The sequence below is a fragment of the Protopterus annectens genome, chromosome 6.part0, assembly GCF_019279795.1.
Source record: "Protopterus annectens isolate FY-2018-M chromosome 6.part0, PAN1.0, whole genome shotgun sequence".
Classification (NCBI taxonomy): domain Eukaryota; kingdom Metazoa; phylum Chordata; order Ceratodontiformes; family Protopteridae; genus Protopterus; species Protopterus annectens.
Genome location: NC_056737.1, coordinates 1,874,021,177 through 1,874,093,265, shown reverse-complemented (window position 1 = coordinate 1,874,093,265; position 72,089 = coordinate 1,874,021,177).

The window sequence follows — 72,089 nt, the reverse complement described above, 5'->3', positions numbered from 1 at the left end:
ACACATGGGCAATAACCCTTAAAGGAAACACATATATGTTCAGCTGTACTTTTCTGTGAGTTACTGTGACCTGTCTATTATGGGTCACATGGGTGTTGAGTATGGCTGAACAGTTATCTCTATATTCCTGGATGGCACCCTGTCATGATTAGGGGTGCCAAATATGACTACCTGTCTTTTGTGGTGATGTAACTATCAGAGGGAAGTATTGTCCAGCTGCATCTCATACACAGAGTTGCCATTATGTTGACCACGGCCTAGGTGGTAGTTAATGGGTACAGGGTTTGTAACATAGGGGATGACAATGCAATACTTAGCTGTCAGAATGAGGCCATACATCACACACCACACATCTGATACACTAAGGCCCTTCTGTATGTTGAATGCAGCACACAATGAGTTGACTATTGCTCCCAGTTCATAGTCATTTGCAGACATCAATAGGCTGATGCCTTCTGTGTTAGTCTATGTGGTATAGATACCAAAGACAGGGAGTATCAGGAATGACCCCTGTATTACTGTGGCTGGCAATGGTTTGATGTGCGTGTATTTGTCGGACACCTTTTGTAGTGTGGGTTCTGCCAGCAGTCCAGTTGCCAACCACTCCTGTGATGTAGGTATATACACCTAGTTTACTGAGTGTAGCTGGAATGCAGTATGGGTGATGGTGTCCTACGACCTGGCAAGGTCATGATATGCAGTGTGAATCAACCCTACTGCCATCTACATCTGTACCGAGTACATCAATTGCATTGACCATAGTTCATGGCCGTACAGACCAGACTCAGCAGGGTAGTTGTGCACTCTGTCCCATTATCAATGATGTCTCCCCCTTTGTGGGGTGTGATAATTGTTGCTGTGCACCATTTGGTGTGTACACAGCCTGACATGGAGCTATGATTGAACATGATGAGTATATGGATAGCTGAATGTTCTTACATTTGTGTAGGATACACCCTGGGATGTTGACAGGTCCCAAGAAAGCTGTATGCATGGCATTAGTGAGTGCAGCTTGTACCTGCATAGTCATTAGTACAGGGGCCCTGTAGTGTACATGGATATATTACTAAGTGTACATGTTGGGGGTGGGGGAGGTGGGAGTGGGTTTATGTTCTCTGAGACCCTATCTGGATGAGTGGGTGCTAATTCTGTAGGTGCAATACTTCCCAAGCCATAGTGCTGTTGTCGTTGCCATTACGATTAATGACACAGCTATAGAATGCTCTGTGCTTGGCCTCATAATATGTGGCTGATTGGTTTCATGGTAGCTTTGCGTAGTTTCATATGGTGTATCTGCATCTTACTGTGGCTGACCAGGGATCACCTACACTCATGTGTGTTCACTCTTGCAACAGTTACTACCTTCTGTGGTACAGTTTAAAGCAGGGCACCACCAGTTTTCCTACTTGTTTGTGTTGAGTTGACTCCTGGTTCTATTTCAATGGCACAATCACTGCACATATGTGACTGCTTAAGGATAATTTGTGTAGTATTCAGCATTTGCACATGCATTGTCCATCTGCATGGGTGCCATGGCACTCACAACTCTGCTCTTAGGGAACATAACATTAGCATTGGAGACTAACTATGTGCAGCATACTGTTAGCCCTGTTTGTGTGACTACTGTGATCCAGTTCAGTGGGGTCGATGGAATCCAACATGCATTGAATGCAGGTGTTGGCACATGAGGAGTCTTCACAGTTCATAATGGAATAGTTGAGAGTAGCCAATAGTATGGTTCTGTCTTAGACCTAATCTTCCCCATTACAGTACATTATGACAGTTGGGAAGTCCGCAGCCTGGTGGGTGATCTGTCTCAAGGTGCATTTTGAATTCCACTGTGGCACAAAGGTAGTTGCTCAGCATAATGCATCTGACATTATGCAAGTGCAATTAGCGTGGGGGTGTACATATCCTTCAGGAATATGGACACACCTACAGCCTTTGTGTTCCAATAAAGTGTAATGGGCAAAAGGTGAGATATGTGTTATAACATGGTCATGCAGGTGTGCTATCTGGAGCTTTGAAACATGTCTCAGCCACTGCACAGATATGTTCTCCATGTTAGGGATTGGCATGTGTGTGTCCGTGTAGTGTTTCTGACATGTATCATTGTGTAGCGAGACCCACAGTGTATTGCTTGGCTGTCCCTGTAACAGCAGTGGACCCTCACCTGAACTGTGCATGATGGAGGCACTATAGGGGAAGCATGAGCCCTAGGTTGTATCCAGATTCCCAGGGGTGACAGGTGCAGGCCATGTCTTGCAAAGCATCATGGTCTGTCAACCATGTTATCCCAGGATGACTGATACTGGATACCCTGCGACATGCGCCACTACACTAGACAATTGTGGAATGCAGTCCTTTTGTCCTTGTACTGCCGTATCATTCTGGCCAATGGCAGGATGCTACCCAGGCCTTGGGACATACCTGCATGGCCTACAAGACCTGTCAGTTCCTACATGTGTTTCCATGCTGCCAGGCTACTGCATCACAGGTCCTGCACAACAACATGGAATATGCCAGAGTCATGTGTATAGATCAAAAGGTGGTCTGAGTGCATTAGTATGTGGCTAATCATATCAGACAGGCAGCTGACAGTATGTATGCCCTCATATAGGTCGGTGTGTAACATAGTACTAGAGTTTGCATTCACAAATGAGTACTGTTGGGCATGTTTCCGGTCATGTGTTCAGAGGTGTGGCACAATTATGCAAACTATGTCATACAGCATGTGTATTTTGGTGTCTGTCTCTTCCTGCTTGGGGGGGGGTCACTTGTTTGTCCAGATACTTAGACACGTCTGTGAATGTGTGTGATTTCCAGTAGTGTGTGTGTGGGTGTCCTTACTGTGTTCTAGTAATGGTATATGTTGGTTGTGTTGATGAGCTGCATGTGTTAACCTATACCTCATGACTGTCCAGTCCAGTCATGGCTGTAGACTGGGCTGCCGTCCAGTTTACCCCTGTAGCTGCATCCCAGACAATGTGTGAGGCATGGTGTTATATGGGTCTGGCAGTGTACATGGCATAGAGATTACATTCCCCCAGGATGGCCACATATACAAAGCTGACATTAGGAAACACTAGTAGCTGACTAGTGCACATGCCTGTATGAGCAGTCAGTACTACAACTACCAAGTACTGTATTTAGTTTACGTATTGCCTATGAAGATGTTTTATACAGTGATGCTCACATGTAATTATTTGTGTTATGGACGTGACAACACTGGCTATTACGGAAAAAAATGTAGCTACCCTTAGCAGCAAACCTCCTCTGAGGAGCACATCACATCCTGTTAGTTGATTACAAATGATGCATGTGTCTACAGGTCTGTTTCCTTCTTTGGATATATTCTCACATATCCACCAGGACCATGAGCTCTGTTGGGCACAGGCACCCTCTTCCCAAACAGACAGAGTCATGTATCAATAGGCTCTGATGCCACTATCAACATGATCAGGATATAATCAGATAGTCTGAGCCATCACCTATGATGCGGCTACTGCACAAGGGCAACTGTCTCCTACATCTTACACTCCTACTGCAGATGTTGCACTGGTGTTAAAGATGATGTGCAACCTGTTTCATTACCAGTGCTGTGCACTACCTTACATACAGTATGTGCAGGCAGCTGTTAGGTTGGGCTACACAAACCTGGTAGTTCAACCAGTGTGTCTGTACTCTCACTATACACTCTATGTAGGTGTGCACATAGCCATTTGGCCCAGCCCTGTAACAAGGGTCACTACACATTTGCATAGCATGTGCACATGCACAGCTGTTATTGCTTGCAAACAATAGTAGAGAGGTGGATATTGCATGTGTTATGTGCATGGATAGTTAGCTAGCTCTTCCAATTATCTTTGCTATCATGCTGCTAAACTGTCAGATGAATACTAATGCTATATATCCTGTCATTGAGTATTGTAATTGCCAATAGACATAGCTACTGTTTGCATAACATAACAGAACTGCCATGTAGAATAGAATACAGATCTGCCTAAAATACTGTACATTACACAGTAATTGGCACAATATCCCACAATGCACACCATATTTGCACGGTAAGCCCACCTTTAACATGTTCATCTTACTTACACACCCATACACATGTCGCTGTTACAATATAACAACATATACTATCCCCTGTTATAGCACATACTTGTTGGACCAATCCTGACACTGACAGTGGCTGGAAGCGAAATGGTGGGTTCCAAGCCCATAGCATCCCTTGTGGTGTATGTGGAGTGTGCCGTGTGACCTACAGCAGTACACACATAGAATACTACAAGCATTACTACTGCTCAACAATACATCACTACAAGATAGCCATTTCCACTATATGCATTGATTACACTGTAATTCTTACAGTATAGATACTACATACACAGACATACTACATGTTATACATACCGTCTTAGTAATTGGAGGTGTTATTAACTAGTGTACTACTCATTTTCGGTTCGTCTTTCCATGTTTTTTAATGTCCTACAGGTAGATACAGATGGTTTGAATGTGTGACAAGGCAACCTTTTATAGTTGCAGATCAATAACATGTGTTATCCTGATGGATAATTGGTGTTCATAAGTAGCTAAGTACATGCACATCACCTGCGCTGCTACTGCCTTGGCCAATACCATGGCTACAGTGGAGTATAACTGAGTACTCCACTTGGGTGTTGTCCCTTTGCCTTACTTGTGAGGAAGACAGTGTGGAGGTTTTGTTTGGAATCCATTGCAACAGCTGTATTGAGATGAACAGTAATATATTGTGTGTAATGCCTAGAGGAGTTGGTCTAAATGTGAGTACTGCTGTTATATTTATGAACATTGCTACTTGTGCAGGGTTGTGTGTACCTAATACTTCTACATATGTGTCAGTATGGCGGGGTTGTTTGAACAGCTCAAGGTTGCATAGCTATGCGTATAATGTTAGGGGGCTTACAGTGTGCTTACCAGACATATTTAGTTTGGTGTTACTGTGTATCATACTGTGCTAATAATCAGTACTCGGTAAAACTTCTTGGTGTACGAACCTTTCAACCCTCTGAAATGGGATTAGTTCATACAAACCTTGTTACATCAGCAGCTGCTCAATTGTATAACAGCAACTATTTCACATAGGGCCATGTTAGTGTGTCTGTATCCAGGTATGTTAAGGTTTCAGCAGATGTTGTACATCAGCTGCATAATTGATTATGGTATGACAGTATGTATTGATGTAATTATTTCGGTTGTGAGGTAGATGTTTATGGGTTTACATAGCACATGCAGGTGTGCAGGAACCCCTTTTATACAATGTCTATATGTGTGTGGGTGTTCTTTCCCTATGTGAACACCTATCCCTTAGTGGACTAATACTATGGTAAATGCAGGCTGATTCATTAAGGCACTATTAAATGCTTCCTGTATAGCATGCAGGTACTGTTAGTCCTTGAATCCTTTTGGCAATACATCGGAATGTAATAAAGATTTGCTAAATGAAAGCTGTCTGCGTAATTCTGTCATGGATATTTGCAGTCAAAGAGGTTGTGTTAGTGACTGTGTCCATAGAACATATTTGTAATAGCGTATAGGCATATGCTCTTCATATGTTATGTTCATATTGTTTGGGGGGGGTATGTAATTGCTATGGTCCAGGTTATACTCAGATATGACCACTTTGGATGCTGTCTACAGACATGTATGTATGTGTGTGTGTATATATACATATATATATATGTGTGTGTATATGTATATAGATATATATACATTATTGCATACGTTCATCTTTTCCTCCATAGATGTGTAGATGTTTCTAACCTATCTATACATCTACATATATATGTAGACCTGTATATATGGACATGTCTCTATGTATCTCTCTCTCTCTCTCTGTATATATATATATATATATATATATATATATATATATACATATATATATATATATATATATATATATATATGAGTGTACATCTTTAAATGGGTACATGGCGAGTTGTCCTATTTCAACACATTCTTCCCTTTTGTGTTTTAACCTGTCTGCATGTACAACTGGGATAGGTACATCCCAGGTAGCTTAGTGTTAGGTTAATCGGAGGATGGAGTACATGATTGCAGGTTCTACTTCTGGAAGGTGTTATTATTTTACCTCTCAGAGTAGGCACTGGTAGTGAAAGTTTGAATAACGCACATTTACGTGGTTGTAAGCAGGTTTGTCCATGGTCTGCGTGACGTTAAGCAAAGGTCAAACGTGAAGTGCTTCTCCGTTTACCATGTTGCAGCACCGCTTACCATCATGCAAACATGTGGTAACCCGCTTACAACTGCTTAAGAGTGCTTTAATCTACCTGCATCCAAAAGCCCTTATTCTGGTCCTCAAAATAACCTAACAACCCTTGCACGCAGGGCCATGAACACCACAGTCACTGACCTTACCGCTAAGGCATCTGAGATATGCACAAATGTTATGGTGTTTAGAATATACATTGTACTACAGACATTCCTCACTACTGACAACATTTGTGACAATCAGTTGGTGTACATATGTCTGATACATGTTAATGTTCATATGTTTGTGAAAGTAGATGTTGCAATGTGACATGACTGGGTGTATTATGAATGAGTATGGTTCTTGCTTTGTGTCCTTTATATATTGTCCCCATACTCCATGTATGCCCCTCCAGTTCAATTATTGGACATCCAACCCAGGCCCACCTTGATGCATGATTGCATTACCCATCATTCCTCCCCATACACAACAACCACCCATTCTATGGTGACTTAGGTTAATATTAATTGTTATGATACCAGAGCTGCATGTGTTTTGTGTACACTCCAATTCCTTTGGAGTGCTTCTGTGTCACGAAGTGTGTTCATAGATGCTTATATATATGGCTATTGCTGTAACTGTATAATATATATATATATATATATATATATATATATATATATATATATATATATATATATATATATATATATATATATATATATATGTGCAGACATCACTGATATATATATATATATATATATATATATATATATATATATATATATATCTATTTCATATTAGTTTGTAACAGTAATACAGCTGTAGATTGGAATTTGTTGGTTCACAAACTACAATACATTACAATGTACTGTACATATGTTCACAATGCCACTGTCCCATTTGTGATCATTACATTGAAATGCATATTGTATAAGGTGTAGTCTCAGGACCATGAAACATGTGTACACCTCAGATGGCTTAGTAGTACGTCCCATGACTATAGTATGCATGGTCCAGGGTTCGTCACCTGCAATGCTTTACGAATGTTTTTTACTGCAGAGTAAGGCTCAATTATGCAGTTGTAAGCATGTTTAACAGTGTTTGTGTGACATTATTTCAGCAGCTAAACACAGTTAAACAAACGTTGTAACGTATAACCTGTGCGCGCAAACATGGCCACATCCGCTAACTACTCCGGATATATACCTGTCAGTGACGTAACATTTCACTATGTGCTGGCTGTCATGACATTACATTTTCTGTTGACTGTACTCTCCTGCACACATGGGTTTATATGGGTGATTCGAATGTTTATTATACGGACGATTACTACCTATATATGCAAGCTGTGGTTAAGGTATACTTTTACATATGATAAACATCCCGGCCTTTATCGGGATTGTAACCTCGAATGCACAGGTACTATGCAGATGCTGTAACTATTACACTGTTGACATTATCATTGCTTCCACCTATTTCCTATTTAGATGATTTCTATGTGTAAGTTAGGCTAAGCAAAGGGCAAGAGCCCCAAACTCACTGTGCTTCACGTACTCTTGACATAACAACATATAACAAATGTACTGTGAGACAATACATTACATTCCTAACTACATTAGCCATAGCCTCTCACTGACACACTTCAAGGGAAACCTTGTTGTGTGAATGGGTAACAGACTATACACCCCTGGGATCATGTGTCCCAGAACCATACAGCCAGGGGGTGGGGGAGCCTGCCCAGTTTGATAGCTGCAAGACCTGTTGGGGAATTGAATGTGTTGAATTGCCAAATTAACATGCCCTCTTTAGATCACTAAGTGCCCCTATCACCCTCCACAACCCCAGTCTTCAACAGCTTCCTGCAACTCTGCCTAGAATTTTTTCATTGGCTATGCTTGACAGAGGCACAGTTACTTCAGCAATGGTGCAGGGAAGGCCAACACACTGTTGCTATGCTTCTAATTGCCCTTGGGCAGATAGATAGTAGGCTATCTGTGCACCTCTAATGTGCAGGTCATTGCATCCATAATATGCAAACAAAATGATCTTCAGATCACAATATACAGTGTGAACTCAACATGTAGTCAGGAAACAGTTGAGTACAGCAAGAACATACAGAACACTAATACTTAGTCACTCCAAAAGCCTATCTTGGAAGCTAGAAGTCTTGTATAAGGTTAAGGCTTTCTATTGCTTACCACTAGATTACCTACAGGGGAGATGAAAAACAAGCACAGATGGGGAACATGCATGCAATGATACCATAATGGCCTATGTGTCTGCCTTACACTTTGGAATATTGGCCGAGGCTATTGGTGCCCCCATGGTGCCTTATTTAGGAGAGTCCCGAAGGTGAATACCAGCTCTGTAAAGAGCACAGTAGCAGATTCAGTGTGGTTTATGCTACTCAGCACCAGGGGTTGTGATCACAACATGCATGCACTCACAGCACTCCTCAGGATGGACAACATCAACATCTGTGCATTAACTGCACTCTGTCTTAAGGCTCCTGAGAGCACACCAACACTAACAGACTACAACCCATACCACACATTTCAGCCACAGAACATGGACTGGCAGACATGGAGGGGCTGTATCCATATTCATCAGGGATACCTACACCTCCAGGTTAGTGGGGCAGCATGATACCTCTGTGATCATCCATGTGCAGCTAACATCAGCCACAACAGCAATGTGAAATGTGGCTGGCTACAGATCACCGACCATGACCCAGGACCTCCACTCCACCTACCTGGAGACAGTGGAGAGCAGGACAGTCCTAACACACACCCTAGCATTGGTAGATGTCAACTACCATGCCATTAACTGGGAAACGTATTCTGGTACTCACTTCTGGGACCAGTGCTTCCTGGAATGTATCATCTCATATGCCCTGTATCAGGTGGTAACTTCCCTAACGTGGGGTGGAAGCTACTAGAAGTGGTCATCACCAACATGGGCAACATGTGCACCACAGTGGAGGTTAACCAGTCACTGGTTAGATCTGACCATGAACTATTCACTGTTTTCACACCCTAGCATCTCCCCCACCCACAGATACCACAGTGTATACCTTTCCTACAGCTACATTTACACTACTAGTGATAGTGGTGGTGGGTTTCACAGCTCCCATGCTAATGGGAAACACTGCTCCAGATACAGATTTACAAATGCAGTCTATATGCACCTACACAGATGTATGGCTCGTGCCATCGCTGGTAAGCCAAGACTCACTCCTCCTAGACAAGGAGACTGGTCTGGTGGACCTCTGTAATAAACAGGCTGTACTACAGATGTAGGACAGTGCTCCAGACACACAGCAAATCCCACGAAGGGCAGACATCCGTGACCACTATTAGTATGATACGTAGGTCACTCTTGACATCATCCAAGGCTAACATCAGCAGGAGAATACACAAGGATTCGAAAGATAACCAGAAAGCCTTCTTTGGCTATGTCAAGGATCTAAGTGGTGACACACAGATTTGCACTGTGCCAGTGCAATATAGCGCAAAATATGCTGACCTTACTGATATCGCCAACATCCTTGCAGATACATTTGGTGCATACTTCAACCCATAAAGAGCCCACAACACTACCTGAAAGGTACAGTATCCCAACCATCAGAGACACACAGGTGGAAATGGCCCTCTCTAACAGCAGAACACAGCGTCAATGGAGGCAGATGTTGACCCAGACTGCATCTTGAAAACTGTACAAGACAACATGCCCCCCACCTAATTATGCATTCCTACCTCAGCCTCTCCACAGGCTACATGCCCATACAATGGCACGTTGCAATGGTTATTCCACTCCATCATGGGGAAATCACAACTGACCATGGTAACTACCACCCCATAAGCCTGACTACCCTGGTCTGCAATGGTATGGTTCACATTCTCATGGCACTCATTAACAATAACATTGGTAACCTTCGGATACGTGACCCAACCCAGGTCAGCTTGGTTGACTGCAGTTCATGCCTACTGAACCTGAATGACATCTTACATACAATCACCAATACGTTATATGACAAGGGAGGTGGTTCACACATTACTACCTAAACCTCACCAAGGCTTTTGACACCATGCCCCACTCAGTTATTATTGATAAATACACCAGCCTATACATTCACCCATGCATCACAGGTTGGGTTGCCAATGGGCTTACACACACAACCCACATGGTATGACTAGCGGTCTCCAGGTCCAACTCTTGAACAGTCATGACTGGTGTCCCACAGGACTCAGTCCTGGGAGCCCTACTATTTGGCATATACGTCTCAGATGTACAGGCAAACACAGGTGGACTAAGGCAGACCATGTTTGGCAATGACTGCAAACTGGGAGCCATGGCTGATAGTTCAGCTGACATGGACATCCCTCAGGGGGCCTCACAGAGAACATCACAGGGTTCCAAACACATGGCCTCCAGCCAAGTGCCACTAACTGCATGGTCATTCCATTGTGGAATTGGCACCCACATATTGACACATGAGCAGCAGCCACTTTAATACAGATGAGGTAATGGGGTATCTGGGGACTAAGGTAGATAGTGATTTCCCCTGTGACAATCATATCTCTACAGTAGTTAGGACATCCTTCTATGTAGGCCATCCGACTACTAAAGGATTCCCATCTAGACATACTGGAGTTATAGTGCCCCTTTACTCGTCACTCATCATTCCCATCATAGGGTATAATAATCCATGTGGGATGTACCGCAGAGGACACGTCCAACAGCTGGGGGGGGGTCCACAAATGTACCTCACCAAGGGGAATACTGGTCTCCAACATATGGCCTATGCAGCCGGACTGAATAAACTCCTGCTTTACTCAGTGGCATCTCGATTACCCATAGATGATCTCTGCTGACCAACACAGCCATGTTGAACTCTGGCTTGATGGATATGCTCTACCTATGGGAATCCATGTCACAGTGAGCTACACACTGTAGTGAGCTGACCTTGCCACAACAATAACTGGAAGATGCTAGAAGGACAGATTCCTGTCACAGACACTCCCCATACTTTGGAACAACATCCCTAACTACATTTTACAGAGCCCCTCACTAACACTCTGCAAGAAAAACCTTGAAGGGTGGATGGGGAACAGTAGATGCACCCCAGGGATCCTGCCATTGGCTCTGCTTTACAGAGGGACAGTTAATGACTCAATGGGGTGGCAAATCTTGACACATTTTGGCTGGCCTTATGAATGGCCTCTGGCAGTTGGCCAAGTACCTGCCTATGAATCTATACATACAGTATGTGCATATGCTGATAGCTTAGCTTACTATTTAGGTGCTGATTTACCTTGTGCCACTGGCTGTTATGTGTGCAATAGTTGAGAGCTGCCTATGTTGGATGCACACAGTAGACTGCCTATGCATGACGATTTACAGGTAGTCTTGTGTGTGCGCCATCCATTTTTACTGTGTGTGCAGGTAGAGAAAGGTGTCAGTCCTTAGGTGCTTACAATGTCAATGTATGTGCTATATGTTCCCTCTTTGCCAAGGCATGGGCATACTGGGTGCACCTCCATCTGCCTACTGGTGCTGGCTCAGGGTGTTCATGGTCTGAGTACCTCTGCACCTGTGGGGCCCTTGGCAATGGTGGTGGGCTGTGAGGGCCTTCACCATTCTGTCCCTACTGCAGCTGTTTCCGCAGAACCATATTCTGTAGCATGGCACACACTATGAAGATATGGGCATATGTGCCTGAAGAGTACTACAAGGCTCCACCAGATATGACCAAGCAATGGAACCATGATTTCAGCATCCCAAGCACATGCTCTATGATAATCTGGTTTGTGCATGTGCCTCATTATGGCATTCCTGCATGGGTGTTTGTGCATTTCTGATGGGAGTCATCATCCATGGTTCCAGTGCACAGCCAGCATCCCTAACCAGGTGGCCATTTGGGATGTCCCCTCCTGGCAAATACTATACAGCTGTGTGGCATGCCAGATGTGGGAGTCATGATAGCTTCCTGTGCTGCCAGCACACACATCCATGATAATGCCCTGGGCATTGCACATGATCTGGCAGTTGATAGAAGGGTATCCCTTGCAATTTATGTAGTGCCTTCCTTTGTCACCGGGTGGTGACTTGATGTGTATGTACATGCAGTCTATTGTACCCAGTACCTTTGTGTATTCTGCCACATGGTGGAAAAAACGCATATTGCTGGCCAACTCCTCCTGCATTCAGGGGAAGTATATGTACTCATTTGTATGTGGTAACATGGCATCCAGGAACTCGTGTAGTACCCTGGATGCTGTTGCTTGTGAGATACCCATGATATCCCCAGTTGGTCTTTGAAAGGTACCTGCAGCTAGTATTCTCAAGCTTATGCATACCTTCGTATCCACTGGGATGGGTTCTCCACTGTTTGTTCTGGCTCTGAGGCATGGCTGGCACAGCTCCACAAGTTGCTGTAGGGAGTCCCTGTCCACCCTGTAATGCTCTACTATCTCCAGATCATGTAGCCCCTGGTAGGTTAGCCTGGGTCTGAACACTCTCCTCCTCCTCTGTTGCCTGCGGTGGTCATGTGCATCATCCTCCAAACCACCTTCAGTCTCCGACACATGCTGTTGGATCAAAGCTATGGCAGCCCCTAACATGTACATAATAAAAGTTCCCCGTATGTATACACCACTGGTGCAGAGTGTATGGGAATACACAAATGTGCGTGAGGTGCTTTCACACTTTATAGTATTGTGCTATGGATGCTGTTGATGTAAGTGGGTATGTATGCACTATTCCAGCTGCTGTGTGTCTTAACTATGGGTTTTGCAATGAGTACTGGAAGTGTGGGGCCTTTACTGTGGAGATCTACTTGCCTGCCTTGATTAATCTGTTGCCCTTTAATTCACTTTTAGACCAGGATCCCCTCCCATTATCAGGCATGCATCCACCTGCCATCTTTCTTGTTTTGTACTTTTCCTACCCAGTCATGGTGAATTGTGCCTTGTAGCTGATATACTGTATATCGCCTTTGTTCTGCTTTGACACTTTGCTGTTTTCTTTGCAGTACAGCCCCTTCCCTTCTCTGTTCTGCAGGTAGCTACTTGCAGCCTTGTTAGCTGTTGTCAATGGCCCACTGTAGGCTCCTAGGTGTTAATTAGTCATTTGTACTCCAGTTTCACTGCTGCACCATTTCCTTATTTCTTTCCTATATCCTTCCTGTTTCAGCTGCGGTGCATGACACCCATACCCGTTTACCGGGTTTATGTATGTTTTCATCTCCGTTCACATGCATACTCAGTTAACTTGTGTATTCTTAGCTAAGCATAGCTATGGGCAATTCAACACACCCCAATCCTGCAGCTTTGCCTAGCTAGGGGCAGAACAGTTTAGCAATGCTCCAATGTGCTTACAGCAATGGCAACACACCCCTCTCTTGATGTCATCTTTATCTCAAGGGCTCACCTCGGTGTTATAATGCTATACTGTGTTGTGCATCCTTACACCAGCGGGAAATCTGCGATTCACTATTACTCCTTTCGTTTGCATGGCATTGCCTACTAATTCTTAGCTACTGCACATAACACTGTCACTGCCCCTTAGCAACCCTTGCGCCATGAGTATGGTGTAGCATGCCTGCCACTGACTATTATGGCGGAATCCTGTTATGTGTTTCATTGCGGTTTTAGTCTATATTTTTATATATTCTATATGATCTCCTTTGCACACCACTGCCCTGCGTTTTCACGTCGCGATAGTGCGAATATATATATTAAATGTTAATTTTATATTTTGTAGATTTTTTTATGTCAATGGCTATATATTTAGCCATTGGCATATATTAACATTATAATACAAGTGTTTGGTCGGCTGTCATGGCTCCGATTTTATGTTAGCAAAAATGTAAACCGTTTTCTACGCTTTACATTTCTGCTTGCTTACACTACGCCTGCACCACTTCCTGAATCACTACATACCTTCATTTGCATGCTACAATGCTGCACATGGGTTAATTAGCATAAAAGGCTCAGGAGTTGTCCATGTGTAGCGTATGATGGTAGTGCACGTGGAAACAGCTAATACGTGAATCACTCGGCGGCCATATTTGGTGTTAGAACGCCGACGCTACGCCTGCACCTGGCGGAAGCTTCATGAATCCCGGGGTTTCTCTTTCTCTTTTTTAGAAACTTTGCAACATTACTTTAGTTGAAATATGATATCTGATGCATAAATGTATTTGTGTAGCAACTACTGTGGCAGGAAACTCAAGAAGTACTGGTGTAACCTAATGACTTCAATATTTCAGTATTACTTTTGCATTATTCTGACAGTTGCCTAGTTGACATACTGCTAGCCTTTAAACATTTAACAGTTTAATTAATGAGCACAGTCATGAAAATGTTTCCGAATCCTTTTCTATTTTGTTTTAAAATCAAAAGTTAACATTTTGGAAAATTGCAGTTGGAAGGGGAAAGCATCATTATTGTTCTCATAACCTTCTAGCTGATTCTGTTGCTTGAAAATATTTCTCATTACATCTTCACCAACTCTAGCATTCTCCAAGGTTCGTTTCATTAAAGAGAAGAAATGTGCAGCGATTTCCACTGATATTGAAATTCCAGCCTGACCTGCTCATACCTACATTTCTTAATTAGTATAAAGTCTATTCATTTTATCTTTTTGTACAGTATAAGCTGCAAGAATGCTTCTTTGCCATGAGAAGCTTTTCAGTTGAATTACTGAGTTTTATGTCTGATTAAACAATACTTTATAGCTCAAACTGAACTCTTCTCAAAAGTGGATGGCTGAATATAACGAAAAGGAGAATCCAAACCTTTAAAAGCTGCTTGCAGTAGGAATGTTTTATCTTCATTATGTTCAGCTATGTACCATTTATGCAGAGCCTGGTTTTAACTATGAGACATTGATTAAACCACTTATAGTAGACCTCCATATAGCTTTGAGTCTATTTCTAATCTTACTGTTTATAGCTTTGAAATGGTCTGTCAGTCTTGAGTGTATAAAAGAAGTACTGAACCAAAACTTTAAGGATCATTTTATCATGGTGAGAGAACTACTATACAGTCTACAAAATGAACAGGACATTGTTATAAGGAATGCATGTATATATGGAAAGTATACTTTCTATGAATTCCTGTTTGCCCAAACCATGATGATGTTATTGGAGTACAAACCGTTTAACATCACACTACCATATAATTTTATGTATATCAATAACAATACTGCTCTAGAAGGAACTGAGGGTGATGTCACTAACACTGCAATCATCAGAAATCAAAAGACGTAGCGCATACATGATGAAGTTCACACATGTTGAGGAATGTCTCAGTGAAACAGGCTACAGTTAGTTCTATTCACCTCCCTCCTCTAGACATTGGAATTGAAAAGCTGTGTTATGGAGGAATGTTAGATAATTTGCAGCCACTGAGGATCTTCAGTGATATGATGATCGAAGCAAGCAAGAGCAGAGGTGAGAACAGAGTGTCTGTCAGGGATGGCTATAGCTATGTAGGAAATAATATTGAGGTGGGGGATGCCAGTCTTTGTAGTGGATAGCTTCTGGAATCCTAAGGAGAAGACTATGAATGAGTACTCATTCTGGGCGTGTACAGAGAAGAGACTAACCAGTTGCGGAGGAAGAGTAATCACTGTTTATACGGCAGCAGAAGAACTCACCAAATCAACTGCTTGTCACTACTAAGCATCACATCTGAGAAACTTTGCAGCATCACAGTTTGTAACATCAATAAAAGGGGAAGATTTTACATTCTAGGATGTGCCTGCCACTATCATGAAGAGATCTCTCATGAGAGCTGGGTAGAAAGATGTCCAGCTCCTTTGTATCAATTATTTTGCAAAAGGTGCTGCTCAAGCTGATAAAGAGGAGGCAACAAAGCCATTTATGCACCTGCTGCAGATTATGGACTAGGATGTGGCACTATGATCTTGAGGGCTTGTACTATGCCACACCAAGGCAGATGATAGATGAGGCCACATGTGTATACTCACTACAGATATGTGCATGTTGCCTGACAGCAAAATATAGAAGAAGCAGGGAGAAAAAAACTCCACAGTGGTACAAAAAATAATCAAAAGTATAAAAAAAAATAGCAATAAATCTAAATACAATCAGTAGAAATACAGTTGCAGAGCATTATCAATTCTGCTCTCTAATAAGATGTAAACATTATAAATATATTTTTATAATAAAGTAATTAAAAAACAAAACTTATTAACCATAAAGGCGAAATATTCACCACTTATTATCTCAAATAACTTCTTAATTTTAAAACAGCCGCTATATTGCAGTTGTCATTTAACCCCGGAGCTCTGAATGCATCTAACATAAGCTGCCATTCGAGCTCACGGGTCTCTAACAATAAGGACGAAGAACCGCCTCTAATATTAACCGGGACATGATCAATGCCCATAAAACTAAAAGAATGTCCAGGATTCTTGTCAATGTGCTTTGCCAACGCATTTTCACCCTTGTTTTTCTTTATTGCATAAAGGTGTTCATAAATGCGTTCACGGACCTTCCGGTCCGTTTAGCCTATATAAAAGGCTGGGCAGCAATCGCAGAAGGCACCATAGGCAACAGAAGAAGTTTGACAATTAAATTTATGATAAACCTGGTACTTTCTATTTCTAATATCAAATGAGTATCCAGTTTTAATGTACCTACAATAATTACAGAGGCCACACTTAAAAGTACCTTTCTGTCTATTAAAAGATTGTGTGGTCGCTTTCCTCTGTAAAAGCTCCTTTAAATTGTTACCCCTCCTAAACACTATATAAGGAAATGTGCACAATTTGTCCACAAGGGCCGGATTACTGGTAATAAACTGCCAGTTCATACGGATAATAGAACAAATGGCCTGAGAATTAGTGTTAAATGTGGTAATAAAACTCATAGTGAACCCACGGGTGTCAGTTATAGGCTCCACTTCAGCAGAAGTATTCACAATGTCATCAGAGATAACAACACTACAGGCTATGTCAGGTATCAAAGACTCATTCTGATCAAGAAGGGGTTTATAAAACCCATTCTGTCTTTTCTGATTGCCTTCCATAATCAATTCATCCAATAAGTCAATAGGGTAACCTCGGTTGCCAAACAACTGCTTCAAATATTTACATTCATTGAGAAAATCTGCCAAGGTACTGCACATTCTTCCTGCTCTAACAAGCTGGCCCTTAACAATGGACCACTTTTGTTTAAAAGGATGGCAACTAGAAAAGTGCAGGAAAGAATTACAGTATGTCGACAAAAAAACATTCTTACTGAAATCCTTGGTTAATTTTACATCCAGATAATCAATAACTGTTGAAGAAAATTTATATGTAAATTTTAAAAATGCAGTTGTTTCATTAATAACTTGTACAAATTCTTGTGCTATTTCTACACCTTCTCGGAATAAGATGAAGATGTCATCCAAGAATCTGGTATAAAAAATGACAGACTTCATCAACTTCAGATTACTGAAAAGGAAATGCCTTTCCCAGTAAGCAACAAACAGATTGGCAACACTTGCCCCACAAGGGGAGCCCATGGCTACCCCCTGTTTTTGTAGATAGTACTCCTTATCAAACAAAAAGAAATTGGATGAAAGAACTATCTCCAGTAGCTCAGAAACTAAAACAGTTTCATTTTTAGGTGCTCCCAATTCTGTCATTAACAGCCCAATCCATTCGACAGCCTCCAAATGTGGAATAGAAGTATATAGATCGACTACGTCGATCGTCAAAAAGTTGTAAGAGCTGTCGAATGGTATATTATTCATATTCCTAAGAAATGTCCAGGAATCTTTGCAAATACTTGGGATCAATTTAAGGTATTTGGACAGAATACTGTCAATGAGTCTAGAACATGGATGGGTCATAGATGAACGACCATCCACCAATGCTCTCATAGGTGGGTTAAAGGCATCTTTATGAATCTTAGGGATGCCGAACATCACCGGGATCTTTGGGGGAAATATATCTATAAAATTATAGGTATCCAAATCAATCTTCCCAGCCAAAAATAAATCCCTGTAATAACCCCTAATACGCCTATGAGAGCCATTTACCTCATTCAAAGAAACCAAATCATATGCTGGACTGTTTAGAATGAGGAACATCCTTTCATTATATTGAACCTCATCAAACAGCACCAAGCCACCTCCTTTATCAGGTTTTAAAAACCTTACAGGCAAGTCACTGAAGTGTCGAAGACCCATTAACTGCTCTTTAGTGATGTTAAACTTAGCCAGATCCATTTTCCGTTGCATAGAAGAAAACAGATGTCTAACATCAACCTCACACATGGTTTCAAATAGTTGTAAATTAACATGCAATGGAGGATTAAAAGAGCTAGGCATTTTAAGTCCTACTAGTGCATTATTGACATCATTACTAAAATACAATTTCAGATTAAGTTTACGTGAAAAAGTTTTTAAATCAATAATGACTTTAGCCAAATTGCCTGTAGAAGTTGGAACAAAAGTGTAGCCAAAGGCTAACAGTTCAACCAAGTCAGTGTCAATATCAACTGAGGAGAAATTGTATATTTTAAAATCCCCATTCTTATTAAAAATAATCCTGGGCTGTCCTTCCTTGACAGGAAGAACAGGATTAGGAACTAGTTGTACCTGTTCAATTTCCTGTTCACATAACCTTTCTTGTTGCGTGCACCTAAAAAACCACTTCCATCATTACGAGAAGAAGGCCCAGGTTTTTTATACCCGGTCTTTGTGCTGTTATTTGCCTTAATTCGGTTACTTCGTCTAACACCCTGGCTTGGATCCTCACCTAATTCCTCAGGCGAGTCCACCAAAACAATATCATCCCCGACATCCTCAGGCATGGCTGTACCATCCTGACTAGGAATTACATAAACCATGACTTTTGGTTCCAAATTAGGGTAGGCTTCATTATGGTGGTAAGCAAGCCTATCCCTTATTAGTTTCTTATTTTTATTGTTCTTGAGCTTCTCCATTAGGGCATCAATACTAACAAAGATACGGTTGTAATCGTATCTAAATTGTGTAAAGTCCAAGTCAATTTTAATAGCATTGTCCAGAGAGTTGATTTCCTCTATAAGAGAACCAATATGCATCGAGTAATGTTTCACAATAAGCTGTAACAAATGCGCTCCTTGCTCTTGGAACAAAGTTTTAAGGTCAGCATAAAAAAGGCGGTCGACTAATAAACCTGAAGGGGAAAAGCTATTCCTTAATCCCTTAGGTATTAAATTCTCAGCAAGACATTGCTGAAAATATGCCGCCTCTAATTGAAGCTTCTTTAACCTAAGCAACTTGCTGTCCAAAGATTTCAGCTTATCGTTCAAACTCTCCCCTTGAAGACTGGTTCAAAACATTAGAACCCATGTTATTTGTTTCATTATTAGGTAAAAAAGCAAAATTACCTGTATTCCCCATCCATTCGGAAAGGGAAAAATTAGAATTCTGGTTTATTAAACCATTCTCATTAACGTTAATGGTAGGAACTGGGTTGCGTGCTGGTCCGGTAGACCCATAAGCCGCGTTGGTAGAACCAGCTCTTTCCTCAAATCGTTGACGAGGTGGAAGTGCTCCATTAGCAGAGGGAAGAGCATTGTTGTCCAATGATGTACCAGCATTGCCGGTTTGAACTCCCCCACTAAAAGGAACTGAAGCCACCGGTTGTTCTGCCGGAATAACAGTGCTAGCACCAGATCGAACTCCTCCACTTAAAGGAACAGAAATTACTGGCTGTCCTGCCGGAATAGCAGAGCTAGCAACATTTCCACCATTCCAATCAAAAACGTTGGGACCAGATCGTGATGAGCCAGGCATGCTCTGTTGTAAAGAATCCATGCGCGAGTTTAACAACTCAATTTTCTCAGTAAGGGACACCAGCAGGGATGAAACGTCAACCCTTGCATTAACTACATTAGAGTCAGTTGTCCCAAAAATGTTGGGGCTGTTAGGACTAAGCGGGCTGCCCATGAATGCAAACAACAAACCAGAGAACGTTGAAAAAAACTGAATCCAAACACGAAAGGCAAGCCAAAAAGTCCAACCAGCCACTCAAGTTTCTTCAAATTGCTTGAACGCTAATTTTATTTAAAAGAAATAAGCGTTTTCACCGCAGTACAGATGCAGCTTCATCAGAAGTACAACATTGGATAAAAATTCCCAAGACAAGACAACTGCAATATAGCGGCTGTTTTAAAATTAAGAAGTTATTTGAGATAATAAGTGGTGAATATTTCGCCTTTATGGTTAATAAGTTTTGTTTTTTAATTACTTTATTATAAACATATATTTATAATGTTTACATCTTATTAGAGAGCGGAATTGATAATGCTCTGTGTTTGGTCAAACATATATTGTAATTTTAAACTCTGTTGTTCAAATTAATTATTGGGACAAGATGTGTTATCAGGTCTGACGCACTCTCTGACGTTTTTTAAGTCACTTCCTTTATGTTATTTAAACTTGGGAATTTTTATCCAATGTTGTACTTCTGATGAAGCTGCGTCTGTACTGTGGCGAAAATGCTTATTTCTTTTAAATAAAAATAGCGTTCAAGCAATTTGAAGAAACTTGAGTGGCTGGTTGGACTTTTTGGCTTGCCTTTCGTGTTTGGACAAGGGACAGGTTAGATAAGTTTTTTCAGTTCTTGCATTCGACTACACATTTTTTTGAAATTTACAATGAAGGTACAGGACAATAGGGTAAATTATCTTGATGTGTCTTTATTCAAAGACAGAACCCAGAAAAAATTTGAGTTGACTTTATATAGGAAACCCCCCTACTCAAATTCCCTACTCCATTTTGAGAGATGCCATCCCCTTCAACAAAAGAAGTCTTTGGTGAAGGGAAACTGTGTGAGACTGGCCTGTATGGTGAGTAAGGACACCAATTTTTGGGAAGAATGTATTATTGTGTTTATATATTTATATATTGTGTTTATATACTATTGTATATATTGGATGTATATTGTGTAAGGTGCTGTGGAATCGGAGAGCCATGTGCCCCCAGATGGCAGCAGTGAGACTGAGCCCCCCCATCCACGGGCAGTCACCACTGCTCCTTCACAGCCCCAAAGGTGGCTGTGCTGGGGGCTGGGAGCTAGAGTCAGCCTGGCCTCCAGGTTGGCCAGTCTGCCTCAATCCAGTGCAGGCAATCATCCAAACCACGGTGGATGATCCTGTGCACTATTCCTGATAGCTGTCAATGGGTGACAACTCCCTCTCCAAGCCCGCTCCCGGTAGGAGGACGGGCCCTGTTCCCTGAGGCAGTTCCACCCATAGGCTGTGTAGGACCAGCAGAGAGGGCAGCTGCAGGTTGGGTTGCAGACTGCTGGAACCCGGTGCCATGTCTGGCTGAGGTAGGGTAGGCAGATCGCCGGAAACCAGCCTACCGAGTCAAGCTATGATATTGAGGTTTTTCAAAGTGTACAGGTTAGTAATGAACAGAACATTTTAATGTTAGTTATAACAGCATGTCAGGATGTTGAAGATAACCCAATACAATAACATTTTATAGCATATGGAACACAACAATAAGTGGGATAACAGTCAGTATTGTAACTGCATGCCAGTAACAGTTACGGCATAAGGCCAACATCATATGTAATTCAACAAAGTATGTTAGGATGCAACCATTGTAATATATAACAATAATAAAACACAAGGCCCAACATAACATTTTGAGAACAACATATATTAAACGTAAACCATACCCGATGTATAACAATAATAAAGTATGATGCAGATAAGGGGTGGGGGAGACAGAAAGACATTTTATTACTACCAGTATAGGCTATATTGTTTGCAACAGTACTCTTATACACTCTACAGATCTGCCCTTACTTTATATATACAAGTGCCCTATAGCTTCTGTAACACCTACATACCTCTCAAGCTATCCGCATGGGACAGTATGGGCTAAGCTGTAACACCTACAGGTGCACAACTACAGGTGAATATTACATATCAGGGGAGCATATGTGACTAAGAAGGTGTACTGTGGACTAATGTAGTGTGACTGTGCTATTAAGATAAATCAAGTGACTGTTAAACCTGTGTCTCAGAGATTTGGCAACAGTGATCACAGTCCACGACAATGTGACACTTGAGAGAGATGTATCATGCACAGTACAGAGAATTTATGCTAATCATGCCATCCTTGGCAGGCATGGGGTTAGACTATCAGCAGACATTCATAGACACACCAGGCATACAGCCATACCAAGATTAAACAGTTTTATTTGTTTTAATAACATATATTAGTATTATACTTGCTGACTTTTTATTTACTGCAGTCTTATCACCTTGCTGAGCAATGCTGTTAATACTGTGGCACATCTGGACACACAAATTAGTAACCCATTCAAACAGCTACTACAGCCATTTATTTACCTGCAATTCCTGTGGGGAGAACATCTGTTAACAAAACATAACAGTTTCTATGAATATTTAGTAGTACATGTCCCTGGATTCGAACCCTGGTCTTTGTGTGACAAAATGTATATTATACATAGCATTTATCACATTGAACTACTGAGCCACTGCTAAATGTTAATTGACTAATATATCCCTAGATCTCACCTATTTACAAACTGTGACCTGGTAATAGAGGTAGAGTGTTATACAAGGCTGCAGTTAACCTTGAACATACATGCATGAGATTCATGCATGACAGAGATAGTAGGTGAACTGTGTATTGATAGTTGGAATGCAGATGTTCACGTTTAACCCTTGGTGGATAGGAACATGTGTGATGTGTACAGACTATAGCAGAGTGCTGTGTATCCTATCTGACCCATATACAGTTGCAGATGGTATATTTGCAGTCTACAGATATTACAGTTTCATACTTGCCTGCAGAAGTGTAACTAAGTTCAGGAATGCATAGAGCTGAAATGCAATGGGTAACACAAGACAATCTTGAGATAAACACACTATTATACCTTAGCCATTACTATTCAAAGTTCAGATCTTATTGCAGAACAAATATCATACTGCATTATATCTTGCAGTACAGCTCCACATCTAAACTTTAGCACAACAGTCTTTATCAGATAGCCTTCAGTCACTTCATAGTATTATTCCTGTGTTTACTTCACAGCACTTGTAATACTTGATTTAATGACCAACAGCCCAAAATACACACATTTTGCACAACACAGCTTTATTATGGGTGACATCAAGCAGTGATTGGTATGCATCTAACAGTCTTTATTGATGAACACTTCAGATAATGCAGGTGTTGCAAGACAGCTGTTATTCCACAATGTATGCAGTAGTAGCTTTATTTCCTTAACAGTTATGAATGCAATTGAGCTTTATTTCCTTAACATTATGAATGCAGTAAAACATTATTAACTAACACTTTGAAACATTATTTCCTTAACATTATCAGGTTTCACACTTTCATCTTTATTGAACTGTATCTGGCATTACTCAGTTATATCAGTCCAGGTCTATGACCACATTCATTGCAGTACAATCAAAACTGAATATACCTATTGGCAGTTACTAATTTACTCTTTTTTGTTTATATGACTATAGATTGCAAGATACATCTGTACTCACACTCATGGTGCAACCTGGCCAGGCACCCTGTATGAGCCTCCAGGTTGCAAGCTCTCTCCTGTGCAGCTGTGGAAAGATAAACACACCATTAGAGTACAATTTGGTAAAACAATGATAACAATACTTACAGACTGGTGGGACAGTCCCATCTTTCTCATCTTGGGCCCAGGTGGCCAAGACATCCCACTTTCTACGCTTCAGGTCATCATAATTATGGCACACCTGCTCAACTGTGCAGGGGATATCAGTTGCACTGGTGAGATCACATGCCAGCCATTCCCAGGCCTCTGATTTGTATTCTGACACCTGATTCTGGCCCTGCAGCAGCCAGATATCATGGTATTTTACAAGGCATTCAACCATAACACTGAACTCCAGAATGCCCCACCATTGCACCCGAAAGAGTGAACCCTCTCCAACTACTGCCATAGTCCTGGCCAACATCAAACTCCAACAGATACTGGCTGTATTCCCACCTGTTGCACTTAAATAAGGCTGTTTTCCCACCCTTTGCAGCCATTGGGCCATTTTTAAAAATGCATCACGCTACTTAGCACTGAGCAAACCCACTGAGCTCAGCTGAACAGTGCTTAAACTGGCAATGCTTAGCAATGATTAGCAGTGCACAAAAAAGCTTAGCTGAGCTGAGGACTGGTTAAAAAGGATTTGCTTAGCAGTGCCCAAACCAGCTAACTGGAGATGTGCATTGCTAAGCAGTGCTAAAATGGGTCCTGTTTAAGCACTGCTAGGCTTGACTTAGCAGTTCTTAGCAGAGCTTAGCCAAGAGCAAACCAGATTAAAAAAAGAAATAAATAAAATACAATTATTTGTTCCTTACTACTACTGGATGATTATGTGTATGCATTTTACTTATATATTACCTGACCTTATGTATTTTAATGTCCTTATCTTGGAGTATGAATTTTATGTATTGTAAACTTGTGTGTAAGTGGATATTTTCGCTTCAGGCCTCCAGTGAAAATAGGCTTCTATCCCAGCTGGACTAATCCGGTTAACAAATGTCGATAAATACATCTATAATAAAATAAATAAGTTATAAAATATTGCTATCAAATATAAAAGCTTAATGGCCTGTCTGTGTATTTGAACTGTGCACCTACGGCTGTGATGCTAACCATTCAGCTATGTAGATATGTTGACAATAGCTATATACATTTATATATAGCTCTCATCTACATTTAAGCACTGCTGAGCACAGTGGCATGCCATGCAAACACTCTCAGCTATGATTAAACTTGACATTTGATATGAAAACTAAAAGTATCCAGTTTCTATTTTTAGATGTCTGGCACCTGTCCATTGCTAAGCACCACGCAAACACACAAAAAAAATATTTAACTTTTATATTTCAATGCCATCTGGCACTTTGACAGTAAAGGGGGTGTGTTACTCATCTCTGGACACTGTAACACACCACTACATTGATTCTGTAACTGTGTTACATGGCTCTCTTTCAGTAGCGTGCCTTCATTAATATGCAAGGCATGTTGCCAAGGAGGGAGTCACAGACACAGCCACAGGACCTTTCGTGTAGGACTTACACTATTCCTACATGGATTTTATTAAATCCCCACCTCTGTCTTTGGATAATAGGTCTACTTATCAAATAAATGCATGTGTAAAACAAGAAGATATATTGTTATATATATGTAATGGGAATACCTAGAAAGGCTGGTTGGCAGATGAAGTTTATTTTATTTATATTCATGACACAAAGTATATGTGAACACACATATGAACATCATTGTTGCAGGCATTATAAGGGGATTTAGCAAGATTTCTGTAAAATACCACACCATGTTAATGAATCACATATATCAAATATAAGGAAATTGAGAAGGATTACGCTTTGTATATCTAAAAGACTCATCTTGACTTTCATTACCTTCACTTTAAACATCGTGTCTCTGATCAAGTCCAGAAACTAGGGCAAAGGCTAGAACTGATAATGAATATACAAAGCTGTGCTATGTGAGCTTCATTTGGACTGCAAAGAATGAAAATAATTTGTGTCAGGTGTGTTCATATTTACGTATGTTTGGAAGTGAATATGTCACTGCCTAATCTCATGAGTAATTTGATTACTGCTCCCCTCATAGTACATGCTCTGTGTAATTATTTTTTCTTTGGTCTCTCAAGCTTAATAGTTGTCCCATGAAGAAATGTTTGCAGACGCATAGAGCTACATGCATTCTTACTAACTTCTACATAAACTCATTTTGTATTTTATTCACATCTTATTATTTTTATATACAATTTCAGAAATCACACTACAACTTCAGTACATATATTACAGGTCTGAGAAATGTTTAATGGAGTGGTGAGAAATTTCTGTGCTTGAATAGTTAACAAAAAACAATTACTTTCTTTTTTTTTTCATTTTTTAACCAGTCATGACCACAAAGACATAATTTTTTCTAAGTATGACTGCTAATAAATAAAGTCACCTTTTCAGTTTAACAATATGCAGGGAAAGACTTATGAAATCAAAACTCAGAAATAACAGATGGGATTCATCTTTTTTATACTGCCGGACAGAGTGATATGCAATACAGAGTACAGGAAATGCTTGAATGCCGGATCAGGCCTCTTTCTTTATTCACTATTAGGAATTCTATTTCTGTTTAAATTTTTTATATTATACACTAAATAAGAATGTTATAAACGGTATTCATAGTCAGTAGTGCAATTATGCTTGGAAATTCGGGGGCAAGCGTAGACTAGTGCAGTTAAGGAGCAATTCCTAGAGGACGAATGGAAGTATGCAAATGACCAGATAATGAGATGGCAGTGAGATGTGATGTAAATGTACTTATGCTCATTAAGGCTGTTTTACGCCAATTGTAATTTATAGTCAGTTTTTCTGACTTTTCAGTGGTTGTTGCAGATGCAGTATAAAAAGACTCACCAAACGTATCAGAGTTGCAATTGGCAAAAATGCTATTTTTGTGGTGAGCTTTGCTGTTTATAGGTCAGAGCTGCTTGATTTGGCTGGAGCAAAACCACTTGCACCCAGCAGGGTGCACCCACCAAGAAGGTGAAAATATAGACAAATGATTACTCATTATAACTTTGATAATCAGGAAATCTTTGATTAGAGTGGACAGAGACATTATAAGAGTCTAATGGGCATGTTTGACCTCAATGAGGCAATGGAAGAATGTGTGGACTTCGTAGTCCTGTGGACAGCAAAGTATATACAGCCCTCACTATACTTCATACAGGGACCTTCTAGAGACTGGTGTCTGGGGACACTTCTGGTGTCTGGGGACACCATGGTGATCTCACAGACTTCTGCTTAAAGGATACTCACCGAGTTCCTGGATGTAGTCTTGGCACATGTGAAACAGTACATCTATTTTCTGGTATCAACTCAGAACCAAACTTAGACTATGTGTGCTTTTATTTGGATGACACATTTCTCTGAGGCACTCTGTGTAATAGATTGCACCCATGTCACAATCAAGGCCCTCCTGGTCGACAGGGTGAGTGATACCACAATAGGAAGGGCTTCCATTACATCAATTGCCAGGTAGTGTGTGATGCATGGAGGAAAATCATCAATATCTCTGCTCAGCATCCTGGCAGTGCACATGATTTCCATATCTAGCACATTAGCTCACTTTACCACATCTTCCTGCATGGTAGGATGCCCAGAGGTCATCTTGTTGGTAATTGGGCATTTCGTTACTTTTATTTTTATTTTTTAAGTATGTAGTTATTAATGTTAATGGTAATTGCTGTACATTAATCTGTATTTTCTTGTTTTGTTTTCCCTCCATTTTCTCTCTCTCTCTCTCTCTTTTTTTTTTTTCTTAAGGGGATGTCAGCTATCCACTGGAGCAATGGCTCATGACTCTGATGAGAAATCCTTCTGGAGCAGTGGAGAGGAAATATAATACATCCCTGTCCCAAACATGTATTATGATTGAGAGGGCGTTTGGTATCCTAAAGAGTTATTTCCGGTGCCTGGATAAGTCTGGGGATGCCCTTCAGTATGACCCAGCTACAGCATGTAGGATGTTCACTACCTGTTACATTTTGCATAATATGGCTATGCGCTGATCTGGTGGTGAAGTCATCCATGCTATTACTGCATCTCCAAGTTTTGTTCCATTCTGACTAATGATGAACAGCTGGCAGCAGTAGTAAGGGAACCCAGTGGCATGCTCATGTATAGCATGCATCTGCACAGATCAAGGGGTGGTGACTAGTCCAAAACTATGGATCAATACAATCAGGTAAGGTAAGCCTTTCTTTAAAAAAAAAAAACACATGAAGAATATTTGATGCATGCAGTGATACCTCTGGGCTGTGCTGTGTGGTGCATTGATCTACTGTCAATGTTAATCTGACATTCTCTCATATCTTAAAATATCTTAAAACCATTTTTTTTTTGTTTGATTTTTTTGTGCATTTTTAGTAGCTGTTTGCCTTAATGCTCATTGATTCCAGTGCAGTGATGCTGGAAAATCAGCAAGTCAGTAAATGAGTCAACAGTTGCACATGCTGTATTAAATATCTACTTTTTTATTATTTATTTAGTATTCAAAATAAACAGGCACTGTCAGCAGTGAGAAATATAACTTTCATTTTCAATTTCTATGTAAAGGATTATGCTGCACTGCACATCATGTATTTCTTACTGTCATGTAAAATATTCATGAAGTTAGAATCTCTCTCTTCATTTGTGCAGTAATGAGGTATGTATGTACTTAACATATGTACATAGATTATGGTGAAAGTTATAGCAGGAAAATAAATAACTTGGCATATATTTACACCCCTCCCCCACCAAACACCAACTAAAACTTATGTTGCATTACACAAACATACTTATAAAAAATGTTAAGTCACGGTAGCTCCAGATCAAAAGAGTCCTACACATCTTCTATTGACAGGCCTGGTGAAGGCACAGCATATGTGGAGGATGCACTATCATGAGAAGAATAAAGTGAATTAATGCAACTGTGTGATCTAGAGGAGGAAGGTGATCTTCCTGTCAGTGACCTGACCATACTTTATGACCATGACCATGACCTAGAACGTGAGGTTCTCATAGGTCTAGATCAGCAGTCTCCAACCTTGTTTGCACCAAGGATTGGTTTTATGTAAGATAGTTTTCCATGGACTGGCCATCGCACGTTCATAAAAATAAACCATAATAAACTGCATAATAAATACAATTCACCATAATGCAGAATCAGCAGGAGCCCTGAGCTTGTTTCCCTGCAACGAGACAGTCCCATCTAGGGGTGATGGAAGACAATAACACCCGAAGTGTGTTCCTTATGTCCAGTCTACTCCGTAATTTCATTTTGGTTGTGGTTGCTGTCATGGTAAAAAAACCGTTTCACAAAGATGGGATGTTGGAAATGGAAGCAGGGTTTTCAGTGCTTATTCTAGCAACCTTCTAAGTTTATAAATTCAATATTTAAATATGTCGCTATTATTTGTGGCTCTATCCAGATTTATTGTGCGAGAGGTTGAGAGGTAAAGTGGAGATATACACAAACCTTCTGAATCTAGCAACTTTCTAAGTTTATAACAGCAACATTTAAAATCTGTCCTTATTATTTGGGGCTCTGTCCAGATTTATTGTGCAATGGGTTGACAGGTGCTGTCGAAAGGTAACAAACCTAATGGAAAACTTTTTCTGAATATAGCAATTTACTAAGTTTATAAGAGCAGTATTTAAAATCTGTCCCTATTATACCTGACTCTGACACCTCTCAACTGTCCAGATTGTCACAGAATGTCCAGATTTTTGTCTCATATTTTTGGTCTGTTCCTCATAAAGTCTGTGATTTTCTGGATTTTTATAGTGATTAAGTGAGGATTAAAGTCATTATATTAATGACAGACATTTGAGTTTCAGATTTCTTATTCTACAGAAAATATATGGTAGCACAAGACCTTGCATTCTATTAACTTTCTAAGTTTATATGAGCAATATTTAAAATCTTTTCCTGTTTTTGGAGCTTCGTCCCTCTGTTATTTTTGGCTTTGTCCAGATGTTTTTGTGCTCAGAGGTAGAATGTGCTCTTTCCAGAGTTATTGTGTGAGAGGGTGAGAGGTATGGTCGAGAGGTACACAAACCTCTTAATTGCTGCTGCTGCTGTTGCCAGGGATCGCTCTCACTCTTCATTTTCTTTCTCTCTCTTTCTCTCACACCAATACAGACATGCACACAAGCGCATATACACAGACACACACACACACACACACACACACACACACACACACACACACACACACACACACACACACACACACACACACTCTGTTCTGCTTTCATGCAGGCATTCACTTACACACACACACACACACACACACACACACACACACACACACACACACACACTCTGTTCTGCTTTCATGCAGGCATTCACTTACACACACACAAACACACACACCCACACACACACACACACACACACTCTGTTCTGCTTTCATGCAGGCGTTCACTTACACACACACACACGCACACACACACACACACACACACACACACACACACACACACACACACACACACACACACACAGTCTGTTCTGCTTTCATGCAGGCATTCACTTACACACAGACAGAAACACATACACACACACACACACACACACACACACACACACACACACACACACACACTCTGTTCTGCTTTCATGCAGGCATTCACTTACACACACACACACACACACACACACACACACACACACACACACACACACACACACACTGTTCTGCTTTCATGCAGGCATTCACTTACACACAGACAGAAACACACACACACACACACACACACACACACACACACACACACACACACACACACACACACACACACACACACACACACATACACACACACACACACGCACACACTTTTTCCATTTCATTTATTTTTATTTTACACTTGTAAAACAGCAGAAGCACTGCTTAGCAAGTGTAAAATAATGACTTGATCAATCTCATTGTTCTCTCTTTCACACACACACATACATTCTGCTTTCATGCACACATTCACTCACACAAGATCCCTCTCACTCTCTTTCAATTTCTCATACACACAGTCTCCTCTGCTTTCATACATGCATTCACTCACACACGCAGACGGAAACATAAGCACACTCACACACATACATACACATATTCACTTTTTTCTTTTCACTCCCTGCCTAAAAGTATCTGTGCGGCCCAATACTGGTCTGCAGCTCAGTGATTTGGGACCGCTGGTGTAGAGGACTGTTGACATGGCTGGTGAGGAATGTGATGTTATTACTCCTTGTGAGTGCTGACATTACTGTCTTGTGAGCCAGTGATAGTGTCATGTGATCTTCCCTCATGTGTCCAGACTGTACACCATCCCCTTCCTCTGGTTACAGTGAGTCCGGCTTGAGTCTGGTATGTCTGAATCAGTGTATGAATGGAGGCTGCAACTGATGCCTGGTGTGCCCCAATTCTATGCATGAATGAAACCATATCATTATCCCATCTCTTTGCCAATTCAATGTACTGTTTGAAATCTTCATGTGTACCTTGTAGGATTCTAACCATTTCTACCTCACTCAGTTGCACTAGTTTGAACCCTAACTATTGCACAGCACATGCCCTGTGTGCTGCCAATGCTTTACATATTTTCTGAGGTAGTTCAAAGTAATTTCTGTGAATAGCACCTCTTTGTAATATTGTCATTGTGGGCAAAGTGGCCTCCTACTGCCTGCCTTCATCCTGTCACTGTTCTTCTGCCTATAGAGGCACTGCTGTAGAAGTGCATGCTTGCTCCTGGCTGTAGACGTGCATGTTTACTCCTGGTGTACAAGACTGAGTGGACTGCCAGCCTGTGTTTGACTTTGTAATGCTGTGTCACTTTCTGTAGAGTTACTAACATGTTGTGAGTTAAGAGAGCCTATCATTATACTAGGAGCCTGTCTGTCACTTCCCTCATCATGCCTTGTAAACACAACTCCATTACCATCATCCTCATCATCATCCTCATCATCATCATCATCAGTAACAGCAGCAGCAGCACTCATTCTACTGCTGACTGCATATTTATTGGTACAACTGAACGTATTTGTTTCTGATGCTGACTGTGTAAAAGGAATCATTGTAACACATTAATAATACTGAAACAGCATATGGTATAGCATGGTTACAGGAAGTGGGTAGTGGTACACTTACCATGCCTTCATTTTCATTAGTTGTTGATGTACAAGGCTGACATAATAATTATGAATTGTGACATGTTTAATGACAGCACTGTTTGTCACCATTCCAATGCTTCTGCAGACTTTGCTTTGATAGAACAGTGTCCATGTTACCTTTAATTATAGACATTGCACCATCTTCTGTATCATAGTCATCCCCACAGATGGACAGAAGAAATTCATAATGTGAAGTTAACTTAATAAGATTCAGACCTCCCCTTCAGTAGTGGTCCTGGAAATTGCATTCTGCCTGCCCTTGCTTCTAGCATGTCCTACCATATCATCTGCCTTTTTATTGCAGTATGCCAGAGATCTGTTTTTGCCTCCAATTACATTAATTTCAACAGCTACTTGGCTCCATGCTTTGTTCCTCTTGGCTTTTCTGGGCCACCCTTTGCCAGAAAAGAAGTTTGCATTATGAACTAAGTGCTGTCATGAGTACATAATTTTCCTCTTAGCTAAAATCATTATGTATATGCCTGGATCCCTTATTCTCCATCTGTAATATACAGAAAAAAGGGCTACTGTCAGACACTTACCACAGTACAATCTGCATGACATCAGTAGTTAAAATGTAATCCACTGGCCAGTTATAGCTGCACCAAAACAACTACAAAAAACAATCTAACACAAATATGATTTCAAACAGCAGAAGTTCATATTTTTCAATGCAAGCGTGCAGTACTGCTTGCTACTGACAAATGCCCTTATTATTACATTACTAAAACAACAATTTCACTACACATCTGTATTTCTGTCTTATACACAGTAAGCGTTGACAATATCAATAATAAGGTGTAAATTCCAATGAGAACAACAATAATGTTAGATTGTTAATGTAAAGAAGCAAATGTCAAACACACTGCAACCGTTCCCAGTACTTAAACAGTCATTGGCTGTAAAACACAAAATAGTTCAAAATGTATTGCAACTCAATCTTAAAATACCATGACAGGAACTCTTAATTGCCCTGCTAATGACTATACTTATTTTATAAAGCTTTTCTTTATTTTTGGATGACTGAGGTATCATAAGTAGTTTGCCTCCTATTTCAGCTATTTGCAAATCAATATGGAGCAGCTAAGCCTTGCGGCATAAATTCAGGATGATTTACATGTTTAGTATGTAAATTAGACTAATCTATATGCATGCCTATGAATTGTAGTATAACACAAACATGTTACAAAGTACATTGGCATATTTAGAATTTTCACCAATTTTAACGCACATGACATACTACATGAATGAGTCTGAGAAGGTGTGGACACACTGCAGATGGCTGCAGACTCTGCAGCACTCTACAGGAATGCCAAGCAGTTCACTCATGGCCAAAACTAGCTAATATACAGACATACTGGTGAAATTCAAAATGGAGTCATCTGAATTTCACATTCCTATGAATGCGAATGTTAATCACTGGCATCCAGGTGTGGATGTCACACCATAACAAACAGTACATTTACAGAAGTCCTAGAAATACATTTTCACTTACTATTGACATTTCTTTCTCCACTACATATTAATAAAAGAAAGCAAAAAAAAAATGATAGATCACACTTGAATGCATGTCGCAAAATGCAGACATAAGAAAAAAGATGAGCATGTTGTGAAGACTGGTAGAGGAGGGTGAAGACTACCAGCCTAGTCAAATAGAATTTGATACATAATTCTGGCATTTGTAAATATAAATGTGAAATACAGGCTTGTTTCCTAAATGAAAGAAAATACTGTAAAATGTTGAACTTCAAGATTGTAACAACATTGCCATCTGCTGTAAGGAAAACTAAGTCAAGCATTTCAAATCTTTCTTTTGAAGTTAAAATTATTTCATATCTGTCCTTTGATCTAGATAGTGGTGCCGAAGATGCTAGCTGAACACATTCTTTCTATTGTATTAAGTTAAGGAATAATTATTAGAGTTTACATGTGGATTGACCGTTATTGCTCTAAGTGTAAAAAAATGTAAATGCAGTTTCTGTGTGGCCTGGGAACTAGGAAGGTGTAAAAGATGATGTAATGTTTAGCAGAACTGCAGTTTCAATTTAAACACTGAGAACCAGAGATTATTAAGCATTTTGATCTTCGACATCTAACTCAGCACTGCCTCTTGTCTTAAGTAAGTTATCTTAGAAGTGTGCTTTCTTGTAGAAATAGATAGGACTATAAAGATTAGACTAAGTGTTTTTCTGTTATGTCAGAACTGTACTACTGAATTGTTTTAAGTTTCTGTCTGATTTCTGAACTCTTGAATAGCACTGTGGTGTAGTAGTATTGTATTGTGTTGTTAGTATTTATTATTAAATACTTTTAAACACTTTCGACTGTGGCTGGTTTATGCAGAGATAATTTAAGCTCTAGAATACATTGCATACTTATAAGTGATCCTGTAATAGGCCCTTCCAATAAGCCCTGATTGCTTAGTTACACTACTATTGGATAATAATATTGCACAGTAATAATTGGACACCCTTTTTAAGGGCCTTTGGGTAGCTGATAATTATTAGCTGGTGGTGGCAGGAATTACTACCGTATAGTCTGGGCATAGGAGCACAGCTGGAGAATCTGTGTCAGCCTTTCCCAGGAGTTTCTGTGAAGTTATATAAATACTTATCACTAAGTGTGTGTGTGTGTGTGTGTGTGTCAGCTACGTGGACAGGGGCACGAATCACTGGCTGGACAGAATGGGTACTGGAGGTTTTAGCTTGACAGCTAAGCTGAGATCTGGACCCTATAGCTGTGCCAGTGGGGAGTCTTTTTGGGAACCTGGGGAGCAAGGGAGTGACCAGCCCTGGACTGACTGTGATCTCTGTGTGCTCTTAAGGGAAATTGCACTTTACTGTGTGGATTTGTTATCCTTTCCTCCTATATGAAACAGCCTCTCTGGTGTTAGTGGTGAGGATTGAGGCTCCTTGATTGCTGGGCCAGGGCATGGGCGTCACATGTGTTTGGCAGCGGTGGGATATCCAAATCACATATTAATTAGTTGGCAAATAATAATTGGCTTTTAGTGGTGTGGGTAGAGTGAATCCTGTAGCTTATGTACAGTGATCTATGAAGGTGTTTTGCACTCTAAATCAGCCATGCAGTGAATACTCAGAGTACAGATCACAATTGTTTTATTTCTTTTGTTAGCTTATTTAGTCAGGGTGAGCAGGCAGCATGTCAACAGAGGAGTATGGAAAGCTGACAAGGAGCTAGCTGGTGGAGATGTGCCAGGCTAGGGGTCGGTTGCATGGAAACCAGACTAAGGCATACCTGATTGCAGCCATGGGTACAGTTGCATCAGAAAACAGCATCCAGGAGGACAAGCATACTGGCAGTGGAGGTACAATATCCTCAGAGAATGGACAGCTCAACCTTTCTGCAGTGGACTTAAAAATCCAGCTGGAACTAAAGAAACTTTAGTTGGAGGCCAGGCATTTAGAGATAGAAGATGAAGTAAAGGAACGTCAGAGGAAGCATGAGATGGAAATGCTGACTCTTCGCCAGAGTCATAGAGGTAATGGAAAAGGGAGTAACTGGACACCAGATGCACAGCAAGTCAGTAAATTTCTTCTGTAATTTAAAGAGGGGGATTATTTTGATAGTTTCATTCATATGTTTGAGAGGGTATGCAAACAGTATAGTGTTGACCAAAGGCTCTGGGTACAGTTCCTGACCCCCTTACTCCATGAGAAAGCTGTAATTTTTTGTCATAAATTCCTGACACTGTCTGTTTTGATTATACTGCTTTAAAAATGTCTTTTAGAATATTTTAAGCTAACACCTGAAATGTATAGGAAACATTTATGTGAGAATAGACACAAGGCAGATGAAAGTGTATGGGAATATGTTGCTGAACTGAGCACTTGTTTTCATAGCAGAGTGAGTGGATGTCAGGTCACCACTTTTGAAGGGCTGGCAGATGCTTTGGTGAAGGAACAAGCCCTTAGCACTTTGCCTGAGGACATGAGGATCTGGTTAGCTGATAGAAAATGTGCTACTTCAGATGAGTTGGGGAAGAAGGGAGACCTATACCTAGCAAGCAGGACAGCCCTTCACAGGAAAAGGAATCCCAGTACTGCTCATGGGCCTAAAGGAACCCAAGGTGGGCAGCACAGACTGCCCCAACAGAATCTGCCAGTAGCAGGTGAAGCCACTAGTCCAGGTACATGTCCAAGAGCTAGGGTTAAATGTTTTGAATGCAACCAGTGGGGCCATGTGGCATACAGGTGTCCACAGAGGAAAGGTGGGGAAACAAATGTGAGGGAGCCAGTAAGTGGGAAAGACAAAATGCCGATAGTAGGTTGTCTTGAGACAACAGGTGTACTAAACTACTATCCTGCAGATGTCCTGAGAGGGAAGGATTTGGATGAGGCAGTACCATGTGCACATGCAGTTACGCATGGTTAGGATAGGAGACAAGCATGTGGGATTGGTAGCCTGGGAGAGACCCAGACTCACTGCATACTTGCAGCCAGGGCTGGTGAGATGGTTACTTCTGAGAGTGAGCTACTCTGTAGCAGTGAGACTGAAGATGAGCCTAGGCTGCTTGTGGGTACTGATGTTCCCTTGGACAGGGTAACTGCAAAGGTAGAGGTGAGTAGTAGTACCCAGGCTGACAGTGAGGCACCACTGTCAGAGGATGCTAGACTTCCTGTGGAAGGGGATCTGGGAAGGGTTAAAAGGAGAGAGTTGAGACAGGCTCAGGTCTCAGACCCTACATTGCAAGGCCTGAGGCAGGTAGCTAGGGGTGGCACCTGATTCTCAAGGAAAGGGGGAATCTGTATACTGGGACAAAGGGTTACTATACATTGAGTGGACCCCTGAGGGAGGGCTATAAGGTGAGAGAGTACAGCTGTTGGTAGTGCCTAGAGCCTACCATCTGGCACTTCTAGCCATAGCCCATGATATTCCCTTTGCAGGTCATACGGGCATAAAATGTACAAAGAGATATATTATGCAAAACTTCTATTGACTTGGAATTTCTGGAGATGTAACAGTGTACCGTGGGACCTGTAAGCAGTGCCAAAAGGTAGTCAAGGCAGGAGACAAGGTGAGAGCTCCTTTGATGCCTTTGCCTGTGATTGAGGAGCCATTTCAGAGGGTAGCTATGGATATTGTGGGTCCTCTGAGAACCCCAAGTTCCACAGGGAAAAAGTATATCCTAGTGGTAGTGGATTATGCTACAAGATAGCCTGAGGCAGTGAATTTTTCCTCCATTGAGGCAGAGAAGGTGGCAAATGCTTTGTTAGAGATTTTCAGCAGGGTGGGTTTCCCAAAAGAAATGCTGTCTGACAGAGGTGCCGATTTCACATCAGACCTGCTGGCTTGTCTGTGGAAGTCCTGTGGGGTGAAGCACATGGAAACCATCCCCTACCATCCCCAGACTAATGGTCTTGTTGAGAGGTTAAACACTACAATCAAGTCCATGCTATGGGCATTTACAGATCAGTTTAAGAGGGAGTGGGACAAATATTTGTGCCATCTATCGTTTGCTTACAAAGAGGTTCCCCAGGAATCCAGATGCTTTTCAACATTTGAGCTGCTGCATGGGCATAGGGTGAGGGGGAACTCTAGATTTAATTCGAGATGACTGGGAAGGTGAGTGTAAGTCTCACAACGAGTCTGTTGTGGCATACATCCTAAACCTCAGGACAAGGCCTAGGGAACTCATGAGTTTGGCCCAGGAGAACCTGCCAGAAGCCCAACAACAGAAAAAGGTGTGGTATGACAGGAATGCTCGAGCTAGAGAGTATGCTGTGGGGCAGCAGGTAATGGTTTACATTCCTGTCAGACACAACAAACTCAAAGCAGCTTGGGAGGGAACATACAAGGTGGTAAGAAAGGTAAGTGATGTCAACTACATGGTGGAACTGCTAGACAGATGGCAGGGGTACAAATTGTACCATGTTAACATGATGAAACCTTACCATGCTAGGGAGGCCCTAGTGCTGAGCCTTTGCAGTGGATTGCAGGTGGAGTCTGAGGGAGATCTGGGGATGGATGTCCTCACTGAGGCTCGGGCTGACACCTCAGTGGAACAGGTAGCAATGTCCCAGCAACTATCTCCTACAAAGGTTCAGGAAATCCGAGCAGTGTTGCAGGAGTTTAGGGACATGTTCATTGGGAAAACAGGGTGCACCCACCTGGTGCAGCACCAGGTAAATACAGGACCCCAAAGGCCTATTAGGTAGGCTCCTTATAGGGTGCCTGACAGTGTCAGACAGACTCTTTGGGAAGAGGTACAGGAGATGTTGGAAATAGGGGTGATTCAAGAGTCCAACAGTCACTGGGCCTCCCCAGTGGTGCTGATGCCAAAAAAGGATGGCAGCACCAGGTTCTGTGTGGATTACAGAAAATTAAATAGTCACACAGAGTTGGATGCTTACCCCATGCCTAGGACAAATGAGGCCCTAGAGCAGCTGGGTGGGGATATGTATCTTACAACCATTGATCTTACCAAGGGTTAATGGCAGGTGCCCTTGACTCCCAGTGCTAGAGAGATGTCAGCCATTGTGACTCCTTTTGGCTTGTATGAGTTCACAAGGATGCCCGTTTAAGATAAAGAATGTCCAAGTGACTTTTCAGAGGGTGGTAGATAATATCCTAGCAGGAGTAGGAGGTTTTGTCCTTGCTTACCTAGATGATATTGCCATCTACAGCCATTCCTGATCAGAGCGCCTTCAGCATGTCAGGGAGGGGCTGGGTAGACTACAGAGGGCAGGGTCGACCATTAAGCAGTGCAAATGTCAGGTGGGTATGACAGAGGTCTCCTACCTAGAACATAGAGTGGGGAGTGGAAAGATAAGGCCAGAACCTGCCAAAGTGGAAGACATTAAGGCATGGCCTGCATCTGTTACTAAAAAGCAGGTGAGGGTATTTTTAGTGACAGCAGGGTACTACAGAAAGTTCATCCCCAGTTATAGTACCATAGCTGCTCCCCTCACAGACCTGACAAGGAAGAACAGGCCAGATAAGGTAGTGTGGAACCCAACATGTAAGCAGGCATTGCAGAAGTTTCAGGAAGCTTTGGGAGGACCACCCGTGTTAACCAGTCCAGATTACAGCAAAGAATGTGTTGTGCAAGTGGATGCTTCGAACTATGGGGTGGGGGCTATACAGATTTCCTCAGAGGGGGAAGAGCACCCAGTGGTTTATCTCAGTCATAGGCTCCATCCCAAGGAGGAATGCTATGCAGCTGTAGAAAAGGAATATCTAGCCATAGTGTGGGCACTGCAGTAACTTCAGCCTTATCAGTATGGAAGAAAATTCACTGTAATGACAGATCACTACCCCCTAATATGGTTAAACAAAACCAGCCAGCAAAATGCCAAATTGTTAAGATGGAGCCTGGGGTTGCAAGCACATGATATGTCAGTGCAGCACCACAGTGGGAGTAGCAATGCCAATGCAGATGGGCTCTCAAGACAGGGAATGGGGTGAGATACACTCATATAAACCTAGCCCTCTCAAGCGGCTTTTCTCAATGGTCACTTGAAAAACTAGCTTGAGTTCTCTGAGGAGGGAGAGATGTGAAGACTGGTAGAGGAGGGTGAAGGCTGCCAGCCTAGTCAAATAGAATTTGATACATAATTCTGGCATTTGTAAATATAAATGTGAAATACAGGTTTGTTTTTTAAATGAAAGAAAATACTGTAAAATGTTGAACTTCAAGATTGTAGCAACATTGCCATCTGCTATAAGGAAAACTAAGTCAAGCATTTCAAATCTTTCTTTTGAAGTTAAAATTATTTCAAATCTGTCCTTTGATCTAGATAGTGGTGCCGAAGATGCTAGCTGAACACATTCTTTCTATTCTTTTAACTTAAGGAATAATTACTAGAGTTTACATATGGAATGTCCTTTATTGCTCTAAGTGTAAAAAAATGTAAAACCAATTTCTGTGTGGCCTGGGAACCAGGAAGGTGTAAAAGATGATGTAATGCTTAGCAGAACTGCAGTTTCAATTTAAACTGTAAGAATCAGAGATTATTAAGCATTTTGATCTTGGACATCTAACTCAGCACTGCCTGTTGTCTTAAGTAAGTTATCTTAGAAGTGTGTTTTCTTGTAGAAATAGCTAAGACTATAAAGATTACACTAAGTGTTTTTCTGTTATGTCAAAACTGTACTACTGAATTATTTTAAGTTTCTGTGTGATCTCTGAACTCTTGAATAGCACTGTGGTGTAGTAGTATTATATTGTGTTTGTAGTATTTATTATTAAATATTGCTAAACACTTTCAACTGTGGCTGCTTTATGCAGAGATAATTTAAGCTCTAGAGTACATTGCATACTTATAAGGGATCCTGTAATAAGCCCTTCCAATAAGCCTTGATTGCTTAGTTACACTACTATTGGATAATAATATTGCACAGTAATAATTGGACACCCTTTTTAAGGGCCTTTAGATAGCTGATAATTATTAGCTGGTGGTGACAGGAATTACTACTGTATAGTCAGGGCGTAGGGGCACAGCTGGAGAATCTGTGGCAGCCTTTCCCAGGAGTGTCTATGAAGTTGTATAAATACTTATTTCTAAGTGTGTGTGTGTCAGCTACTTGGGCAGGGACACAAAGCACTGGTTGGACAGAGTGGGTACTAGAGGTTTTAGATTGCCAGCTAGGCTGAGATCTGGACCCTATAGCTGTGCCAGTGGAGAGTCTTATTGGGGACCTGGGGAGCAAGGGAGAGACCAGCCTCAGACTGACTGTGATCTCTGTGTGCTCTTAAGGGAAATTTCACTTTACTGTGTGTATTTGTTATCCTTTCCTCCTATATAGATGCCCTCTCTGGTGTTAGTGGTGAGGATTGAGGCTCCTTGATTGCTGGGCCAGGGCACGGGCATGACACATGTTATGAGTGAATATTACTAAACACCATATTCATTTAGATAACGTTAGAAATGATCTATTAGTAATTGTGTACTGTAGTAAGTGTTTGCTTTTAAGAAAAAACAGGATATGACACAGCATTAGTGGTTACACCAAACCTGTCAATGTTAAAATTGTTTGATAATCATGTACTATAAAATATGTTTGAAAGTATGGAATTGAAAATCATCACAAGTATGCCTAAACACTACTCTTACACATTTGCCTAAGTTATATAAGCATTTCAGCAATCATTATTACCAAGTGTATGCATAAGCACGTCCCATACACTACTGAATTTCAATAAAGATATTTCTTATAAGTAGATTTGTTGTGTTTTTTGTATTTTGTCTTTCCACACCCCTTTTTTCTCTTTTATTTATTATTTTACTTATGTGTTTCTTTTTACTTTGTTGTTTTGCTTCCGCCTCATTTCATTTTTTATACAGGTTCAAATTCCCCAGGAGCAGTATAGTCACATACCTCACAGGCTAGGGAGAGATCAACCTCTGCCTGACCATGGGTGTCCTAGCAGTGTCAAAGTGCAGATAATGTTCCTGCAGGCACTCCAGCATCTGGCAGCCTACCTAGCCTCACTCAATTGGGGGTTTGAAGTTTTGATGAGCACATACTAGAAGATGTAGTGCAAAGGAAAATTTTGCCAGTTGAAGCCTCTCTTCAGTGTGTCGAAGACATGCTTGTGTAGTTGGTGCTGATCACCACCCCAACACAGCCACCTTCGCCCTCAACATTGGGGACCTCCCCTGCAACACCATTTGGTAGTGGAGGTGTTTGAGGCTGTGTGGACTGGGTATACAGCTGAGAATTCCTCAGCTGTTCTTCCCTTACCATTTCTTGTACACCTTCTTCCCTATTTCCCACCCACACTACCCTCTTGCAAAAAAAAAAAAAAAAAAAAAAAAAAAACTTCTGAAAAATAGGGGGGGGGGTCTATCCCCTGAAAGAAACATAGCACCCATCATCTCCCACCTCCTCCATCTCAAACTCTCTTGAAGCTTCCCATGTGTGTTCCCTTCATTGTTTGTTTATCCTTTTTTAATCTTACAAAGCACCCCTTTTCTATTCTTTAAAGAAAGCTTCAATATATACACAAAAGGATACCCTTATATGAAACTGCTCTAACCCCTTTAATTTAAGAAAAAAAAATCAGTTTTAGCTGTGGCGCATTCTGCAGCTTTACTATAATGCTTTAAAAGTAACTGTGCTCAGCATTGCTTGCCCGTGATTTGCCAATGCACCTCCTATTTATGATACTGTGCAATAGTTTGTATACATATTTATAAAAAAAAGACATGATTACATAATTTGCTTTGAGCTTCCTTATTCAACACAACTACTTTATGCTGACCTCATTTGCATATTGGCATAGTACCGCTGTTCTCTGAAGCATGTTATGCACCTATACAGCCCCAGAGTAAGACTACCATCCTATGTCTAGACAGATTAAACATGCAGGATAAATCACAATACTATTTTATATTTGTAACCATATCTTGTGAAGATATTTGCATTGTCAGCATTCTTTGTGTGATTTTAAAGCATATAATCCAATGAAAAAAGTCACCACTCGGAGTTAATGCTCTACTGTGCAAAGCCAAAATCAAATAAATAAATAAACGTACCACAAAAGAGCAAAGCAATGAAGAGGTAAAGAGTACTGCAAAACAGTCCCATACACAGTGCAAACAACAATCCTTAGTAGCAAGATGTTTAAAAACAATAAAAAACAATAAGACAAGAACAATGTCATTGTTCTAAGTCCAAGTTGAGTTATTGCTTGGACTTAGAACAATGACATTGTTCTTGTCTTATTGTTTTTATTTTCATCTCTTAGTTGTTTATTGTAATACAGCTTTAAGAGCATTTTTAGTGTTTCCCGCCTTTTCATGTATTTAAGCTTTCATTGTGTGCTTGATTAAATGTATTAAGGTCTGATGAAGCTTTTTAGCGAAAGCGCTCACCTCTATTGCAATAAACCTGGCTTTTAACATCTATTGGAATACGCTTATTTGAACATCTTGCTACTAAGGATTGTTGTTTGCACTGTGTATGGGACTGTTTTGCAGTACTCTTTACCTCTTCATTGCTTTGCTCTTTTGTGGTACGTTTATTTATTTATTTGATTTTAAAGCATATTTTATTTCTATTTATCAATATTTTCATCAAATAGTGCATGTTTTATTCATCATCAAATGTCCCTGATCTCATATGTAAAGAAAATATGTACCACTTATATGATATTTACTGTTTTTGTACTGAATAAGTTGCAGATCAACAACCCTCACTTTCATTAAGGGGTATTATTAATTATTCACTGTTTGTATCCTATGATTAGCTCATTGTAATTTTGTCACACTTTAACTGCATTTACTAATAGGCATAATATTAAGCAGCTCTGTTTTCTAAACTTGGAATGGTTTACAAGGAAATGTGTTAATTTCCTTTTGCAGTGCCCACAGTCTTGATGTGAATATCCTGGGTAGGCACATTTGTACCACTGGGATTCAGCTTGTTCAGTATGACATCTTCCAAACTCACTTTCATCCATGTTGTTTATTTCAAGATTTATAACATATGCTGCTGTCAGCTAAATTCCTTGTGGCTGTCACAGAATATCAACATAGTTTACACAGATACAGGGAGAGAGAGATGTTTATTTATTTTATTCTTTTAACTCAGCTGACCCAGACAACATTGCACCAACAGGAACACAATACAAAGTAAACACAGAAATTCACTGTTGTACAGAAATAATAAAATATCAGTGATTTGCTGTGCTGCATCATATTTACAGCATATGTACACAGAGTGAAAGCAAATGCAATTTGATAACAGTAACAAGAAAGTAAAGTAAAAAGACCCATGTTAGGCAGATATATAGCTATAAATGTACATAATTCATCTCTGAACCCATCTAACAAGGGTGAATAAGATGTTACTGTGCGTGCGTGTGTGTGTGTGTGTGTGTGTGTGTGTGTGTGTGTGTGTGTGTGTGTGTGTGTGTGTGTGTGTGTGTGTGTGTGTGTGTGTGTGTGTGTGTGGGCGCGTACACGCTCACGTGCGAATGCATGTGTATGTGTATGTGTGTGTGTATATGTGTGTGTGTGTGTGTGTGTGTGTGTGTGTGTGTACATGTCTGTATGTGTGTGTGTGTGTGTGTGTGTGTGTGTATGTGTACGTGTCTGTGTGTGTATGTGCGTGCATGTTTGTGCATGTGTGTGCGCACGTGTGTGCATGTGTGTATGTGTCTGTGTGCATGTGTGCATGTGTCTGTGTGCATGTGCGTGCGTGCGTGTGTATACGTGTGTGTGTCTGTGATGTGTGCATGTGTGTGCGTGTGCATGTGTGTGTGTGTGTGTTTGTGTGTGTGTGTGTGTGTGTGTGAGTATACATGTGTGTGTGTGTGTGTGTGTGTGTGTGTGTGTGTGTGTGTGTGTGTGTGTGTATCTGTGTTTATATGGAGAGCAGTTTTGACAGGTCTCGCTTTTCTCATTTCACTAAATTTACCTTTCTCCGACTTGAACAACAAAACAAATGAAGATCATACTGTTCGTGCCATAAATGTTTATTTCATAAAAGTGACAACATTACTTAACCAAATGTTTAAATTCTTATTGATGCTTAGGAATATTTGAAACTACCCTAAGCATGCGTCTGTTCCACATCTTGTTCAGTTAAATGAAAAGATGTTTTATATGCTTTGTTAGTTGTTACTTATGTTGTCTATTGAACTATCTCTTGGAGCAGTAAGCCATGCAGTTTGCAGTTTGAAGGACTTGTTTGACAAAGGCTTTATTCTCTGAAAGTGTTATTGACTTGTTAAAGAAAATAGTATTTATGTACTGCAAACATGGCAAAGTCTATTCCTAGTGCTACATACATATTTATTTGCTTCTTTATTTTTTTTAATTGTATTTATCATACAGGTTGATGGACTGGCCTGAAGACATTTTAGCTCCGAGATAAACAAGCATGGAAGTACATCAAGCAATAACATGCACTGCAAAATGTTTAGCTGTAATGCATTGAGAATATAATTAATAAGAATGGGGAACTTACCTTCTTATCATAAGACTATGACATGAAACCTGAGGCAGGAAAAGCTAAGAAAAGAGGTTTTTACAACTAGTAAGACTATATAAAGGAAAGTATTAGAGGGCCAACAAGATGCTGTACTTAAGTGAGACTTGCTGTATGGTGAGTGAAAAAATGAAGGGCCTAAAAACCATTCATGACACACACTGAGTAGAGATAAAAAGCAAATAAATAAAGATTGATACAAATGTTAAGGAGAGAGCACTACCGGAGCAAAGGCCTAGTGGGTACTGACATCTATGAAGATCGTGTAAATTGACAACGCATTATAAAGGAGCCAACAAAGGAATTATTCTCAGAAGGAGGATAAATAGAGAAAATGTATATGAGATTTAGAGGATTATGGAAGGCAAGTGACAGTACCAGAGGGACAGGTGATACCAGCTGCTCATTACTTAAATGTCAGCTCTAGAAATGCAGAGTGCTAACATGCTGGGAAAAAAGCCCAAAAATTCAGTAGAAGATCTCAAACATCTCTCTTCTCCTTTAAAATTCTTTTTGCAGGAGGCAAGCACCCCCCCACTCCACCAGATTTATACATGCCAATTCTGCGATCACTATACCTTGGAGAAATGAGAATAGTCTTGGAAATGGCCATCATAGACTTAGTATGTGTAATTCTGTTTGTTTCTGCCATTCAATTACCATGTTTCAGGACTCACGTTAGCTGGTCCTGACATTTTGAATGGTTACAGATACCTGTGCTACAGTGGGAAAAAAAGACAATAGTCTTAACTTCTTTTATTGGATGAGTAATAGATCATAACAGACAATGGAAAGACCAAAGTGGTGTGGAGCCTTTGAGTGTGAACTGGGATGCAGGGATACCTTACAGAGTTAGAGGTCAGAGACCTGGACATGAAAGGAGATACAGAGAATCTAAATAGGCAGTGAAGCAGTTCAAAAATTAACAAACCCATCATACATCTGCCAATGTGTGATGGGAAATTGAATTTGATTTTTAAGTAGGTAACAGTGATTTTCCGCACATTGATTAAAGAATAGAAACTTAGAGATTCTACTAAATGCATTCTGTAGTTTCACACTATTACAGATATGCTTGCAGTTGTAAGGAAACCATTGTCAAACATGTGGATGATAACCATTTTACCATCTGGATTGCTCTGAAAATAAATTGCACCTTTGGTAGATACTTTCTAGGCTTGCCTGAGTTTATCCTGTTTCTTTTCCAAGACATGCAGAAAATGATTAGAAAAAATCCAGAGTTCCAGGTATTAAAGAGTTTAAACCATCTGACTGGGTTAAGCACCTAGGTGAATGAACAATCAAAAAATGTGTTTGAATGCGTCTTGCCTCAAAGCTAAACTGTAGGGCTGCTGTCTTTTTGAAATGAAGCTCTGAAAAGTCTACACATCATTTGTGTAAGTAGCAGAAGTCAGATTCAATTGATTGGCTTTCATTAGAAAAAGACTGGCTGGACCTATGGAGGTTCAGGTCTTCTACATGTAAATGGAAAATGACAGAAGCAAGGCTGACTTTTGTGGAACTCTATAGATCAAGGGAAGCAGAGCTACAGTAAAAGTACTTCCTAGGTTCATAGGTCATTACTAGGCTGGCAACCCTAAAGGGCCTTATAAGCTTAGTCATGCTTTCCAATTGCACTGCCAGATTATGATACCACTCTTTTTATAGTGGTATAGTTTGCGTGTGAGTAAATCAGCGTTGACAAGCTCTTTCTAAGAGGGACATAGGTGGCAGACCAGGGGAAAATTTATAGCTACTCATTGACTGATCCAAGTTGCACTTGAATAATTTCAGGAAAGAACTTTGATTCACATGGATGGAAAGCTTGTTCCAGAGAAGGGGAAGTCTCCGAGAACATGCCTGTTCCTCCAACATGTCTTACTTATATTGCAGATAAGGTACCGATGACGTTCCAAATAAGAAGGCTTTTTAAGAGTGTTAAAATGAGGAATCTGAAATGGTTCTTTGGAATGGGAAAATGGGTAAATTCTCCCTATTAGTAGGTTTCATAGGTCATATACATAGTTATTTTATGAAAGACAATATGGAAGCATAGTCTTCTGCACTGAGGGTATGAGGAGTTTTTCTTCAGTAAAAACAAGAATTGAGGTATGCGTTTGTATGTCATTTTACGCTTCTAAATTGTGCAATAGTATTAAGCTTTGTCAGTTTCATGCAAGTAGCATAAATCCAACTACTGAACTGCTTGAGGGAATATTCAACAGTTTTTATGATTACCAGAGAGCTTAGTACTAAAGGTGCCTTCAAGTATAAGTTGCATGGATGATCTGAACTCTGGCACAATTCACTGTCCTAATAATCTCCATAGGTTTTTCTGCATGAATTGTGAAAGATTTATCATGGTGGAGTAGCATATTATTATGGAAGAAATCCAGAGTAGTGATAGGGTAAGTTTATTTTAGCCCAGTGCACCAGTATTGGCAGCAACATCCAACAAAAGAGTAGGTTGATGACTGTGAACAGATAAATCCAGATTTTACATTTCACATAGTTACAGTTGGAAATATATTCACAAGGTAAAAAACACTCTACACTCATCATTTGGTTATAATTCTAGGGCCAGTGAAGTTAGCCTTAATATGCTTAATCAGATCCATTCAGTAAGGGTATGTGCCAATAGGCTGTTGCTAAGGTTTCCAACCTCCTTGGATACTTGGAGTGGCAAGACTACTGCAACAAAGGACATACTCATGATATCAAAGCGTTATGAACTCCTAGTAAAAGAAAGAAAAGTGACCCGAGGCAAAATGAAGATAGTATCTTCTGGTTTATAGCTAAGGCTATAAATTGCAACAATCCTAATTTTTACACAGATTACTTCAGCTGTTTCAGATATAATCTGGTCTGGATTAGATTCCTTCAGTTTGAAAGACTCAGAAGATAAACTGGAAGAATTTGTCGAGCTAGGACAGCACACACCCTTTAAACTCCCTCCTAGATGGCTGATGCAATACAAGTTAATGTTTCATTGCAAACTAGAATATTAAGCAGTATTGATTGGACTAAAATTCCATCATTGTGATGAGCTACAAGTTTTGAATATAAATCCAGATATTCAGTTTAGGGGATTTATAAAAGATGTTGTAGACATGTAGCAAGCCATGGATTATATTGCTTTTCAATGGAAATTAACAGATAACTCTGTACCTGGATTAGCCTCATTTATTCCAAGATATAAGTATGACAACAGCTGAAGGTGAAGATTACTCACTTTCTGGTTAACAATGAGGCCATCTCTACTTAATCTGAATAATTTATCTAAACCTCTTCAGTGCTAGTAATGGGTGTAGTAGATGAACAGAACAATTGTGAGATCCATTGAGTTCAGTACAGTTCATACTAAAAAGGCCTTTGAAGAAGTCGCTTCCTGGAAATGGGGTCCTGTATATACTAAACAGATGTGAGTGAGGATCTCAGATTTATTGGAAAAAAAAGTTCATTTCATGGGGTCAGAAGATAGATGCAACTATGTAAATGTTGACAACTATTACAAGAACAAAGAAGCACCATTTAGCAGTGGCAAATGATACAACTGAGTTTCCATCTAGATCAGTTCATGAAGAAGATACAATCAAGAAAATACCGGACTAAAAGAACAAGAACATCTACTGTATGAAAAAGATCTAAGGGCTTATTACGTACTAGGACAAGGTCTAAGTGGGAAATAGTAATAAAGTGTTCTAGTTTAATTTACAGATGTTGAAGTGAGCAAACCTATGAAGCTGTAAATCATGTGTGTCAACAAATATATACTTTATGAACGTAAAACTTGTTCTTCTAATAAAACATTTAACAGTGAAATGGAAAGCTAGTATAATGTGCAACACAACAATAAAAAAGGATAATAAATAAGAAACATGGCAAGGATTTCTTAAGTAGTAAATAAACATGTCTGCAATTAGAAACCAAATTTGGCACCCACCTGACAGAAAAATAGTTGTCATAGGAGGTTCAAGTAGCTTTTGACAAAGTAGTATCATGGTAAGCAAAAGACAGTTTGAGAAGAAAGTGCTGCACGTCACAACAAATGTAGAGGAAGTTTATGCTGGACCATAGAAACAATACTAGATAAGGGATCTTAATAGGCCTCATGATGCCCACCTTAAGTAGAGACACTTTTTATTTTTTTTATTTATATTATGATTTGATTACCTGGAAAAGGACTTGGTCTACTCACCTTTTTCAGTCACGACAGGTACAAAAGTACAAAATTAATCACAGCAATGTAGCAAATAAAAAAAAACAAGTCAGAGGAATGTAAATAACAGTTGTAATACAAGCAGGCAAAACAAAACATTATGACAATTATGATAAAACATTATACATATTTACAGTATATACAAAATCTTTTTGCAGGAAATTGAATGATACATATGTTACAGCACAGTAATACAGAAAAAAAAACTGATAGATACAAAGCTTAAGTACACCTGGCCTACTGTAATGGCTGAAACAGAAGCAAGTGCAATTGGCATCCTGGTGTATCTATTCCACCCTTTATTAGTACTTAAGAGTCCCTATCTATGAAATCAAGCAGAGATATGCATGCTAACTCTACTGTCAATTTATGACTACCTGTACAATCATCAAGACAGGCTTTAAAGGCAGGCAAAGTAGAATTAGAACCTGGAGTGGTAACTTTTTTCTTTACATTGAGAATGCATTGAATTAGGATCATATCTATCCAGTGAGTCTTGTTTATTTTTTGGCATAAAATTAGATCCTCAATATTGGTGTTTGGTCAAGTAAGACTGCATCTTTCAGGACTTTAAAAGCAAGACACTGGTCACCTTAGAATAGCTGATAGGCTGCTGAGTATAAGCAGAGCTGTAATAATCTGTTGGGATATTTGGAGGCTTTAAGGCCTTTATTTTATTTTATTTTTTGGGGAGGGGTAAAAGTTGCTTGGGCCTTTCCAGTTCAGTGATATGCTTGGATTTATGTATACCAAAGGGACGTTGTATTCAAGAAATGGTCTGATAAAGGGAGAGTATAGTGGAACAATGACTTCTTTGGATATGGAAGATATTTCCTTGGAAATTAACTGGGGCAGATAAAAGGAATTCCTGACTACTGTGGAAACACAATGATCAAATGAGAAGGATTGTCCACCTAAGTACCCAAGTAATTTATGACTATATCTATTTGAAGAGGAATACCCCATATAACAAATGAGGTGGGAATAGCGTTTTTGTCAGACTCTGCTATGCTGCACTGTTTTGGTTTTTGCTTGAGACCATTTTCAGTAAACCAGGTATGTGCATATTCCTACCCTTTTTGGAGCAGTTTAGCATCAGTGGATGTGTGAAAAACAATGCAGTAATCAGCAAACTTGTTCAACCACATTTCAGGGATATTAGTTTGGATGTTTGCAAAATAAATGCCAAACATGACAGGGCATAGCACTTACCTTGTGATGCAATCCCCCAGATTCATTATCCTCCCATACAGGACTGTTTAGTCATGCACAGAAGCTACCATTTAAGAGCAGGACAGCAGCGCATCATGCATATTAATGAAGGTGTGCTGCCTGAGCTCTTAATCTTACACTGAGCATGTAAGAGTGCAGGGGGTGTGTCTGAGAGCAGAGCTCTCAGAATATACATGCCCCTGCAATGAAGAATAGCAAACAAGTCCTAAAGAATGAGCGAGATCGCTCATAGGTGTATGCATACCCCCAGCAATGGGTCTATATTATAACATCAAAGTCTTAAAACTTTGAATGTTATAATATTGAACCCTATGCACCGAATGCTGAAAATAGCAAAACTGCAGAATATAAAATACTTTCCTAGGGAAAGTATTCGGTGGGCCATTTCTGCAGCTTCGCTATTTCCTCGACTGTGGAGCGAAGGTTATGGACCGGGTTAAGGTAAGTGTGCCAACAGATCGGGTTAAGGTGAGTGTGTGATAGGGACCATGGGGTTAGGGAGCGGGTAAGGTGAGTGTGCGATAGGGACTTTAGGGTTAGGGAGCGGGTAAGGTGAGTGTGTGATAGTTAGGGACCTTAGGGTTAGGGAGCGGGTAAGGTGAGTGTGTGGTAGTTATGGACCTTACGGTTAGGGTTGGGTTAAGGTAAGTGGATAGCTAGTAGTGTATGTATGGTTTATTTATGAGGCAAAGTAACCTGGTTCCACACAGCAGGATAAAACACACAAGTTCCTTTTATCAAGTAACAGGGTAAGCGTTTTCACAGATGTAATCTGCTTCATCAGGCCAAACAAAAATTCACTACACATACTCTTTAAAATACATTTAATCAACCAATCAAAACAATGCAAGCAATTACATTGTAAGTGCCTACCTAGTAAGGCATATAAAAACATTTAAAACCATATTACATACATAATAAGGAAATATAACTTCTAATAAATACAGCGTAAAATAGAATTAAGTATATATAGAAATAATCCATAGCAGGACTGAATATCAAATGAGCCCTGGTTTTAAGGAAGGGCTTCAGGGAAACTCAATTATTCAACCCAGGGGGTTTGTTAGCCTGAAAGCTGTGAAAGCACTTACCCTGTTACTTGATTAAAGGAACTTGTGTGTTTTGTCCTGCGGTGTGGAACCAGGTCACTTTGCCACATATCTATTTTCTTTTTGTTGTTGGTTCCTTCATTCATCCAGAGGTTTATATTTACTTTTTATTTATGTATGATTTAGTGTAGGGTTTTGTGAAGTGTATGTGTGTGGATTATTTATTTTGGTGTGCTTGTGTTGTGTGTATGTTTGTCGGAACAGCGTTTTTTTTCCCTGGGAAAAAGTTCGCAATTCCGAGTGTTCGATGTTATAGTCTTTCGATCAATATGGTCTGATATTATAACATTCGAAGTTTTAAGACTTCGATGTTATAATATAGACCCCCAGCAACCTCCCCCCCATGTGTACAAGAGCAATAGTTAAAACAAATATAAAGCTATTTTTTATGAAACAGATGAAATTTAACCGTAGGTGTGCAGGTTTGCCCATTACTTAGCTATGGTTAATGCAGCTTAAATGGCAGAAGAGGATAAAAAGCAAGATATATGCACATGAAGCACGACAGTGTAGTGTGCAGAGCATTTTCTTTATGAGCAGCCATTCCCGGTATGAGTCCCACTGCAGCACTTTCCATGTCAAATCACTTTATGACCAAGATTTTTAGTAGCATAACCTACTAAATAACATATATTTGTGAAGTGGAGACTGCATTAAATGCAGATGTGAGGTGTCAGTGTCATAATGTTGCAAAGTCCACAGGTAATCACATGTGACCCATACATATATGTACACAGGAATCAGGGATACAAATGGAAGGTAAAATGTGTAATGAATGATAACTCCACACAGTTTCCAAATCCCCCACCTTCCCAAGAACCATTAGACATTACTTTCTAAATTAGTGCAGTGGTAAGTGGGAGTAAGCTCTAGTAAGCAATTGTAAGCACTATTAAGCAGTAGTAAGCAGGAGTAAGCATATGTAAGCACTAGTAAGTGGGTTTACGCCTGTTTGTTTGGGGGTAAGCAATGCGCACACAGGTTAAGCAATATTGAAGCTAACCCTATGTAAGCATATTTAACCAAAGGTTAGCATAGCTTACCCTCACGCAAACCTGCTTACAAGTGCATAAAAGTGCCTTAATCACTCTGTATGCAACAGATGCTGTTCTGGCCAGAAACAAAATAAACAACCTTTGCAGGTCTTGAACCCAGGACCCTGTACACTATAGTCACAGTAGTTAACTACTAAGCCATCACAGCAGTGCATAAGACTGCAGTATCACCAAACAAATGCTCACTATAGGAAAATCAAACTGAACATGTTAAAAGAATCTATATACAGTCTTATGTTCTATAACCTACTACATATCATAAATATGTGAATGGAGTACTGCAGTAAGCCCAGACATGAGGTGTAATTGTAATAAAGTGTTGAAGTCCCCTAATAAACACAAGGACCCAATACAGTGTAGGTACACCTGTATCATGGATACCAGACACATATATATAACATGTAATGAATAATAAATCAACACCAAAAAGCAAATATAATGCAAATTGAATATTAAGCAATGCTAAGCATTGCACAGGCCAGCTTAGTAGGTGTAAGCAATGTGTAGGCCAATTAACTCAATTTGCCCATTGGTATACCCCTTTAAACAATGCCAGCCTTAGGTAAGCAGGTTTTTCCATAGATTAGCCTTTTCAAAACCATCTAATCATGCCAAAGTGTGGGAAATCAGCAATATATAAACCCAACAGGTGGGAATACATCTCATAACTGGTTGTAGCTTCCCCTTGCAGGTACTATGTCCCCTAATAAACACAAGGACCCAATACAGTGTATGTACACCTGTATCATGGATACCAGACACATATATAACATATAACTGGTTGTAGCTTTCCCTTGCAGGCACTATGTCTGGAATGGGAGAGGGTGTGTGCTTTCAGTCACAGCGCTGGGGTATGCATGAGTCCAGAGTCATGGCAGGACTCCTTGTCAAAGACCATGAGATGAGACTGCTGCAGGGCCAGTACCAGGGTTCCCAATATAAAGTGGAAGCATAGGACTGTCTCGCCCATGACCTCACCAGTGCCACTGGCATACCCCGAACTGATGAGCAGGTCAGGCATCAATATGCCGACCTGAAGCAGCAAAAGGGGTATCTCTTGGATCAGTGGATCCAAGAGGCTAGGAGTACAGGGGAGGGCCCAGCTGTGTGTAAGTATCACTCCACTACCTGTTTAATAATTGCCATCTCATGTATAATATGGATAGGTATGGCTAAATATTCCTCTGATATCCTTCACAGTGACAAGTGAGTGGGCTGCGAACCAGGAGGCCCATGGATGTCACCTGGAGAAGTAGTGATGTGAGGCAGGTTAGTAATACTCTTGCATGTACTGTCATAGGAAATACATCTAAAAGTATTAGTAAGTTAATTGCCTGTATAAAACCTGTATTGTTTAAGGAGTACTGCATACACCAGAGGATACGGCAGGAAGAGTCTCATATAGGTTGTAAGTAAATAAAAGCATAATAGCCTGACAATTAACTGCTGGACTGCATGTGTTTACTCTGGTATCATACGGTAATGCATAGTGTGCATTACTATATATACATATAATAATGTGCATTACTATAATTGTCTGTTTGCAGTTAAAAGCATTCTCTAGAGTCTGCTTGCTCCTTGATCTGTTTAAAACTTTCATTTATTGGCTACAGCTATGAACTGTAATATACTTGGTGGCTTTGCAGTTGCCCAGCCATACTGTATATTTAATCTGTGACACTCCTCCCAGTCTAGTGTCATTAGTTCATTCAATCTAATAGAGAAGATTTGTGAAGGCCAACCCACTCAGATTCTTAATGTTAAAATAAATTTTGTTCCAGCTTTCTCCATTTCCACTTTACTGAAAAAAAAATTACTGAAAAAAATTCTAAGCTTGCTTCACCCCTTTCCTGTGGCAGGTCTTGGCCAGATACAGATTTGCTGTGTCCAGGGCTGTTTGTGAGCTCCTGAGCCCCCCCTTCTCCACTTAACTAGGGTTAAACTATTCCTGGCACCATAAAGTCTGCTCTTCAAATTTTCCCTTGCAGCTAGCCAGCTTTTTAGTTTTAGCACTCATATCTGTTTCTTTGAGCTCAGCACTTGTTTAGAACTCATTGTAAGCACTAAATAAGCTACAAATTACTACAACACTCAACTTTCCTCACTTGTCTAGAGGAAAACAGTTTTTAGTACTTAATAAATAAGCACCTATGCAGACATGTCTAAAGGTCAGCTTCTGGTGTTTTCTCCAGTCTACCTGATGAATCTGGGCATCTTGGGACAATGCAGCAATTGCCTCATGTACACAGACAACCCTCCCCTCCTACCACCCAACACTATGACCTGTGAGAGATGCATTTATATAGCCAAACTGGATGCAAAGCTCGCTTCACCAAGGTAAACACTTGCACTGCACCACACTCATCACATAGTCCCTCAAAACCTACACCACCAAAACACACACACACAGAAGCACAAGACACACACCTACATTCATGGAGACTCTCAGTAAAAATCTGCCCAAACAACCGAGACCTCCAAAGCAGAAATGCAAGCAACTTCCACCCCCCAGCACAACCCAAATGACACATAGCCCACATACTCAGTGTGCCACTCAACTACAGCCCATAAGGCATAACATACCCAACACTCTAGTCATAGGTGACTCTATAGTCAGGCACATTGATGTTCCACTCACCAGCCTAGACAAGGAGAAAGTTACTGTCAGCTGCCTGTTGGGCGCCAGGATCCGCCACATAATGCATGCACTTAGGTCACTCCACAACAAGTACAAATATGACTCTGTCATTGTCCATGTTGGTGTGAATGACCTGAGACGTACCTCCCTGGACTACATGATAAGAGACATGGAGGAGCTCTCCGATCTTGTAGCCCAGGCAGGTATGACCATAGCCCTGAGTAGCATCCTTCCATCACCCAGAATGTTACCACAGTACAAAGACAAAATGATTGACTTTAACAATTGGCTAAGCTTCTGGTGTCATTCTAAGGGAATCTAGTATCTGTCTGCCTTGGATGACATGATTGACAGACCACCCTGCTTTGCCAGAGATAGCTTGCACCTGTTGCTCTTGGGATTCCGGATACTGGCAAAGGCTCTTGCCACTCCTATAGTGCCTTTTTTAGACAAGGTTCAAATGACAAATTCGCCACCGTAACAGGTACAAGCAAGCAAAATCTGAGGGTAATGCTATTCAATGCTAGAAGTCTAAACCTCAAAATGCACTCATTCGAGGCACACCTTAAAATGGAGAACATCGGCATCTGTGCAGTGACAGAGACCTGGTTCAAAGCTCCTGAGAGCACCCCTGCATTACCAGGCTATAATTCATACCACACCTTTCGGCCACCAAACCTGGACCAAAACACTAAAGGTAGAGGCATGTCCATATTCATTTAGGATATCCACACCTCCAAGCTAGTTGCTCAGCATAATGCATCCGAGATTATCCAAGTTCAACTAACTCTGGGCAAAACCATAATCCAGATTGTAGCTTGCAACAGATGACCCACCATGCCCCAGGATTCCCAATTCTCTTTTCTTGATACACTGGAATATTTTAAGGTGCAACCCAACACCCTAATAACTGGTGATTTCAACTACCCCACTATTAACTGGGAAAACTACTCAAGTACCAACTCTTTTGCTCAATGTTTTCTGGAAATCATCAATTCCAACGCCTTGGATAAACGTATCCACACCCCCACCAGGGGCAGAAATATCCTAGACCTGGTCATCACCAACATGGGCAACCAGTGTTCCACATCAGAGGTCAGCTCCTCATTGGTCAGATCTGACCACAAGCTAATCACCCTAGACATCCACATCCCACTCCCACACCTCATTAGGAAAACAACCATAAAAGATTTATCCAAAGCCAACTTCATGTTTCTTAAGACAGAAGTGGCAAACTTCATGACACCCACGCAGATGGACAATAGAGGTATGACTGCTGAATCCTACCCAAATGCACTTTATAAGCACTTACATGAGTGCATGGATCATGTTATCCCTAACAGAACCAAGATGCTATCCTCCAAAAAAAAAGGAAGCCAATCTGGTGGTCTTCTGCCATAAACAAACTCTACAACAGAAGAAAGAAACTGTTGCAAAAAAGAGTAAAATCCCACGATTGGAGGAACTTCCTGGTCAGCCTCAGTAAGAAGCTGAGATCCCTCATAAAATCCTCCAAAGCTAGTTATGAAAACAAAATCACCCCTGATTCTAAAGACAACCACAAAGCATTCTATAGCTATAAGTAACAGAAAAAACGAACAAGTCCAAGAAATTGCCAGGAGCCTTGCGTATATAGTTCTCTTTATTTGAACAATGTAACAAACAGTTCGTTGAGCGCGTTCATCTGACTACAGAGATTTCATCAGAACAATGTTGATTAACTGGTTAAAGACAGGAAGTCCCTAAGCATTTCTCATATCGGGATGATTTTTTAGAAGAGCAGGGGAGGGGGCAGTATCGATGGCAGGAAGTTGGAAGGAACAACAAGGGTTCCAACAGAATACATCCACAGAGGGGGAACAAGGACAGGAAATATCAGTGAATGAGGATAATTTGCATACATGTATTAATGAATTGATGGATATCAGTAAGGATATTCACCAACCTGATATTGATGCCATTCTTCATCAAAATGGGGATGTCAAAATATATAATTATAGTGCTTGCACAGTACAATCGGAATTATTTGATATTTTTGAAAAAGGAATGAAGTATATTCCAGATAAATCTTTTGATTTACTGGATACTATGGTGGAGATTAAGTTATTTCTTCGCAAAGTAAATTTAGGGGTATTTTTCCATGACAATGTGCATAAGCAGACAGTATCATCTTTAAAGAGAAAGAGCACTTTTACCCCACCTATGCACAAGGCAATATGTTCTTTTGAAAATGTGGTAAATTCTCAGTTATATGATTTATATAATACACAAAAATATAAAAAGAATTGTCATTATGGGTTGAATATTAAAAAGATCCATACAGTGATAGACTACCTTTGTGAACAGAAAGTAAGAATTATGGTAGCTGATAAGGGGGGTGGTATAGTTCTCTATGATCAAGAAAAATACATCGGAAGAATTTTCGATATTTTGAATAATTCTTCCTTTTACGAAGTTTCTTCCTTGAATCAGGTGAATATCGCTCACAGTAGGATTGATTCCTATCTCGAAGAACTTCTTTTAGATACTCGTATAGATGATGAACTATACCGGTATCTCCGGGTGGAATATCCAATCCTGGCTACAATTAATGGTATTCCCAAGGTTCACAAAAACCCGGTTGATCCCCCCTTCAGACCGATAATTTCTGGAAGCCATAGTAAAGTGTTTCCTTTTGGAAAAGTTATTGACCATCATTTAAAGCATATTTATAGAGAAGTAGGACATATTATGAAAGACTCCTGGGAATTCCTAGGTATTTTCAAAATGGACCTGTGGAGTCCTAGTTTAATTTTCGTTACCATAGACATAAAAGATTTATTCTCTTGTATCCCGAAGGATGAAGGTGTTGAGGGATTCCTGAGTAGTTTGTATAAGCATAGTGGTTTGGATCAGGATACCATCGTTTTGATGAGGGAATTTTTGGAAATAGTGTTAGATAACAACTTCATCTACTATGAAGGGGAGTATTATAGACAGACTTCTGGCATAGCGATGGGGGCAGCTTGTGCCCCCATGTATGCCAATTTAGTTCTTCTTGATTGGGAAGAAGAATTCGTCTTGAACTCCCCTTGGATGAATTACATCAGGTGTTTTGTCCGATATCTGGACGACATCTTCATGCTGTGGGAAGGTGACGAAGCTACACTAAAAAGTTTTATTGATTATTTGAACCAGACCACAAGCTTTTTACAGTTTACATATCAGTGTTGCAAGAAGGGTATTAATTATCTAGATGCTTATGTTTATTCCGATGGCCATTCCTTTCAGTCAAAAGTATATAGAAAGGAGACTTTTAGCAATGCTTATTTGCACTTTGGGAGTGCACATACGTATTCATCGAAACGCAGCATTGTCAAGGGACAGTGCATTAGAGCGGCACGTATGTCGTCCAATGTGGACAATATGTTAAGTGAATTGCAATTTATAGGTAACCTATTTAGGGACAAGGGGTACCCTAATAGTATGATCGAGGACATTATACACTATGTGTCCAGTGAATGGGGAAACAAATATCCTTCGTTATTAGGTACTGGGCTGGTCGCTAAGTCTGCCAGCCAAAAAAACATCATAAATGAAAATGCCACACAGGGTGAAAAACCTTATACCAGGGCTTGCATTTTAAAACAAGGGGATTATACGAAGGATGTTAAGGACATAATTTCAAACAACTGGAACATATTGAGAAGTGACGAGGGGATAAAGGATAAAATTTCTAACTGTCCTTACTTTGTTTCTAAGACAGGCATGAATTTGAAAAAGATCATTGAGGTCAAAACACAAAATTATAAGAGTAGGGTATATAATAGGAAAGGTACTAGAAAGTGTGGTCATTGCAATTACTGTGGGTATATAATGGAGGAAACAACAATACTTTTGAGCAACAGCATTCATAGTAAAATTATTTTCAGTTATGGCAATTGCCAGTCTCAACATCTGGTATATCTGGCAAAGTGTTGCTCATGTAATAGTTTTTACGTCGGGAAGACGGACCGACGATTAAGGGACAGAATCTATGACCACACTTATTGTATTAGAAAAAGGGATACCAACAATGCTCTCTCTCGTCATCTTCTTAGTAGTCCTGGATGTCAGGGGTTCAAATTTGCAATTTTAGAGGTTGTATCTCCTAACCCTAGGGGTGGTAATGTAAAAGCAGTTGTAGGAGAAAAGGAGATAAAATGGCAGATAAGGCTGAATGCAGCCTCACCTCCAGGACTCTATGAGGTTATACCCACTAAACCTCTGGTAAAAACGTGATATAAAACTACTTATGACCATAACAATGACTTGTTCTTTTATATAAGGGCATTACATATTTTATTTTATAGTGTTTTAATAGATATACACATTCAGCTTACATCATATAGGAATGTATTTTATTTATTTTATGTATTGTTTATAGTGTTTTGCATATATTGTATTCACTATTGTCTGCACTTTGTATGGCATTAGATAGTTGCAGTTATAATAATGTTTTTATACAGGGATGGAGTAGCATGTACTTAGTTTTTAGAATCTAGAAGTATTTCTTTAACAATTGTACTTTTAACTAGTTAATTAATCAATTAGGGCGGGCAGAAAGGTATATAAGGCAGCTCTAGTTAATTAATATTGTTCTGATGAAATCTCTGTAGTCAGATGAAAGCGCTCAACGAACTGTTTGTTACATTGTTCAAATAAAGAGAACTATATACGCAAGGCTCCTGGGAATTCCTTGGACTTGTTCGTTTTTTTCTGTTACTTGTGGTTGAGGTCCGAGGTTTACTTTCATTCTATAGCTATGTCAAGAATCTCAGTGGAAACACTCAGATCTGCTCTGAGTTAAATCAAAATGGCACTAAATATACAGAACCAACTGATATTGCCAACATCCTGCCAGATAGGTTCTGTGCTAACTTTACCCCTCTCTCACCCCCTAAAGGGCTCATCTTTATAACGGAAGAATGCAAAGTTCCTGTAATCATGGCTGCACAGGTAAAATCTCACTCTCCAAAGCCAAGAGCACAGCATCCATGGGACCTGACAACATCCCAGGCTGCCTTCTATATGAACTACAGAATGAACTGGCATCCCACCTAAGTACCATGTTCAGTCATAGCTTCACCTCAGGCTTTGTGCCCATTGAATGGCGCAACGTGGTGGTTATCCCACTCCACAAAGCGGGGGGCCACAACAGACCCCGGGAACTTAGCCTGACGAGCCTGGTCTGCAAGGCCATGGAATGTATCATCATGGAACTCATAAACTAAGACATTGGAGATCTCCAAACTCTGGACCCCACACAGTTTGGGTTTGTAAAAGGCAGATCATGTCTCCTAAACCTGATAGACTTCTTTGAAGCAGTCACCAAAGCCATAGGTGAGGGTAAAGTGGTTCACACAGCCTATCTAGATCTCGCCAAGGCATTCAACACCATCCCCCACTCTGGATTTATAGATAAACTCACTAAACTAGGTATAAATCCCTATGCCACAAGATGGGTTGCCAATTGGCTTACTGACAGAACCCACACTGTGAAAGCCGCAGACTCCAAATCAGACTTTAGACCAGTGACAAGTGGAGTACCACAGGGTTCAGTCATGGGTCCTGTCCTGATTGGTATCTACTTCTCTGAAGTACAGGCTAACACAGAAGGTCTTTGGCTATCTAAATTCACAGAAGACTGCAAACTAGGAGCCATAATCGAAACTCCTAACAATGTGGACATCCTACAAAAGGGTCACACTGAGACAGATGCCTGGAGTCAAAGCCATGGTCTCAAGCTCAATGCCAAAAAGTGCATTGTCATCCCCTTAGGTAAAAACTCTGTACCCATGAACTACCACATAGGCAGTAGTCTACTTAACACCGAAAGTGTGATAAGAGACCTTGGGACACAAGTGGACAGTAGTCTCTCCTTTGATAATCACATCGCCACCGTGGTCAGGAAATCCTTCTACATGGAACACCTCATCACAAAAGGTTTCTCATCCAGAAAGAAAGAGGTCATTGTTCTCCTCTACTCATCACTCATTAGACCCATTATAGAATACAACATCCCTTTTGGTATGTACCTCACAAGACATCTACAACAACTGGAAAAGCTGCAAAAATACCTCACAAAGAGGATTACTGGCCTCAAACAGATGCCTTATGCAGACCGACTCAAAAAACTCCAGCTTTACTCCGTCACATATCACCTACTCAGAGGCGATCACTGCCTAACATACAAAGCTATGTCAAACCCAGAGCTGTTGGACATGCTCCACTTAAAGAAATCCCAATCCCTCTGAGCTACAGGCTCTAGGGACCTAAACCTTGTCACCACAATAAACAGAACATGCTGGAGGGATAGATTCCTGTCCCAGAGACTTCCCATACTCTAGAACAGACTACCTATCTATGTCAAACAGCTCTCCTCATTAGCACTCTTCAAGAAAAATCTTGATGATTGGATGGGTAATAGGAAATTCACCCCCAGGATCACTTCTATGGTACTGCTTGCCAGGGGCACAGGAAAAAAGTTTTCTTGGGTGGCGAAAGCCAGGGTACCTTTTTGGCTAGGCTTGTATAAGCCCTAGGGCCAATAGCCTAGTACGTACCTATGAACCTATGAACCTATGTAGATTTGCAATCACTTAATAGTACTGTTGTATTAAGCACTGTTACCCACACTGTGCAACATAAATAAAATGTGCAGGAATGTCTGTATATGACTGGTGTAATCCCCAGAGGTCATTTAGTACAACTGAGAGAGGCATAGACAGAAAACAGTGAAAAGACAAACAACAAAATCCAAATAGCACACGCAACTGAGATATGAACTATTGTATTTTTAGCACACACAGCCATGGTTCAAATCCTGGGAGTGGTAGTAGTCTGCATACAAAATCATACCCCACAACTGTACAGATATGTCCAGAATGTCCAGTAAATTGGCCTATATCTGCTGTCTGTCACTCTGTCCCTCTGGGAATCAGTGGGATGATCCCAGACATATAGGCAGCAAACATGAAATATAACTGATTGTCACACATCTATAAGAACACACCTGTCACTCTAGCAACTCCTCAAAGTGTCATTAGAGTACTAAGCCAGGTATGTCCCATATACACCCACATGTTGTCAAGTTGTGACCAGAGTGTGTACAGTAACAGAGTGAGATGTATGTGCATAATACCAATGTGGAATCTGGTACTTTGTGTGGCAAAATTCAGGTAGTGCTAACAAACATTGCTACCATGGGTCCGTCAGATATGAACACTGTGCACAGAAATAAAAATAAAAGATTGATACCCTGTATTGGTACTGTTTACTTTGGTATTGTATAGCATTGTTATTGTTGCAGTTGCTCTGAATAATAAGGTACTACTCATCACTGTCACCCATACTGTGCTACATAATATAACTGTCTAGGCAATCCTGTATGAGTGTTGTAATACAGGGTCAGAATGTAAAACCACAGGAGAATTATGGACAGAAATCAGATAAGAGATATACAGCAATATCTATATAGCACACACAGCTGTGATGGACAGTATTTTAGTGTTAGCAGACCCAGCCATGGTCTGAATCCTGGGAGTGGAAGTAGGCTGAATACAGAATCATATCCCAAAACTGTACAAATATATCCAGAATGTCCAGTATATCAGCCCATATCGGCTGTCTGTCACCCTGTCCCCCTGGGAAATCAATGGGATGATCCCAGATGTTTAGGCAGCAAACAGGAAATACAACTGATTGTCATACATCTATAAGTACAAACCTGTCACACTAGCAACTCCCCAAAATGTTATGAGAGTAATAAGCCAAGTATGTCCCATCTACTCCCCCATGTTGTCAAGCTGTGATCAGAGTGTTTACAGTAACAGAGTGAGATGTATGTGAATAATACTAATGTGGATTCTGGTACTTTGTGTAGCAACATTTAGGGAGTGCTAACAAACATTGCTCCCACAGGTCCAACTAGATAATCCAAATGTGACACTAAGGAACGATAAAAAACAAAGCTCGTCAGATACAAACACTATGCTTAGAAATAAAATATTGATACCCTGTACAGGTACTGTTTACTTTGGTATTTTATGGCATTGTTATTGTTGCAGTTGCTCTGAATAATGAGGTATCACTCATCACTGTCACACACACACACACACTGTGTCACATGATATAACTGTCTAGGAAATCCTGTATAAGAGTGTTGTAGGTCACTAAAGGTTGAAGAGGGCAATAGTCTATATATGTCCTGTTTCACCAGCATGAGGTCAAGACATGGTCAGAGTCTGTGAAAAAAGAGATGGACAGGTATGTGCATAACATCAACCTGGAATCTGGGAGTATGTGTAGAAATAGTTAGTGTTAACAAACAATTCCTCCACAGGTATACCAGGTAAGAGGTGTATACTGCAGGTAAAACCAGTTCATGTATATAGTTGTATAGTTGTCAACAGCCATACCACTGTCCAAACTAATTCAATAGGGTAGTGTACTAATACTTGTAAGGTACAGATAACAGCACTAGGAAAGTAATGCGAACTACAGGAATATACTAGTTGTTAATTGACATCTTTCTCCCCCCCACCATATCTGCAACAATAAACTAAATACCCAACTCAATTGGTACATGCTGACTTAACTGTAATGTTGGGACATATGTCCTATTGTTTCATAATTATTTAAATCTGTTTCTATGCATGTGCTATGTTGAAATACTCCAACATTGGTGGCATGGTGCCATCAATGTACCTGCATGCTGCTTTAATTACCACTGTGGTCCCATATATGCATGTGTTCTGTTTGCTATGCAACTGTTCCATATCTGGTGTCTGGGTTAATGGGAAGATCTGTGCATGCTATTATACCTAATCCTGGAATGTGTTGAATATTACTAACCCACATATGTTGATAAAACATGAACACCATAGCACATATGGGAATGTGGGTCCCAACTGACCCACCTATCCCAACTGAGCTGGCTGTGGCACTGGGCACTAGCACATCTGGGGCCCAACCTGGGACCTCCTCATCCATTGGTCCTGCACCACCTTCGGCGGAACCGCCTCAGAGGATGTGGCTTGTCCCCCCTGGGGAGTAGGCACCAACAGGAACCTGTCACACTTCACCAGGTCCAGGTCGTGGTGTGTAGTGAAGTCAACCAGGAGTTTGGAGACCTTCAATGCCAGCTCGAGGGCCGAGTGTCAGGACTAGAGGGTTGGCCTGGCTCTCTGACTCATCCCCCAGCACAGCCACCTTTGGGGCTGTGAAGGTGCAGTTGTGACTGCCCATGGGTGGGGACCTCAGTCCCAATGTTTCCACTAGGGGGCTCATGGGCTTCTGATTTCTCAACACCCCTCCCCTTCAAGGTGTTTACCCCCCACATGTCATATACCGCCCCTGTATGCGTCTTGTTTGTCTTGCCTCTTAACCTACCCAACCTGCCTCCCCAAATGTACCTACTATACCTCCCCAAATCCCATTCTCACCTGAAAAAAAAAGAAAAAAAAGGGCAATCTGTTACCCCAAAAAAACTCACCCCATATATAACTGTCCATTTCACACATGTCCACTGGACACATGTGATCTGGTCTAATTGGCATCACAACATATTATTGTTGTCCTCCCCCCTCTCTCAGTGTCCAAATCTACCTCCAAATGCAGTGTATATCCACAGCTGTTGCTGTAGAAGAAATGGGCAGCTATGGACCTTCCCTACACTCTCCCTGCACATCCCTAGCTATTTTCCCTACTGTGTTTCCCTCTTTGTGCCCCTTTTTCACCACTTTCCTATCAACCCTTTTTTTCTTTTCTTTTAAAGAAATTAGCGTGGAGGTAAGTGGGAGTAAGCACTTTTAAGCAGCAGTAAGCGGGTTTAAGCTTGTTTGCGCAGGGGTAAGCAACACCTACACAGGTTAAGCAATGCAGAAGTTAACTGAGTATAAGAAACTGCAACCGGAAGTTAGCAGTGCTTACCTCCATGCAAATCCTCCTACAACTGCTTAAAAGTGCCTTAAACACTATGTATCCAACAGCCCTTGTTCTGCCCAGCAACAAAATAAACAGCCTCTGCAAAGCTCGCTCCCAGGACCCTGCACACCACAGCCAAAGTGATGTACTAGTAAGCCATGTGAGATATACATAACCCTGATGTTTTCACAAACATATCATCCAGCACAGTCATTCAACAGTACAGGAAATGTATTTGTGTGTGTGTGTGTGTGTGTGTGTGTGTGTGTGTGTGTGTGTGTGTGTGTGTGTGTGTGTGTGTGTGTATATATATATATATATATATATATATATGTATATATATAGATATATAATATCTATATATGTATATATATATATATATATATATATATATATATATATATATATATATATATATATATATACGTATACATATATATAAGTACTTTTCCGTTAAACCCCTACCACTTCCCACTGCTATGTTTTGGCAGTATTTCAGTAGTGGATTTTACTTAGACCGTTCACTTATAAGAAGAAACGTAGTCTACGTGGGTGGATTTATCAACATTGATTATAAAACAATTGTACAATTACAAATGTTTTCAGGACACCAGCACACCGAAATTTCTTTCAAATGTTGTCAGAAATAATTTATTCCCACTGTAGATATTTCCTTCAAACATAATAAGAAATAATCCATTTTCTACTTCTACCATGCTGCTGTTACGAGATTTACTAGAAACAAATATTTACTTTTTAACTGAACCTGAAGAATGCGCAGCTTTTATGCCTACCATCCCTACTGCCCATTACAAAACATTCTGTGACACAGACAAATAAAAAACACATACAGTTTCATAACTATGTTAATTATAGCTCACTTTGGTATAAACAACCCACAAAGTATGCAAAACCACAACAGTTTTCTTCACCGAAGTTCACAGTCGAGGTTCCGGAAACAATAACAACACATACTTACATGATCTAATAATGCAAGTAGACCTGACCACACTGCCAGTTGTTAACAGCAAGTGGAGTTTAACAAGTGAAAAACTGTGTGCAACTTAAAAAATCAGGGGCAAAATAAGGCAGAAAACATAGTCTGGGAAAGAATACTAACAAGGGCATGAAAGGCACACCAGCAGCAGGACAACGCTAAGACACACAACCGACTAACAAAAGAAAGGAATATCAAGAAACTACAAAGTGACAAGTACCAAAAGGAAAGTAAGACAGTCACACAAGCAGCTGGGCAGTTCCGTGTCCCTGCACTTCCTAAGTAACTCTCTGCATGTCACAATAAAACTTAATAAACAGACTTCTTAAGACAGCACCGCTGTGATTTCAGGATTTAGAGCTGTTGTAGAAGTCCAATGAGATAAAAAAACAGGTCTCATGAAGCGTTAATTACTGCCAGTATACCCAGGTTTCTTATAATGTATGAAGACGGAGCAGAAAATATATGCCACCTTGCCATTTACTCACCATGTTTGGCTGTGAACTGTATCACCTTGGCAAACTAGTCAATACTACTGTTCTTCTCAGGTAACACTGCTACCAAGCCTAGAAAACCCTTCTATTTATTTATTTATTTTATTTTATTTTACATTTGCTGACCGGGCTAGTCTAACTGGATACATGTCCATTTTCAGTAGAGGCCTGGGGAGATAAGCTCCAAATGAAAAACAGTACTACAGGATTACATTAAGATAGGCAAATAAGATAATTTTACACACAGTTGCAGTTCATTTAATATGACAATACAATTTAGGAGCTAACATAAAGTAAAGTAATTCTCAAAAGAAGTAATCTTGTAAATGAATACTTAATTTACAATTGCTGGTTTATCTGGTAAAGAGCAGCATGGACTTAGTAAAGAAAGGTAGAAGAAGAAAAGAAAAAAAAAGTGTTAAAAATACAGTCAAGGGTTATTCTGGGTTACAGCAAGGGCATAGCCATTGTGTTGTAAGGTAAATCTTAAGTTTTTGTTTGAAAAGTGTTAGGGAGGCTAGTGATGTAAGTTCACTAGGTAAATGTTTCCAGTTTTTCCCAATTGTATTTGAGAAGAGAGGGTCACCTGCTGTGTTACTGGTTTTACTTGTGCTAACTTGTAATTTATTTGATGAGCATAAGGTGTTAAGATTTTTGTAGGGGGTGATCAGGCTTGATAATATTGGAGTATTATGAGGCTGATAAAGGGTTTTATGGGCAATTATAAGTTGGTTAAATTTAAACTGATTCTGAAGTTCCAGCCAACCTAGTTGAATTAAATTCTGACAATGATGGGTTTTGAACGGTTTTCCACTGGTAAATCTGTCAATAATATTATAGGATTTAGCTAGTTTCTGAAGATGTTTTTAGATAGATTAGTATAAATAGGAGAGGCATAGAGACGTGTTGAGATTAGATGGGAGTGGGCAATAGTAGATCTAGCTAATGGAGTAAGGAAGGGTTTGATCCTATAGAGGGAGCCGATTTTTTTGTTGATTGATTTTACTGTATTGTTAATATGAGTATCAAAGTTGAGGTTGTTGTCAATTGTAACTCCTAGAAGTTTGGTTGTTAAATCAGGTGATATGGAGTGTACAGTTGTTAGATGTGACTGAAAATCTATTTGGATGGACTTACGGGTAGGAGTAAAGAGCAGGAGCTTTGTTTTTTTGGGGTTCAAGAGGAGGCAACATTAAAGAAACCAAGATTCTACTATGTTAAAAACTTTTTGAGTTATGGATTGCAGTTCAGGTGAGGAATTGGCTGAGCATATAATTGTAGAATCATCAGCATACTGAATACAGGTAGAGTGAAGGATTGCTAAGTGAAGATCATTGATGACAATTGAGAATAGAAGAGGCCTAAAATGGAGCCCTGAGGGACATCTAAGGTGACAGGCAGGTGAGAAGATAGGTTATTCTCCCAGAGCACAGCTTGCTGCCTATTACTGAGGTAGGAACTGAACCATTTTACAGTCTGAGCATCAAGAGAGAGTGATTTGAGAATATTTATACGCAGCTGGTGGTTTAGCATGTCAAAAGCTTTGGAAAGATCAATAAAGAGTGCTGAAGAGAGGATGTTGTTATTTCTGTTTTTGTTAATGGAGTTAGAGAAGGATAAGAGGGCAATAGTCAAGCTATGGAATGGCCTAAAGCCAGCTTGACATTCAGCAAGTATGTTGTTTTGGATTAGATGGTTTAGTAGCTGTCTATGAAGGCATTTTTCCATTATTTTTGTTAAGGGGGATAGTAGAGCTATAGGATGATAGTTAGAATGTTCATTAGAGTTCCCACCTTTGTATAGGGGAATAATGTGAGAGATTTTCCAGATTGTTGGAATTGTTCCCTCGTTTATGGTTCTGTTTATGAGGATGGATATTGGATAGGCTACAGCTTCAGCTGCTTTCTTCAGGTATTCTGCAAGCTGGTCAGCTGATGGAGTACAAGGTTTTAGTTTTTGGATGAGCTTGCAGATGAAGTGTGTTGGGATGGGTTGCAGTTGAAATGTAGAAAGAGCGCTAGTAAAGAAGGTAGGAAGGCTTGAGTTGTCAGGTGAGAGTTGATTTGCTAGAGTTTAAATGGTTTCTGTGAAGAAGATATTGAAGGCATTAGCAGTTTGCTTTGGGTTTTCATGGTTACTACCTAGTGGGGTTGGTGTGCTAGTTTGACCTGGGTGTAGGAGTCTGTTAATGCTTGCCCAAAACTGGATTATTATGGTGCGTCTTCTGCATTTGACAATAGAAGTTTTTTTTATCTGAGGCTACAGCTTTTTTTGTCTCATTTCTCATCTGTCTAAATATTAGTTCATCTAGAGTATTTTTGGTAATTCACTACCTGGTCCAGGCTTTGTTTCTGAGTAGGATTTTCTGTCTGGTGTCTTTTGAGAGCCAAGAGGCTGGTTTTGACCTAATTCTTATAATACGTTTTGGAGCATACTGTTCTAGGATGGCTAAGAATTTAGTGTTAAAGTATTTAACTGCCTCTTCAAGAGGGAGGCTTTTCAAGGAAGACCAATCACTTGCCCTAAGTTAATTTTGAAATAGTTCAGGGTTAAAGTCTTTGTTGGACCGTATTGCCCTATATGTGGCTGTGTAGGGAATATCGATCTTTTGCCTGAGTTTATAGGTTAATGAGTGGTCACTTATGTCATCTGGGAAGATTCCTACCTTATATGTCTGGTGGTGTTTATTTATGAGAATTCAATCTAAGGTGCTTTCTTTTTTGTTTGGTTTGTTAATTCTGGTTGGGGAGATAATGATTTGTGAAAAGCCATAAAGGTTAATATGGGAAGTAGGATGTTCAGTACTGATACACTTCCAGTCAATATTGAAATCTCCAAGGATAATAGCACCTTGTGGGAAGGATGATGACAGGGAGCTGAGGATATCCTCGAGTATACTGGTATTATTACCAGGAGTAAGTAGATACAACTGATGTATATGGATTTACTAGAATTGAGCTGAAGTTTGGAAATAAGGATTTCTGCATTATTCTCTAGAGGTGGTTTGTAGTCTACAGAGGTAACTTGTAGCTCATTTTTGAAAATGATAGCTTCTCCACCACCCTTCCTATTTTTGCGGTCTAGCCTTATAATGTTGTATCCGGGTGGGATGACTGTAGTATCTTGGGTATAGGGTTTTAACCATGTCTCTGTAAGGCATAGGACATCGAAAGAGTGCACATCTAAAAGAGCATGGAGGTGTGCAACTTTGTTATTAATGCTACTTATATTGAGATGTGCAATATAGAGTGAGTTAGTGAGTTTGGTAGGGGAAGGTGTGATGGAGGGACTGGGGTTATGAAGTTTGTTTGTTAAAGTACTTGCTGGGCCAGGATTAGGGTGAAAATTGCCGCCTAGTAAGGACCGACTTATTAGTCAACACAAAGGATTATGTAGGTTCAAGATTTGGTTTAAAGATTTCCTGGTTCTAAGATCATTGTATTTGATGTGGGTCAGTCTGTGGAATTTAGCTAATAGGTAGCTAGGAATGGAAGTTATGTTTATGTGATTTTGGGAGATAGTGAGAGCTATTGTAGTTTGTTAGGAAGGTAGTGAGTTATAAGATATTGTGGGTGTTCAAAGGAGGTTAAGAGGTAGGCTGAGATGAGAAAAGGTAAAAGTGTGGCAATGAGTAACAGCATGAATTTTGCTGTGAAAGTTGATGTAGGCATAGTGCAAAAAAGAACAAAAGAACTGTAGTGGAGGCAGGAGTAGTATTAAGACAAGATGACATATGTAAGTTGGTTCAGTTACCTTATGTAGAGGGATATATGACTGGTATTGAGGTGAAGAGAGTGTGGTTATATAGCCTACAGTAGAGAGAAGTTTAGAGTCCTTGGGGGCAAGTGGGAATTGGGGGTAAGGTAGGGGAGCGGAGTGAGCCCGCAGGGCAAACGGAGTGGGAAGAGACAAAAGAAGGAGAAGCAGCCAAAAGAGCAATCAGTGAAATGGTGTGTATGTAGGTAAGTAAAGTTTTAAGTGGGTATATAGTTTAAGAAGAGTGGTAGAGGGGGTAGTAGGGGGATAGATGGGTGCTAAATCTAGCTGTAAAAATGTGACCCTCTGTCAATTGGCTTTCAAACACAGCAGAGTGAAGTGGCAAGGTTTTAACGGAAAAGTACCCATATATATATATATATATATATATATATATATATATATATATACACATATGCATACATCTATAGATATATATGTGTATATATATATATATATATATATATATATATATATATATATATATATATGTATATTGTTGTTGTTGTTGTGTCTTTCGGCTTTTCCCAGTTAGGGGTCGCCACAGCAGAACTCTGGTCCGCTAATGATTGGCAGTAGATTTTTACGTGCCAAGTTGCTGGCCCTGGTGCACAACCTTCAACGAAGGTCCGTCCATTCACACATGTCTCCACACAGAAGACGCTCTAACTGAGAATCGAACAGGACAACGTCTTACTGTAAGGCGACAATGCTACCGCAGCACCACCACCGCAGTAATATATATATATATATATATATATATATATATATATATATATATATATATATATATATAAATATGTAAGCATACATATATATCTATATATGTATATACAGACATATATCTATAGATATAAAAGAGAACAGAACAAAACCATATATGTCCACATGCACCATTAATGGGGGTGAGGGGGCACAAGCAACATACGTCTTGCATGTATAGATAGCCCCCCAGCCAAACACGTCTGCCCTGCAATACAGTACCAACTGTTGCAAATCCCATAACCAGGACCTGACACAACATGGGCACAAGATGTTAACAGTACTCCATCCCACCTGTATGATGTCAGGCTGGTATCAGTAACATATCATGCAGTACAGTCTGGCTACCATAGGGAATGTACAATGTGGAAGCAATCAACATTCCTAAGATACATATACACAGACACATATATGCAGATACACACACACACACATATATATATATATATATATATATATATATATATATATATATATATATATATATATATAGATCTAGATAAATATATATATATATATATATATTACTACACATACACACACAGAGATATGTATAGGAAGATACATATGTAGAAGGTGCACACAATACAGAACAGCCACTTTGCCTACAGTTGCCACCTTACCAACTGGATACTGTATGAATCACCCATACAAATGACAATTGTTGACTGCAACACATACCCACAGAATGGTCAAAGGATATAACACCACACACAGCTTTGCCTACATGGGAAAGGTTTATTTGTGTACTATTACAGTTGTATATACCATGTCATATGGCTGTTTAGACTCTGCCATACATATAAACAGACTAATACAACTGTCAAACAGATAAATTAATACAGTATTCTGGAAAGGTTTACATATGTTGCTGTCCAGGCCA